This window comes from Xenopus tropicalis, chromosome 1, assembly GCF_000004195.4.
Source record: "Xenopus tropicalis strain Nigerian chromosome 1, UCB_Xtro_10.0, whole genome shotgun sequence".
In the NCBI taxonomy this organism is placed as follows: domain Eukaryota; kingdom Metazoa; phylum Chordata; class Amphibia; order Anura; family Pipidae; genus Xenopus; species Xenopus tropicalis.
The window spans coordinates 215644652-215714692 of NC_030677.2; the positions used below are offsets into that span (position 1 = coordinate 215644652).

The 70041-nt window shown below is 45.9% G+C and overlaps 1 protein-coding gene across 1 annotated transcript; it reads right to left on the reverse strand.

Annotated features, from left to right (window-relative positions):
* Nucleotides 1–28080: 28080 nt before the first annotated feature.
* LOC100494473 (long-chain-fatty-acid--CoA ligase ACSBG2) lies at nucleotides 28081–56702 on the reverse strand. Its single transcript, XM_031895036.1, has 13 exons — nucleotides 56563–56702; nucleotides 35028–35083; nucleotides 33200–34888; nucleotides 32599–32873; nucleotides 31994–32082; nucleotides 31401–31521; nucleotides 31067–31147; nucleotides 30744–30884; nucleotides 30382–30546; nucleotides 30112–30287; nucleotides 29595–29828; nucleotides 28779–28999; nucleotides 28081–28468 (listed from the first exon to the last, which is right to left on the reverse strand). The coding sequence occupies exons 3-13, from the start codon at nucleotides 34464–34466 to the stop codon at nucleotides 28392–28394; spliced, it is 2847 nt and encodes a 948-aa protein (XP_031750896.1). The 5' UTR covers nucleotides 34467–34888; nucleotides 35028–35083; nucleotides 56563–56702; the 3' UTR covers nucleotides 28081–28391.
* Nucleotides 56703–70041: the final 13339 nt, after the last annotated feature.

Consider the following 70041-nt stretch of genomic DNA (forward strand, 5'->3'; position numbering starts at 1 on the left):
CTGCCAAGCACGTATGGCATTCGTGCTGGCAGTAAAAGGCCTTAAACGCCAACGACGTGTCCCATACGTCGTTGGCGTTTAAGGTCTTCTCTCTGCAGCGGCGGCATGTGCCGCCGCTGCAGAGAGTTTCTATCGATGCCAGCCCCCCTGGGCCGATCGCTCACAGGACCCTCCAGGAAGCAGCAGACGCGATCACATCACGTCTGCTGCTTCCTCCTTCCCCCCCCAGCGCCGGCGCCACTGAAGAGGAGGCGATCGGGCCTTCAGGACAGGTAAGGAGTTTTTTTTATTTGTACTTTTACACACTTACACACACACTTACATACATTTACACACACTTAAAGCACACATTTTAGCATTTTTTTGTTTGTTTGTTTGTTTGGTTTTTGTTTTTTTTCCATTTTTCCCACTTTTATACACTTATTTACACTCATATACACACTTACACACTGTCACACAACTTTTACACATGTACACACATGTATACACAAACACCTTTTTTTTTTTTTCATTTTACCACTTTGTTTTTAGTTTCTTTTACCTAAAAACTGTTTATTTTGACAGCGTGACTATTGGATCAGATATTCTGACCACTAATTACACTGTCATGTGACTTATTTTGTTGTTTCACTGATTTGCACAATTTTTGTCGTTTTATTGCATTTTTATCCCAGTATAAGTGTTCCTAATCTGTTTTTAGCGTAGCTTTGCCATGTGTAACTTTGGTGTACAAAAATAACTTTACCTATTTTGAATTCATCAGAATGTGTACTTTCCAAAAATATATGGTTTTCTGGGGGGCTCTGTATAGTTAGGGGGGGTTACGGCACATAATACACTAACAGGGGGCTCTGTATAGTTAGGGGGGGTTATGGCACATAATACACTGACAGGGGGTCTCTGTATAGTTAGGGGGGGTTACTGCACATAATACACTGACAGGGGGCTCTGTATAATTAGGGGGGTTATGGCACATAATACACTGACAGGGGGCTCTGTATAATTAGGGGGGTTACAGCACATAATACACTGACAGGGGGCTCTGTATAGTTAGGGGGGGTTACGGCACATAATACACTGACAGGGGGCTCTGTATAGTTAGGGGGGGTTATGGCACATAATACGCTGACAGGGGGCTCTGTATAGTTGGGGGGGTTAGGGCACATAATACGCTGACAGGGGCTCTGTATAGTTACTGGGGGTTACGGCACATAATACACTGACAGGGGGCTCTGTATATTTAGGGGGGGTTACGGCACATAATACGCTGACAGGGGGCTCTGTATATTTAGGGGGGGTTACGGCACATAATACGCTGACAGGGGGCTCTGTATAGTTAGGGGGGGTTATGGCACATAATACGCTGACAGGGGGCTCTGTATAGTTAGGGGGGGGTTACGGCACATAATACACTGACAGGGGTCTCTGTATAGTTAGGGGGGGTTACGGCACATAATACACTGACAGGGGGCTCTGTATAGTTAGGGGGGTTTCGGCACATAATACACTGACAGGGGGCTCTGTATAGTTAGCGGGGTTACGGCACATAATACACTGACAGGGGTCACTGTATAGTTAGGGGGGTTACGGCACATACTACACTGACAGGGGGCTCTGTATAGTTAGGGGGGGATACGGCACATAATACACTGACAGGGGGCTCTGTATAGTTAGGGGGGGTTACGGCACATAATACGCTGACAGGGGGCTCTGTATAGTTAGGGGGGTTACGGCACATAATACACTGACAGGGGGCTCTGTATAGTTAGGGGGGGTTACGGCACATAATACACTGACAGGGGTCACTGTATAGTTAGGGGGGTTACGGCACATAATACACTGACAGGGGGCTCTGTATAGTTGGGGGGGTTACGGCACATAATACACTGACAGGGGGCTCTGTATAGTTAGGGGGGGTTACGGCACATAATACGCTGACAGGGGGCTCTGTATATTTAGGGGGGGTTACGGCACATGGCTCTGTTTAGTTAGGGGGGGTTACGGCACATAATACACTGACAGGGGGCTCTGTATAGTTAGGGGGGTTTCGGCACATAATACACTGACAGGGGGCTCTGTATAGTTAGGGGGGTTACGGCACATAATACACTGACTGGGGTCACTGTATAGATAGGGGGGGTTACGGCACATAATACACTGACAGGGGGCTCTGTGTGCAAAAGCGGAGTTGGCAGGCGGGAAATCCATACGCGCTATTTTCATTTTGGGGTCAGTACATACCGCAGACTTTGGTATATCTATGCATATTGGGCATCAAACTGTTCATTAGGCCTCTGGTGTTCCTATTTGGGGTGATTTGTCTTTATCTGATCTTTATCAAGAAATTGTGAGAGGTAAATGTGGCAAATTGCAACATTTTTATGCGATTTTCGAAATGTCATATAAATCTGCAAACTTAGGAAAGCTTTACAGCTTGGTACTTTGGAGTAAAAAGAAATGTTTACCCATTATAGATTTGGGGGAATGTGTACTTTCCAAAAATATATGGCTTTCTGGGGTGAGTGTACTTTTTTGTAGCTTTATCCCACATATAATGATGTAAATGTGTTGATTTTGCAGGAGCTGAAATGACAGAAATGACAGTACATATGGGGGTATGTTCCCATTGGGGCCCCTACATGCCACATACTTAGCTAAACCTATACATATTGGGCATCAAACTGTTCAGTGGACCCCTGGCGTTCATATTTAGGGTGTTTTATTTAGTTACTTTATGACCTGTAGGAGATAAGATACTATAGACTGGAAGCGTTGAAGCGATTTTAAAAAAAAATCACAAATTTTGATAAAAACCAATAACTTTAGGAAAGCATTGCGACTTGGTAGTTTGGAGTAGACAGACAGTTGTGCCTATTCTGTATTCCCCAGAATCTGTTCTTTCCAAAAATGTATAATTTTCTGGGATAAACCTTCTGTTAGTGGAATTTTTGGCCTTGAAATCCAAAGTATGCAGCTTTCTGGAGCAGTGCTTTGGGAATTTGGTAGTGTACTGCTGGGAGTTTGTGGCGTATACAAGTGAGAAATCTCCATAAAACTATATATATTTGGTATTGGCACGTTCAGGAGACATGGGACTTTCCAAATCAGTTGTATATTCGTGCATAAAATAATTTTTGTTTCTAGTATACGTGATTATATTATGGAAAATTAGATTTTTTTTGCATTTTTAGACATTTAGAAGCCTATATCTTATTACAGAATTGGAATTACACAAAAGTTCTACCATATTTTGAAAGCTTAGGTTGTTCTGAAAAAAACGATATATTGTTTTCCTGGGTAAACTAAAAGTCCCCCCGAGGAAAGGCCCCTAAAGTGAAAAATGTTCAAAAACTGTCTGGCAGTACAAGTTCCGCTTTGACCAAAACAGCTGGCAGTAAAAGGGTTAATCCAATGTTTTGAACACTAAATGTGTTCTTCTTCAGGGTTAAACCAAAAGACTGTGCACAAACACCCCCCTTAAATAGCCCATTACAAAAAAGGTGCCAAAATCTAGTGTCTATAACCATGGAAACTGCTTGTATACAAATGAAAAGAAAAAGAAAAGCATAATAAAAAACATAATAATAAGAGAGTGTAACAAATCCCCCAGACACTTATTGCTGAAGTGAAACATAAGTGTAACCCACAAATGCAGCAAAAACACAAGTAGCATTTCAGGCACAAATTGTATCAAGTGAGGATATGAGCCAGAGGGGAACAGAATCAGCAGAAAAACAAAAACCAAAAGAAAAATAAAGAGAAAAATCTACCCGATCCGTACTGCCAGAGTTGAATAAGCCAGGAGCCCATGGTAACCACCGGTACCAGTAAGAAAAAGCGTCATCATTTGAAGCCAAAAAGTACCACTGTTGCCATGGCATTGACCCAGGCAACCACCAGTAACAATAAGTAAAAACATCATAATTTGGAGCCAGAGAGTACCGTGCGGCAGAGGCGCATCAGGGGAATAACCAGCAGCGCGTTACTATTAGAAAAGTAGAAACGAGCCACTTAAAGCAGATCAGTTTAAGCCCAATATAGGGCACGGAGCGAATCCGTGCTGGGAGACGGGGCGCATCGGGGGAATAAGTTGTTCCATGCCAATAGTAAAAATGACCTGCTTAAACAGACCAGTGAAGTCTACAGATAAAGCCACAGCCCACTATCACAGGTAGAATAGGGGTTGGGTATATATGGGGGCCCACAGTGTATATAAAGGCCAACTGGCAGGCAGGGGACATAAGTAGCAGGCATGGGAGATTAGTATGGGCTGCACATTAGTGCGAATACCGCATTTCAGAAGGTGCCACAGTGGCAAATGCAGCATATTAGGAGACATAGCAGCCCCAAGTGCAGCCGACTGTAACAGTCGCTAGAGTGGAGAATAGGCCGTATATGTGCCAGCCCAAGCACTCATTATTAGCATTCCCGTACCATAAGGGAATATTGGGTTATCATGCTCAAAGCCATAAGGATGGAATATTGCTGATTGCTACTGCACAGTCAGGCCCAGGGGTACAGCTCCATTAGACAAACAGTTAGGGGCATACAGCAAGTAAACTCTGAACTGGGGGCACCGGATCGGGGCCCAGGTAAGTACAAATAAATGCCCAAAGGCTTAGGCTTAAAAAGCAGCTAGCATTCCACTCAATAGAGGACATATCAGAAATCAACATTGGTACAATGTGCAAAAATAAGTAAAAGAAAAAGAAAAGTAAATGAAAATAAAAATGAGAAAAAAGAAAAAGTGATAATAAGGTAAACCCCGAGGCACCATCACATGAGGATGTGTATAAAACAAATGAAAAGCAAGAATATAAGTACAACCTGTCAGTGCATAGTGAGGAAAAAATGCAAATACGCAAGTAGTCAATAGATGATAAATAAAGTACAGAAACTCAAAAGAAACTTCTCACTTGATAAAGCTGAAGTCATATAAAAATAGAGAGAGGAAGCAGGTCATTGAGTCCACATGGACCAACAGTGTCAGCTTGAAAATCCATCTGGCTTCCAATTTAAGTAAAGTCTCTATTGCCTCCTCTCCTTGGCACAGGAACATGGTCAGTCAGCACAGGCCTGAGTCGAGGAAGAGAGTGCTCTGCCATCAAAAAGTGTTTAACTATTGGTTGGTCTGCTTTGCCAGAGGCCATACTTATTTTATTTAGATCGACGTTTCGGTCCTCACCCGGGACCTTTATCGAGATATAAAATGAGCAAACAAACAGTGTTTATAAAGACTCCCCCACCAGTTACCCACCACCAAACCCCTCTCTGGAGTGGCTGTGTTAACCCTTAAAAAAGATCTCAGTTCCAGCAGATATCAAACCAATCACAATTCCAGCTAATCTGTAAAATAAAGTGCATTATGCATAATATTCTATAAAGTGCAATGTAAGATAAAGTGCAATACATTATAGTGTATGAAAATGTATAAAACTTAAATTCCAAATGAATGGTGCAATGTCAGTTAAAATGCCGCCCATTGAGGTGCATACAAATAAAGGGACTTAAATGCCAAATACAAATACACACTATTAACACATAATAATAAAAGCATTGCAGAAATATTACTTAAAAATACCTAGAGTAAAATGGCACTTGCAATAGTAGAAATGGAGCTTGACGTGTACTGGGTGAAGCCCAAACATTACCTGGTATTTATATAAGAGGCAAAGGAACAATACTCATTAAGACCCCGGGGGAGACAGTATCTAGAGTTCTAATCCAAACACTGTTTGTTTGCTCATTTTATATCTTGATAAAGGTCCCGGGTGAGGATCGAAACATCGATCTAAATAAAATATCTTTTTTTGATTACATTTTCCTGGTGTGCATCAGCATTTTTTATATATTTACATTGTTTATCTGATTTGCACCCGGGTTGTAATCCCTGTAATTGTGTGTCTCTGCCTTTTTCTATATAGATAAATTGTTTTAGCTGAGAGCACCACAAGTGAATAGCATTTTGTTCACTCACCAAGCGACCATGGATGATTTTATGGAGAAAAGTGGACAGAATCTCCTTGTTGCAGAGACTTGGCATATAACAGAGTCCGAAATTGAGAAGGTACTGTGGCAAAATACAAAAGCGGATGAACCTGATAGTGAGAGTCCTAAGGATATTTATAATAAGTTATTACACCTAAAGAAACGTGAGATAGATCTAGATTTACACGGCCTATTTCTATCGGACTAATTCAGATCAAAGAAAATACCCAGAGGGTTTCGTATTAAAAATGTACCCACAATTGGCCGTCAAAAGCCAGAATTTTGTAGAAAATGGGTTGGTGTACTTAACCGCTGTTCATTGGACCTAATGGCCTTGGTTATTGAGGAAGTGGGCACAGAATTAACTAAAGTGAGGAAAGATCTGGTGACTGTTGAAGCAAATCTTCAAACTATGTTAAATGATGCACCTTTCATTGAGCTCCATAATAAACTTAAAGCCAACATATCCAGTTGTAAGCAGGAACTTCTCCAATTCAAAAGAGAAAAGTAGATGATGATTATCTGCAGCACCGTGTGTAGCGCTGGCTTGGAGGTGGCGGTCCCATAACAAGATGGCAAGGTGGAACGCAAAGGAGGCGTAAGCAGCGCGGATGTAACTTCAGCACCGTTGATAGTTCTGGTGACTCGGCTGGGGAAGAGGATGTGATGCCGGCGGATGCAGGTGTGTTTACAAGTCATCGCGATGCTTCAGTAGACCCTACTGTGAGCCGACACGAGCTCCATTTTCACGAGGAGGGACTGCCAACCGATCGGGGACCTACAGGCAGCGTTTCCTCAGTCAGGGTCGGACTGGGCCCCTAGTGGGCCCCAGCGGCCCAGTCTGACCTTTGCCGGCGCTCCCCTACTGACTGCTCCTCCCTGAAGCGTTCAATTTATACGTGCTTGGGGAGGACATCAGGCGGGGGCCCTTCGGGGGGGTTAGGGGGGCCCCTGGGGGGGTTAGGGGACACAGATGGGGCACCTACAGGGCCCCTGGGGCGGCAGCCCCTGCACCCCCCAGTCCGACCCTGTCCTCAGTGATCACCAGGAGTTCAGGCAGAGGTGCCAAAAGCACATCTGGAGGGGTAAGAAGTGTCCACGGACGTCCGCCCAAGTTTCCCAAATGAGTCCGATCTACAACTTGTCGCATCACACTTTATCTCAAGCGGAAACTTCTCTTCTGAGTAAAGGTACTTCTTTTGTTCCAACTGTGCCGTTTGATAAGTTTAACTGGGAAGTTGACTGTTTTAAGATGGGTAGAAAATTGAAGTTGTTATAACAGTTTTGGAGAATGAACAAAGGGAGCCCCAGTCTAGATGGAAACCTAAAAGTACTCTTGATCCGGCTTCAAATAATGCAAATACTAAAGTGTTCTTACAGACTGTATCCCATGAAGTAAATGCACTCCCAGCTAGTGAACTTAAAGTACATCCCAATCTAACAACAGAGGAGAGACAGGCCTTAAAGACTTAAACACTGACAATACCATCATAATCAGACCTGCTGACAAAGGGGGAGGCTTTGTAATTATGGATTACTAGGACTACCGGGGGGAGGTATTGAGACAGTTGGATGATATATCTGTGTACAAAATTAAGTTTTAATCCAGTTCTTAGATTTAAAAATGAAATTGAGATGGTTTTGAGTGAAACCTTGCAAAATAAATGGATAATAGAAACTGAAAAACAATTTCTTACACAAGATTATCCTATATGTCCCTGTCCTGTATTGTCTCCCTAAAATCCATAAGGATTTAAGCAACCCTCCAGGTGGACCCATTGGGGTCTATTTATCATGCTGTGTAAAAAGTGGAGTGAAGCATTACTGGTGATGTTGCCCAAGGCAACCAATCAGCTATTAGATTTCAACAGTTAGAAAATCAAAGCAAAGCATCTGATTGGCAACTATAAACAACATCACCGGTGATGTTTTACTCCACTTTTTACACAGCATGATAAATATACCCCATTGTCTCCTCTAGGGGCAGTTTGCTTCACCCTATTGGATTATACTTGGATTACCATCTACAAAGTACTGTGCAGTCACTCCCTTTTTACCTTAGGGATACACAGGATTGATTAAACATTCTATCGAATTCGGTACTCCCAGATGAGCCCACAAATTTGGCTAGCATTGATGTATGCAGCTTGTATACCATAATACCCCACTATGAAGGTATCGAGGTGGTGAGTTGGGCATTACAAAATTCTGCGGTATATAGGGGCCCACCCATTCACTTTTTGGGCCAATTATTGGAACTAACATTAAAGTGCAATTATTTTCAGTTTGAAAAACAGTTTTATTTACAGAAGGAAGGCACGTCAATGGGGGCTTTGATGGCTCCTTCGTTTGCCAATCGTTATACGGCCCATTAGAACAGAAACACATTATTCCCAAATATAAAGACTCACTGTTTCTATACCTTCGCTATATCGATGATGTACTAATTGTTTGGAGAGGTAATGAAACGGAGTTGCTGATGATTTTAACGGTTTGGATAGCCCGGGTCAAATTTACAATTTCCCACAACGAGCAACGTATCCAGTTTTTGGATGTGGAAATTTTAAAAAAAGTAATACTCTGGGGTTTAAACTGTTTAGAAAATCCACAGATAGAAACACATTGTTATACTCTACTAGTTTCCACCCTCCTAGCTCTAAAAAAGCGGCACCCTTCTCACAATTTTAACGCACAATACACAACAATTCTGACAAAGAGATTTGTGAAGTTCAACTACAGGAGACTTTTGATCGTTTCAGGCAGAGGGGTTATCAGCAGCCAACATTAACGGGTTCTTTAAAGAGAGCCCGCAAGCACAGTAAATACAAATCCAGTGTCAGTTGTAAAGAGGGGACTGATAAACACAACAGGTTTATTATTACATCTAAATACACAACTGGTTCAGCTGCTGTTAAATCTATTGTTGAGAAACATTGGCCTGTAATACAAAGTGACAAGAAGCCCATGTGGGGATACAAACGGGGGCCTAATTTAAAAGATCTTTTAATGAAAACAGACCCCATTAAGTGTTATGACTCTAGTTTTAGTCGGCTAAATACATTGAAAAAGGGTTGCTATAAGTGTGCAGGGGGCACAACATGTAGATACAGGGCACCAGGTAGATCATTTAGACATCCCCACTCTGGCAAAGGAATGAACATAAGGCACCGTATTTCCTGTACATCAACCCACGTGATTTATAATTACTTGTCCCTGTGGTTTAACGTTAGGGATGTAGCGAACCTAAAAAAAAGTTTGCGAACTTACGCCAAAAAGCGCGAATATTCGCGAACTTTACGAACCCCATAGACTTCAATGGGAAGGCGAACTTTAAAACCTAGAAAAGCCATTTCTGGCCAGAAAACTGATTTTAAAGTTGATTAAAGGGTGCCCCGCCCTGGGCAGTGGCATGCAGGAGGGGGATCAAGGGCAAAAATGTCTCTGAAAAATACTTTGTTGAAAAAGCGTTGGGTAAAAATGGGCAGACCTGGCGGAAATACGCGGCGTTTTTTGCTATTTCGCACTATTGGCACCATGGAAATGGGATTTGCTTACACCAGTACTAGGCTGAAAAACGCCATGTGTGGTTGTGCGGTGTTTTTTAGGCTGAGAAAAAACGCAGAGAAAAAAAACGCGGCGAACCCAAATTACGAATATACGCGGAAAGTTTGCAAACTTGCGCGTTCGCGAACACCCAATGTTTGCGGGCGAACAGTTCGCTACATCTCTATTTAACGTATGTGGGCAAACCACAAAATACTTTACGCGAGCGAATGGGAATCACAGGTCAACCACTAAGAAAGCCTTTGAAACCGGCAAATCTGATTTACCCCTACCTGAGCATTTTTTGATGATGGGGCACAGGGTACCAGCTTTTAAGTTCATGGGAATAGATTTGATCCCAGCGGGGGGGAGGGGGGGGGGGATTGGGATCACATGCTGCTTCAGAAGGAGATGTTTGGATTAGAACTCTGGATACTGTCTCCCCCCGGGGGCTTATTGTTCCTTTGCCTCTTATATAAATACCAGGTAATGTTTGGGCTTCACCCAGTACACGTCAAGCTCCATTTCTACCATTGCAAGTGCCATTTTACTCTAGGTATTTTTAAGTCATGTTTCTGCAATGCTTTTATTATTGTGTGTTAATAGTGTGTATTTGTATTTGGCATTTAAGTCCCTTTATTTGTATGCACCTCAATGGGCGGCATTTTAACTGACATTGCACCATTCATTTGGAATTTAAGTTTTATACATTTTCATACACTATGATGTATTGCACTTTATCTTATGTTGCACTTTATAGAATATTATGCATAATGCACTTTATTTTACAGATTAGCTGGAATTGTGATTGGTTTGATATCTGCTGGAACTGAGATCTTTTTTAAGGGTTAACACAGCCACTCCAGAGAGGGGTTTGGTGGTGGGTAACTGGTGGGGGAGTCTTTATAAACACTGTTTGCTCATTTTATATCTCGATAAAGGTCCCGGGTGAGGACTGAAACGTCAATCTAAATAAAATATATTTTTTTGATTACATTTTCCTGGTGTGCATCAGCATTTTTTACATATTTACATTGTTTATCTCATTTGCACCCAGGTTGTAATCCCTTGTTTGGCTGAAATAAGGGGTATATACCAGGCTAGTTGGACTTAGAGCATGTGTTACATGCACCCCCTTTCCCAGGATGGGCCTCCGCTATATGGGAGCTGAGTCCAGGCTATATGGTATAGTAGAACTACAACTCACACTGGTGTTGTGCAATAGATTTAAGGAATAGGACACCAAGAGCTCTTGCAGATTAACTAGATGAAGCTTTATTGTCCAAGACAAGATGTATCAATGCAGGGATCAGCAAATACTCACACAGAGTTGAAGTAGTTCAGCATACAGAAGTACAAACCAATAATGCAGATGAGCAATAGGTGGAATATGATGTTTCCCTAGTAATCCCGTCTCATCAAGAGGTCGGGTAGGTAAAGTACCAACAGAAGGATAGGTACAGGCAGCTCACCGGCATAGTCCCTTCTCTCTGGAGGTTAGGGCAAGGCATATTTGCTAACCTAATTCCCTAGCACCTCTGTGTCCCTACAATAAGGCAATGAAGGCCTAGTAGGAAGACTACTCCTTTCCTATTATCCTGGATTGGGCCAAGACTGCCCTTGCTAAATAAGTCTGACTGAACTCACACCTCCTAGAGGGGCTATTACAAATACTGCTATGCTGTCCTGTCCCGACTTATCAGATGAAATGCTACTGGGGCCTTAGTGCTCCAGGCTCAGTGGACTGATGCCTGAAAGCAGTGGCAGCCAAAGAGGAAGCCACTCCCTAGGCACTTTATCAGTCTGCAGGGGGAGTGGTCAACCTGTATAGACCTATGGGGAATAGTATTAGAACTGTAACTTAAAGGAACAGTAACACCAAAAATGAAAGTGTATTAAAGTATTTAAAATATAATGTACTGTTACCTTGCACAGGTAAAGTTGTGTATTTGCTTAAGTAACCGAACTATAGCTTATATAAATATGCTGCTGTGTAGCCCCGGGGCAGCCATTCCTGCACTGGTACAGCTGGGGTGTTTGCTACAGAAACCCTACTATAGTTTATATAAATACCCCGCTGTTTAGCCCCGGGGCAGCCATTCCTGCACTGGTACAGCTGGGGTGTTTGCTACAGAAACCCTACTATAGTTTATATAAATACCCCGCTGTGTAGCCCCGGGGGCAGCCGTTCCTGCACCGGTACAGCTGGGGTGTTTGCTACAGAAACCCTACTATAGTTTATATAAATACCCCGCTGTGTAGCCCCGGGGCAGCCATTCCTGCACTGGTACAGCTGGGGTGTTTGCTACAGAAACCCTACTATAGTTTATATAAATACCCCGCTGTGTAGCCCCGGGGGCAGCCATTCCTGCACTGGTACAGCTGGGGTGTTTGCTACAGAAACCCTACTATAGTTTATATAAATACCCCGCTGTGTAGCCCCGGGGGCAGCCATTCCTGCACTGGTACAGCTGGGGTGTTTGCTACAGAAACCCTACTATAGTTTATATAAATACCCGCTGTGTAGCCCCGGGGGCAGCCATTCCTGCACCGGTACAGCTGGGGTGTTTGCTACAGAAACCCTACTATAGTTTATATAAATACCCCGCTGTGTAGCCCCGGGGGCAGCCATTCCTGCACTGGTACAGCTGGGGTGTTTGCTACAGAAACCCTACTATAGTTTATATAAATACCCCGCTGTGTAGCCGCGGGGGCAGCCGTTCCTGCACCGGTACAGCTGGGGTGTTTGCTACAGAAACCCTACTATAGTTTATATAAATACCCCGCTGTGTAGCCCCGGGGGCAGCTGTTCAAGCTGGAAAAAAGTAGAAAAGGCACAGGTTACATAACAGATAACAGATAAGCTCTGTAGAATACAATAGTGTTTATCTGTTATCTGTTATGTGCCTGTGCCTTTTCTCCTTTGAATGGCTGTCCCCGGGGCTACACAGCAGCTTTGTTTATATAAAATATAGTAGTCTTTCTGAGGCAAACACACCAGCTGTACCAGTGCAGGGCAAAAGTACATAATATCATAATTCTTTTTATACACTTTCATTTTTTGGTGTTACTGTTCCTTTAAGCACAGGGGCTATTACCCAATAACAATAAAGGTGTGAAGAGGTAGGGGATAAAGCCATAGGGAGCTTAACCCTATGGGTCCATATATATATATATATGGCTTTTTTTCTATTTTTAAACAATTTATGAACAATTTATTGTTATTTCCTTGTTGGTTGGCAGCAGGGGCAGCTGATGGGTAGAGGGAAGGGGTTGGGGTAGGATTAGGGCCCTGGGTTAGAGAATTGGCTGGGTGCTGCAATTGTTGCTATCGGAAGTGCACATTGGGGGTTATGTTGCCAGTAATATTTAGTTGCTCAATGTTATCACTGACAATCTTGGAACAGACCCTTGCCCACCCCTGCTAATCTGGTAGCCCTTGGAAATGTCTCCGGTTTCCCCATATTGGAGTGTATGGGGGGAATATCTCCTCTCCCATTGGATGCTGGGGGTTTGAGCTGCAGTCCAGGCCTTCAAAGTAGTGGAGACTGATACAGTTATAAATTAAAAATAGAATAAAACTTAATAGGGCTGATTCACTAAAGTGCGTTAAAACGTGCTCTATTTATACCGTGCGATAAAAATTTTATTGCGTCTAAATTTTTGCCACTAACACTCGATTCACTATAAGCATACTTACGTTAATTTATGCGCGATGCGGCATTTACCGCATGCGCGCTACTTAACGCCTATTATTATGTGCACTAATAGTCGCTGCGTATAAATAGTGGCCGCATATAAATAGTAGCCACATATAAATAGTAGCATATAAATAGTAGCATATAAATAGTAGCATATAAATAGTAGCCGCATATAAATAGTAGCATATACATAGTAGCATATACTATTTGTATGTGGCTACTATTTGTATGTGGCTACTATTTATATGTGGCTACTATTTATGTGCTACTATTTATATGCTACTTTTTATATGCGGCTACTATTTATATGCGGCTACTATTTATATGCTACTATTTATATGCGGGTACTATTTATATGCGGGTACTATTTATATGCTACTATTTATATGCGGCTACTATTTATATGCGGCTACTATTTATATGTGGCTACTATATATATATGCTACTATTTATATGCGGCTACTATTTATATGTGGCTACTATATATATATGCTACTATTTATATGTGGCTACTATTTATATGCTACTATTTATATGCTACTATTTATATGCGGCTACTATTTATATGCTACTATTTATATGCGGCTACTATTTATATGCGGCTACTATTTATATGCTACTATTTATATGTGGCTACTATTTATATGTGGCTACTATTTATATGCGGCTACTATTTATATGCTACTATTTATATGTGGCTACTATTTATATGCTACCATTTATATGTGGCTACTATTTATATGCTACTATTTATATGCTACCATTTATATGTGGCTACTATTTATATACTACTATTTATATGCGGCTACTATTTATATGCTACTATTTATATGTGGCTACTATTTATATGTGGCTACTATTTATATGCTACTATTTATATGTGGCTACTATTTATATGCTACTATTTATATGTGGCTACTGTTTATATGCTACCATTTATATGTGGCTACTATTTATATGCTACCATTTATATGCGGCTACTATTTATATGCTACTATTTATATGCGGCTACTATTTATATGCTACTATTTATATGCGGCTACAATTTATATGCGGCTACTATTTATATGCTACCATTTATATGTGGCTACTATTTATATGCGGCTACTATTTATATGCGGCTACTATTTATATGCTACCATTTATATGTGGCTACTATTTATATACGGCTACTATTTATATGCGGCTACTATTTATATGTGGCTACTATTTATATGCTACTATTTATGTGTGGCTACTATTTATATACGGCTACTATTTATATGTGGCTACTATTTATATGTGGCTACTATTTATATGCTACTATTTATGTGTGGCTACTATTTATATGCTACTATTTATGTGTGGCTACTATTTATATGCTACTATTTATATGTGGCTACTATTTATATGCTACTATTTATATGTGGCTACTATTTATATGCGGCTACTATTTATATGCTACTATTTATATGTGGCTACTATTTATATGTGGCTACTATTTATGTGTGGCTACTATTTATATACGGCTACTATTTATATGTGGCTACTATTTATATGCTACTATTTATGTGTGGCTACTATTTATATGCTACTATTTATGTGTGGCTACTATTTATATGTGGCTACTATTTATATGCTACTATTTATGTGTGGCTACTATTTATATACGGCTACCATTTATATGTGGCTACTACTTATATGTGGCTACTACTTATATGTGGCTACTATTTATATGCTACCATTTATATGTGGCTACTATTTATATGCTACTATTTATATGCGGCATCTATTTATATGCTAATATTTATATGCGGCTACTATTTATATGCTACTATTTATATGCTACTATTTATATGTGGCTACTATTTATATGTGGCTACTATTTATATGCTACCATTTATATGTGGCTACTATTTATATGCGGCTACTATTTATATGCTACCATTTATATGTGGCTACTATTTATATGTGGCTACTATTTAAATTGTAGCCGCATATAAATAGTAGCCGCATATAAATAGTAGCCGCATATAAATAGTAGCATATAAATAGTAGCCACAAACAAATAGTAGCATATAAATAGTAGCCGCATATAAATAGTAGCATATAAATAGTAGCATATAAATAGTAGCCGCAAATAAATAGTAGCATATAAATAGTAGCATATAAATAGTAGCATATAAATAGTAGCCACATATAAATAGTAGCATATAAATAGTAGCCACATATAAATAGTAGCCGCCTATAAATAGTAGCCGTATATAAATAGTAGCATATAAATAGTAGCCACATATAAATGGTAGCATATAAATAGTAGCATATAAATAGTAGCCACATATAAATAGTAGCCGCATATAAATAGTAGCCGCATATAAATAGTAGCATATAAATAGTAGCATATAAATAGTAGCCACATATAAATAGTAGCCGCATATAAATAGTAGCCGCATATAAATAGTAGCATATAAATAGTAGCCACATATAAATAGTAGCCGCATATAAATGGTAGCATATAAATAGTAGCCACATATATATAGAAGCATATAAATAGTAGCCACATATAAATAGTAGCATATAAATAGTAGCCACATATAAATGGTAGCATATAAATAGTAGCCGCATATAAATAGTAGCCACATATAAATGGTAGCATATAAATAGTAGCCATATATAAATGGTAGCATATAAATAGTAGCCACATATATATAATAGCATATAAATAGTAGCCACATATAAATAGTAGCACATATATATAGTAGCATATAAATAGTAGCCACATATAAATAGTAGCATATAAATAGTAGCCACATATAAATGGTAGCATATAAATAGTAGCCATATATAAATGGTAGCATATAAATAGTAGCCACATATATATAATAGCATATAAATAGTAGCCACATATAAATAGTAGCATATAAATAGTAGCACATATATATAGTAGCATATAAATAGTAGCCACATATAAATCGTAGCATATAAATAGTAGCCACATATAAATGGTAGCATATAAATAGTAGCCGCATATAAATAGTAGCCACATATAAATGGTAGCATATAAATAGCAGCCATATATAAATGGTAGCCGCATATAAATAGTAGCCGTATATAAATAGTAGCATATAAATAGTAGCCACATGTAAATAGTAGCATATAAATAGTAGCCGTTTATAAATAGTAGCATATAAATAGTAGCCACATATAAATAGTAGCATATAAATGATAGCCGCATATAAATAGTAGCCGTATATAAATAGTAGCATATAAATAGTAGCCACATATAAATGGTAGCATATAAATAGTAGCCGCATATAAATAGTAGCCACATATAAATGGTAGCATATAAATAGTAGCCATATATAAATGGTAGCCGCATATAAATAGTAGCCGTATATAAATAGTAGCATATAAATAGTAGCCACATGTAAATAGTAGCATATAAATAGTAGCCGCATATAAATAGTAGCCATATATAAATGGTAGCCGCATATAAATAGTAGCCGTATATAAATAGTAGCATATAAATAGTAGCCACATGTAAATAGTAGCATATAAATAGTAGCCATATATAAATGGTAGCCGCATATAAATAGTAGCTGTATATAAATAGTAGCATATAAATAGTAGCCACATGTAAATAGTAGCATATAAATAGTAGCCGCATATAAATGGTAGCATATAAATAGTAGCATATAAATAGTAGCCACATATAAATAGTAGCATATAAATGATAGCCGCATATAAATAGTAGCTGTATATAAATAGTAGCATATAAATAGTAGCCACATATAAATGGTAGCATATAAATAATAGTATATAAATAGTAGCCACAACGAAATAGTAGCATATAAATAGTAGCACATAAATAGTAGTGTTAAGGTTATATGAATACATATATATTAATAAACTATATAGAGTAATTTTAATACTATGTTATTCTTTCATTGTGTAAGTCAATATTTCTGAACTAGGCTGAATCACAAAATGACATTCTAAATGACATTTTTGTAAAGTTAAGTAAATAGTAATGTTTGAATTAACTTGCAATACATTTTACCCTACAGCTGACAATCCTTTGGCTTCATATTCAACGTTTGACCTTAACAGTTTGGCACCCCAGAATTTGGGTCTGGATGTGATTGAAAAGACCATCATACGAGGCTGTTACTCTAGTAACGGAAACTTCCCCAGGCCGGCGGGGGAGCCCATTGTTTGCTTACCCAGCGACTTTCCCTTACAAGTGTCACTAGTCACACGAGTGGTCTAGAACATCACACGCTCCAGATCACAGACCTCAGCTGTGGGGTTAAGTATATCTGTTTAACAGCTGTCGTATCTTTAACTTCTATCTGTTTAAATCTGTTATATCTAGAATTATCTGTCAAATATCTGTTTCATAGCTGTTGTGGCTATCTTATTTGCAAATAACTGTCGTTTCTATTTGTTTAAGTATCTATCAATATATATATTAAGTATGTTTTAAACGTTTAGGTATTCACACATGTTTCTTTCAGAATATCAAGATAAATGGGTTATATGCATATCTGATTAAGAATATCTAGTCTCTGTGCAACGATTTCCTTCTAGTTCTAGTACCTCTGGTATATAAACTGCAAACTAAAAATATACATAAGTACTAGATAGTTGCAAGTATCTATCTAGCATATTACCTTTTTAAAGTTGTCTGTTTCCTATTTCTTCTAAAGCAACAGATAGAATTTGGTGGATGTTTGGAGAAGTTTCAAAAGGTGAAGTAAGTTATAAACAGGACGATAAAGAATTGCTGTTACCCAGGAAACACCTCCAAGCTGTGTGAGCAAGGCTCCAGTTGGTAGGTGGGGAAGTTTTGGTAAATTGGTTGGCCAACCACGTAAAAGAGATGGGCAATTGGGTGTTCCGTCTGAAACAGGACCCTAAGGAGAGGGTTGCTGATCCTCCTGGTCGAACAGTAATACAATGGATGGAGAAAAATCATGGGAATTGGGTTACGGCACCCCTTGAAGGTACATGTAACGAAATGGGGATGCCAGATACTGATAGGTTAGATAGAGTTCTCTGGGAGACTCTAATTGATACCCATGATAAATGATTAAGAAAGAAAGGATTCGACACGGAATGGTTAGCAGAGAGTAAAAAGAAACCGGAGAAAATTTTAGAATGTTTTTATAGTGGAAATTACAGATATATTCAAAAGGGAAAGCTTCCTGCCTCCTGGCCGGATGGAAGCATATTAGATGATGATGATCCCTATGGGTTTACTGCTTTATTTACTACTCTTTCTAATGAGAAGCAAATGAAGACCCAAGAGCAGGCAGAAAGGGAAGAAATGTGAGCTATTAGGAGAACTCAGGAAACAGAAGCAATAGAGAAAGTAAGAAACAACATTAGGATACAGATGAATTCATACCCTAAATTGAAGGTGTTAAAGAAAAAATGGGAAGATGAGTATGACAATGCAAGCACAGAGACCAGAGCTCTTTTATTAGATGCTGTTGGAGCAAATATAAGGGGAAGAAAAGAAGATTTGAAATGGTTTTATATTTACCAAAGGGGGAAGCAACAAATAAGGGCTTATGAAGCCCAAGAGGCGGAGGGAGAAGGTAAAAAGAAAACCACTTTACGCAACCCAGTGAGTACACATACAATGTCTCTTGTGACAGTTGACCCTCCCCCGTATATGGGGGAGGTTGAAATACCTTCAATTTACCCACACGTAGGGGGTGTGGGTGGTTTACCCTTTACTCCAAAACAAGATGTAGTTGGTACATTTCCCTTAAGGACACAAGCTGTATTTGAGGGTGATAATCCTATGCCAAAATACAGTGTAAGTTGGTACCAACCTTGGTCTCAAACTGAACAAATGTCCCTTTTAGAGGGAATCCCAGACCCTGATGTAAATCCGGGAGGGTTTGTAAAAAACTTGAAGCAATGTCCATTCTCTTAAAGCAGGTTCCTCAAGTAGAGAAGAAAACAGGGGATATACAGATATAAGGGAGGGATGTGTTTCGAACAAAACTGGTTAATGGGCAAATTAAATAAAACTTGGGCAATGGCCAATAACCTTAAGCAAACAAGTGAGGAAGGATCTGTGGAATTCTTTCACAGATTGAAATTGGCATTTACTGAGACAAAGTTCAATTAAGAACTACTTTCAAAGAAGGGTTAAAAAGGAATTTAAAGAATCTTTATTAAGAGGTGTTGCTAGTGACAGAACCCAAAAGGTATAGTAATTCAACTGTCAGGCCCAAAAGTTATAACGCGAGTGCACCGCCTGGATTCTGGGTCAAGGTTGGCAACAAGGTACAGTTTGGCAGTTGCAGGGGAAGCTGCCTAACAGATTGAACGCCACTGATTGCTGGGTTTGTTCACACACATCAGTGGACCATAAAGGAAATCCTTTAATAGGCATTCCTATAACAATAAAAGATTTAAATAATAGAAATTTCAGTTGCAGGGTAAAAGTAGATACTTATAAGAATCCCCTCACAAAACAAGGAACATATTTATTTCTTACCCAACTCTATGCATGACGCTTATGTTTGTATATAGTCAGAGTAAATGGATGTATGTTTCACATAACTAAAATTTGTGTATAGAAATGAACGTGTAAACATATGAACTTGAGAAATCTGACACAAATCTGAGTCACTGCAATATTGGTATTAATTGTTAGTGTATAGCACTGCATTCCACTTGTACCCCTAAGGGTTCATGCAGAGGAAAATAAGGATGCAACCTGTGAATCTAAAATTGAAAGTTATATGCAGTGGTTTACAGGATTAATGGGATAACATGGTGTGGCTTTTCCTAAACTGTTACCGCCAGGGATATGTGTATGTATATGTATATATGTGTGTATTTGGAAAAAGGTATATGCATGACTTAATTAAGATTATTATCTTATTATTATTATTATCTTATTATATTATTATTAGTAGTATTATTACCTTAGATTATCTATTAGCAGGCCAGGGAGTGCAGCAACATGGCTGTAAAATATCTTCAAATCATTAATGGCTCCTATAGGGTGTGTGATAATATTCATTATAGTACTTTTCATTATAATCATGTTAATAATATCTTGTTACAGAACCGCTGTTAGAGCACCACCTGGAAAAAATGCAGGAGGGGGAAGGTCCTTCAACTTAAGTGTTTGAGGTAGAGAAGATAGTAGATTGTGTGATCAAAGATAATGACCTCTATTACTGAGTAAGATGGGCAGGATATCCTCCGAGTGATGATACCTGGGAACCTTCTATACATCTTACTTTATGTGACCAACTTTTTGTTGATTTTTGGGACAAATGGTTGGATAAAATTTCGTTAGAATATGTTATTACGATCTGATAATTTGATCCCTATTATTGAAGAAGGGTCCCCACAACAAACAAGTGGGTCTATGAGATAGATAAAATAGAAGGATGCAAAATAGATAATGATAATGTACCAGATGGGATTCATCCCAGGGTATTAAATGAGCTGAGCGCTGTGATTGCCAAACCTCTTCACTTAATTTCCCAGGATTCATTGAGGTCTGGCATGGTGCCGAGAGACTGGCGGATTGCTAATGTGGTGCCGTTATTTAAAAAGGGATCTCGTTCACAGCCTGAAAACTATAGGCCTGTTAGTCTGACATCAGTAGTAGGAAAGCTTCTGGAAGGGGTAATAAGGGATAGGGTACTTGAATACATTGCAGCTCACAATACTATTAGTTTGTGCCGCAGGGGTTTATGGGTAACAGATCTTGCCAGACTAATTTAGTCGCCTTTTATGAGGAGGTGAGCAGGAACCTCGATGCTGGAATGGCAGTTGATGTCATCTACTTGGACTTTGCTAAAGCGTTTGATACAGTACCTCACAGAAGGTTAATGATCAAATTAAGGAATATTGGCCTAGAACATAATATTTGTAATTGGATAGAGAACTGGCTGAAGGATAGAGTACAAAGAGTGGGGGGAAATGGAACATTTTCTAATTGGACCAGTGTGGTTAGTGGGTACCGCAGGGGTCAGTCCTTGGGCCTTTGCTTTTTAACTTGTTTATTAATGCCCTGGAGGGGGGCATAGACAGTATTGTTTCTATTTTTGCTGATGACACTAAATTGGGCAAAACTATAAGTTCCATGCAGGATGTGCCGCTTTGCAGAGCGATTTGACTGGGAAACTGGGCAGCAAACTGGGAAATGGGGTTCAATGTTGATAAGTGCAAAGTTCTGCCCTTTGGTAGAAATAATATAAACGCGAACTATCTACTGAATGGGAGTGAGTTGGGGGATCCTTAATGGAGAAGGATCTAGGGGTTTTTTTTCCAACCCTATGTAACTATGTAACTATAAGGTAAGATGGAAAAACAATGTCCTACCAAGAGAAACGTGGGAACCACTTAACCATCTTATTGCACCACAAGGAAATGGTGACAGACATATGATAGACTTTTGGTTACAATGTATGAAGTTTGGTGTGAATGTGCAAAGAAGGATTACTCAGTATTAAAACAGTATAGCATACTTTTGTAAACCTTGGGGGGGCTGACATACTGTTAATTAATGACACCTCTTACACAGCCAACAACAAACATTGAACAATACTTTTAAAGGTAAATATGATGTAGAAATATTGTTTGTTCCTCCGGTACAGATTAAAATCAAAGAAGGGGCAGTTTTACCACGACTACCCCAATACCCTCTGAGTACACAACAGATTGAGGGGATTGGAGACCACATACTGTATCTGTGACTTAAGTGGGTGGGCACCAAAACACAAAGATACAGTACTGTTATAATATGTAGATGATTTACCTTTGTGTTTTGAAAATAAGGGAAAGTATAGGGAGGACACAGTGGGATTGCTGAGTTTCCTGGCTCAGACTGGCAACAAAGTCAGTAAAGAGAAATTACAAGGCAATTGAAAATCTAAAAAAAACTTATGAAAAACCATTCCAGCCTATGCACTATTGCTGGATAAAGTGACAGATCTAGTATTGGATCATAAATTGGGAAATTTTAACTGACATTTTAAATAGAGTATACACAAAGCATCTGTCAGCAGCTAGACTAACAAAATATGAAGTGATTTTACTTACTCAAATTTGACAATAAAAAGATGTAACGTTTTAAATCCAGCCACATTGATACCTCATAAAGAGGGGCCACTTGATGCCACGGCCCAGGATTGTTATGAGTTGATGCAAAATGAAATGCAAAGGTTCAACAATGTAAATGTAAGATGAGCCATTGCTCAACCCTGATTTAGAACTGTATGTGGATGGGTCACACTATAGTACAGATGAGGGAAAATATCACACTGGGTATGCTATAGTAACATTGCCTGATGTTCTAATTCAGCAGAGACTACCCTCACACATGTCAGCACAAAAAGCTGAATTGCTGGCCCTAATCACAGCATGTACTCTGGCAGAAGGTAAGAGAGTCAACATTTGGACTGATTCCAGGTATTGTTATGGAATTACACACGACTACTTACCAATTTGGAAGGCCAGAAATTTTATGACGTCATCATGTAAACCAATTAAAAATGCAAATTTAGTGAACAAGCTCTTGTTAGCCTTACAGCTTCCTACCGAGGTAGCCATTCTAAAGGTACAAGCGCACACTAAACTCCAAACTACAAAGGCAAAAAGAAATGCGAAAGCAGATGAAGGAGCCAAAGCAGTTGCTATGCTGCCAATCATGACAGGGAGTTATGACCAAAAAGACCACAAGGGGCCAGATGATCTGCAGGTTCTAGCAACCCTGCTGGACCAAGCGCCTAAAGTGGAAAAAAACAAAATGGTCAAAGTTAGGAGCCACCAGAGATGAGAAAGGACTCTGGAGATATGGCCTAACATACTGTCTGCCTAAGGCATTATATGCTATGATGGCTCACCTAACCCATGGAGTTGCGCATTCAGGTAAGAACGCAATGGCTGCCACGGTTCAAAGAAGCTGGATAACACCAGGATTTCCAGCTTTTGCTGCAAAATGTTCTTTCTTGCGTTACCTGTTTACGTCATAATCCAGGCCAAGTAGTCAAAACTCCAAGACGACACTCACCTAAGCCAGACTACCCTTCCAAAGACTACAAATGTACTACAACCAGCTACCCAGAGTAGGGACATATAAGTATGTTTTGGTATGTATTGATATGTTTTCAGGATGGCCAGAAGCCTGGCCAGTTGCCAAAGCCACTGCAAAAACTACTGCAAAGAGAATATTATCTGAGATTATGTGCAGGTATTCATTACTTTTTTGTTTTTGTTTTTACTTTTGGGGATTATTACTTACGTCTCAAGTAAAAATTGTTTTTATGAAGAGCCTAATTTAAATATGAATTTACAAAGGAGGATAGCTGAAGTTAACCGTACTAACTATTGGATTTGTGGGAATAGGCTTGCCGATTCAAAAAGTCTTCCTATGATAGCATTGCCAATTTCTTTGTATGTATAACAAACTGAAAATATTACAACAATATGACTTTAGGGAAAGAAAGAAAGCCTGGAGACTTCCAATTGCTAAACTAATCACTGATAAGACCCTGCCAATATTCATAAGTATTAATAAGACAGAAAAATGCAATCAGTTACATCTAGGCCAATTGAAACCTACTCAAAATGGCAGAAATTATACTTTTAAAATGACATGGGGAAAATAGTTCAGAAGAAGCAATGAATAGTTTGGGTGATATATGGAAGCTAATGATTGGCCTTAGGCCAGACAACCAGAAATTGAGTGGATGAATTATCCATATGAGGAAGGTATTAACAAAACAGAGTGTAATTTTACACAGCCAGAATCCTTGACAAAAGTTGAATGTTGGAATCTATTTAAGATTGCATTAGCCGTGATTGATGCAGGAATTAATAAATCAATATCTACAGCAATGTTTAGTGATGGTTTGATAACACTCAAACCACCTTATTATTGTGTCTGTGGATCATGTGCATATACTTGGCTACCAGAAAATAGTTACGGTACTTGTACCATTGCTACCTGGTATTGTTGACAAAATGTTACTGCTGCAATTACTGCTAATTCGGTTGAAATAGCTCAGATGAGCAAGTTAGCCCTTCATAAAAAATTTGCGCTTGATTACATCCTGGCTTCAGAAGGAGGGATGTGCCAAGTTACCCATAAGCAAGACTGTTGTACTTGGATAGATGATAATGAAGATATGGTACAAGGTCATTTAAATAAGGTGAAACAATTACAATTTTTAGCTAGAGAAATTGGTCATGAGGGATGGAATCCTATGAAGGGATTCAAAATTGGTGAAATTTTTGGATCCATTGGAAGTTTTTTTTTTTAAACAAGTAGGAGCATTATTAATAATGTTACTGATAATAATACTTCTGCTTTACATATTTTACAAATTAACTCTGTGTTTCCTAAATCGTTACATTAAAGCTAGGCACCAGCACATTTATCGTCTTAATGTTGATAACTTTGATTCCAATACTTTCAATGATACAGAATTATGAATGTGTTTTTAATTTTCTCCTAGTTGGAATTGTTCCTTTTTGATAATGTGGAAAATATTTGCAATCATCATGATATCCGTCTGCTCAACTAATGACATGAAAGGAACAATTTTCTGTTGACAATGAAAATTTTCTACGAGAATCAAATCATTCTTGCTTCAATCTGCAATGTAACCATGGTGGCATATTCCATATCTCCATAAGACGTACATCAAAGTGGTTGCTATCAGGAACTTGCAAGGACATCTATAGCTGGTCTTGTGTTTACACGAAACAACTTTCTATTGGCATTATAACATCAGTAAATAGTACTTAGGATAACACTGAAGCCAATACCAAAGCAGAGATGACATATTTTCCAATGTTTTACAATAACACTGGAGGATGGAATAAACAGCTACCTCTCACCAAAAAGAACATTACTAAACACTTGGAGTGGAACCGTATGGGGATTATTTATTATGTTATGTTTGGTATCTTAGGCTAAAGAGGGGAAATTAGTTATTTTTAGGCAATTAATTGGATTGTGGTGGATCGAGAATTCTCCAGCATGAGTTATGGTCAAATTCTGCTGGTCAAGAATGAATTTTTGGTTTTGAAGACGGTCTTAGTCCCTCTTCACGACAAAGGAGCTGCAATAAAGTTAATTGCATTTAGGTGCAAGCTTAGGGCTGAAGGTTACATAATATAGTGTGGTCAGTAGAATGACCAAAAGAGGGGAAATGTTAAGGTTATATGAATACATATATATTAATAAACTATATAGAGCAATTTTAATACTATGTTATTCTTTTCATTGTATAAGTCAATATTTCTGAACTAGGCTGAATCACAAAATGACATTCTAAATAGTAGCAAATAAATAGTAGCATATAAATAGTAGCCACATATAAATGGTAGCATATAAATAGTAGCATATAAATAGTAGCCACATATAAATGGTAGCATATAAATAGTTGCCGCATATAAATAGTAGCCGCATATAAATAGTAGCATATAAATAGTTGCCGCATATAAATAGTAGCCATATATAAATAGTAGCCGCATATAAATAGTAGCCGCATATAAATGGTAGCATATAAATAGTAGCATATAAATTGTTACCGCATATAAATAGTAGCATTTAAATAGTAGCATATAAATAGTAGCCGCATATAAATAGTAGCATATAAATAGTAGCCACAGATAAATGGTAGCATATAAATAGTAGCCACATATAAATGGTAACGGCATATAAAAATAGTAGCATATAAATAGTAGCATATAAATAGTAGCCACATATAAATAGTAGCCACATATAAATAGTAACCGCATATAAATAGTAGCATATAAATAGTAGCCACATATAAATGATAGCATATAAATAGTAGCATATAAATAGTAGCCGCATATAAATAGTAGCATATAAATAGTAGCATATAAATAGTAACCGCATATAAATAAATAGTAGCATATAAATAGTAGCCACATATAAATAGTAGCCACATATAAATAGTAGCATATAAATAGTAGCATATAAATAGTAGCCGCATATAAATAGTAGCCACATATAAATAGTAGCCGCATAGAAATATTTATATGCTACTATTTATTTGTGGCTACTATCGGCATATAATCCAATCATAGGACTTAATTCATTCACCAATCACAACACATTTCTCGAACAAGAGCTTTTAAGACCATCCCCACATTAATGGTGGTAGCGCAACAAAAACCCAAATGGTTGGTGGCCACTGTAGGAATATCCCCCTTCATTCATATGTTTAAGAATTATGTTATGTCATATTAAGACACACCCTTGAATCCATATGGCTCCTCCTTCCCTGTGGGTAGCACAGCAACACCCCTGCATATAATTACACACCTTAGGGACCATATAATTACTATTTCCAAATGCTAACAAACTCCCAGAACAAACCCCTGCCAGGCTCAACTCCCACAGCAACATAGGGCAGGCAGAGTATGGCACACAGGCAGCATAGGGCAGGCAGAGTATGGCACACACATAGGCAGGGTAGGGCAGACACGGGCAGCATACGGTAGGCAGAGTATGGCACACACAGGCAGCATAGGGCAGGTAGAGTATGGCACACACAGGCAGCATAGGGCAGGCAGGGTATGTCACACACAGGCAGGGTAGGGCAGGCAGAGTACTGCCTGTGAGGCTCTGTATGTTCTAGATTTCATTATTGCCCTGCCTTATATATTTATATTTGGTGATCCTACCTCCTTATATATTTATATATAGTGACCCCCCCCTTAACTGCCCCTTCCCCAGTGTAACCAATCCCAACTGGGCCAGCCTTTCCCCATAACTGAGCCCATTCCCTTTATCAGCTTAGTCGCTCCTCCCTGTACTTTCTCTATTTCATTACTGCCCCCCTTTATATATTTATATATAGTGCCCCCCCCCAGTGTAACCAATCCCAACTGGGCCAGCTTTTCCCCATAACTGAGCCCATTCCCTTTATCAGCTTAGTCGCTCTTCTCTGTACTTTCTCTATTTCATTACTGCCCCCCTTATATATTTATATATAGTGACCCCCCCCCTTAACTGCCCCTTCTCCAGTGTAACCAATCCCAACTGGGCCAGCCTTTCCCCATAACTGAGCCCATTCCCTTTATCAGCTTAGTCACTCTTCCCTGTACTTTCTCTATTTCATTACTGCCCCCCCTTATATATTTATATATAGTAACCCCCCCTTAACTGCCCCCCCCCAGTGTAACCAATCCCAACTGGGCCAGCCTTTACCTATAGTTACATAGTTACATTGGGTTGAAAAAAGACCATTGTCCATCAAGTTCAACCCCTCCGAGTAAACCCAGCACACAACCTATACTTACCAATCTGTACACCGACATACATAAACTATATATACAACCAGTAATACTAACTGTAGGTATTAGTATCACAATAGCCTTGGATATTCTGCTTGTTCAAAAACTCATCCAGGCCCCTCTTATAGGCATTAACAGAGTCTGCCATTACCACATCACTAGGGGCATTCCCCAACCCCCTCACTGCCCTCACCGTGAGGAACCCCCTACCCAACATCCCCCGGCAGGGCATTCCCCAACCCCCTCACTGCCCTCACCGTGAGGAACCCCCTACGCTGCTTCAAATGGAAGCTCCATTCCTCTAATCTAAAGGGGTGACCTCTGGTGCCCAGTTCCCCCTGAATTACTTTAAGGCCGTATCCTCTCAGTTGGCCTCAACATCACCACCTCTGACCATTGTTGGTGAATATTTGTAAATTGTTTCCCATAAAACCATGGAAAATGATTGTGAATGCAGATGTTGCACCATTAGGTAAATCTAGCCCTTTGAGTTTTACACTGTTCACACACACACACACTCACACACACACACACACAGGAACAAGACAAGATGTACAAAAACACATTTATTATCATTAGTTAGTAAGAATAAAAGATATCTAGAATCTTTGGGAAGAGCTCACCCATAAAGTGCTCTCATCTCTCTTCCTCTTGACTGAGCAAGAGAATGTCTATTTAAACACCAGGCTTCAGGACTGAAGGACCCTATACTTGTAGGCCAGGGTTCAAGGCACCAGTAGTATGTGTCCATGGCTACTGTATGTGCAGGGCTGAAATCACCAGCAGAGAACTGTTCACAGCTCTGGGCCCCCACAAATGTTGTCCACGATAGTATTCCAGTAGGGCTGGTAGGCTTGGGGTAGGTTATATTTCCATGTAGAGACCCTCACTGCTCCACCTTTGCTGGGGTTCCTCAAGCAACACTGGTCTCTCATAAGGTCCTGTAGGAGAAGGCACTCATGGTCAGTCCCAGACATTCACAGGAAGGGGCTCCATGTTATTCAATTATTCAATGGGTACCGGGGGACTAAAGCATGTGAGTGCACCTAGTGTTTGTGAGGCAGAGAGTCAGCCCTCCATGATTTAACAGAATGTGCCCCTGTTGTACTGAGATCCAACAATGTGTTAGTGTTCCCCAATGAGACCCCTGTACCTGCTATTCAGCTTTAGAAAGAAGGGACAATGTGAGTAAATTATGTAACTATATAAATACCTGATCATTGTTTTCTTGCCAGTTGCCCCTCTCCTTACCTGCCCCCCACTCTGTGACATACAGGAATCCACTGGGGTCTCTTGTTCCCAGGTCACTAGTGAGCAGCCAACCCTCGCCATCCAGCGCTGCCTGTGTCTCCTTCTCCATGCCCAGGTAGCCCATAAAGACATGGCGCCCCCACAAACAGAGCTCCCCTGTGGCCCCTTGTCTTAGGGGTTCTTTTATATGGGTCCTGCACCCCAGTATTTCTAGGCCAGAACTAAAGAGAGAGGGTTAGGGTGTATCCCCAGCCTGACACACAAAAATCACATCCAGAAGCAATAACAATAGGGCAGAGAGAAAAGAAAGGCTATTCCATCACTGTATTAGGGCCAGAGCCTCCCTAGGCACCGGAACTCAGCCCCTCCCCTTCATCCTGCAATGGCGACACGTGCAGAGAGGCCTGTTGTACTACCAAGATCATGCAGGAAGGTGCCCCCACCCCTCAGCTCTGCCATTGGATTTAGCCAAGTATCCAGCAGTGAGCTGGGGTGGGGTTATTTAAAAATTTTTACCATATAGACACCCAAGTACTGCCCCTCATAGCTGCCACCCTAGGTATGGCCTATATTGTAAATACGGCCCTGGCTTGCTCATGGTCACCCTTGCAGAGTAGACTTGTACTGGGTAATTGAGTTGGATAATGGGGAGTACTTTGTCCTTAGGGAACAGATCCCGTGACCTCAGCAGGGGGCCTGGTGGGGAGTCACAACCAAGTTATTGGTCACCCATGAGTGAAAATGCTCAATGGGTCACCCTGCTTTGGGGGGTCCTAATTTATGTCACTACTATAAGTGGTGCAACAATGTACTTACCTTTTTGTCCTCCATGCATTATTCATTGCCAAGCTGTGCACCCCACTGCTCTCATTCCTGCCATACACATTAAGTAACGTTAGTCCTAGGCTGCCATAATACTCCATTGTCCCTTGTGTGATGGGTACTGTGCCAACATAGCAAAGACTGCACCGATCGAGGCCCAGGGCCACTCTGGCTGGGTGAAAAACCAATCTCTGAGCAAGAGAGAATCCCCAGGGGGCAGCTCCAGCCCTACATGTAAAGGGAAAAAACAGTCATGCAAAGTTGACCTTGAGCTGGAGACCAGTAGGGTGCAGAGCCCTGTTCATAGATACTTCCATCCTCCTGATTTCCCCCATTATTTACTTCTTGAAAAACAGTGGGGAGCATAAGACCCAGCTAGATGTAGGGGAAACTATTTTAGAACACAGAAAGTGGCCAAGGGGCAATTTTATAGCTTTTGAGAGAATAGTGATGGAATTATTCCATATAATCTTATCCCACATTCTCATCCTACCTCAGGCAAGATACATACCCTTCCTTCTGGTAGTTAGTGAGTCCCACACCCCGACCCCAGCCCATAATCTTTCTAGGGAAGAGCTTAGCCTTCTCCTCCAGTGTCATCCATCTTGTTTGAATCTTCTCCCAAAAACAAGGGAACCCAAGAAACCGCGTGGGACGCACCTCCCGCAGTGTTCGGAGGAGAGATTTCTTAGAAGAACAGAAAGATAAAGTCACTTTTGTACATCCTATGACAAGCCCCACCATCACAAGCCCCACCATGTGGACTCATCATGCTCCCTACCCTCAGTGCATCTGCTTCAGCAAAGTAAGTGGTGCCCCCACTGCAGAGGGGTATCCAGAGGTCAAACAGCTGGGCAGCCACTTGGTTGAGGGGCAGATAGCTGATCACAACATCATGTTTGCCCAGGCTGAGATGCTTACAGGTGGTCTGAGACACCCACGTCAGCTACAAGGGAATGAAGATTAAATTACAGTAGATCCCTAGGGAATTCAACTCAGCACAATGTCAGGCCCCTCATTCCACAGTACCCCAAGATTCGGTTTAAGCGCTCATCAGTCGTAGTCCCCTCACCCATTTTGCACAACTAGGAAAGTCCATTTGCTCCAATACCTTCCCAACGAGACAAAGAACCTGGACCTTACATTATCATGACTCAACATGACTCCTCTGGGGTCGTCCTTAGCGTAAAACACAGAACAGCATTGGTTGGGCTTCTGAGAGGCAATGACATCATCAAGCTTGGAATCTGGAACCTCCATACCAAGAAGAATAAGCTCCTCCCACTGTGGGAAAGAGGAACATAAATACATAATTGTCTATGGATCCACAGAGGAGATCAGACTGATGGTTACATGGACGTGATATGAGCAGAGAGGAAAGGATGAAGAGGAAGGGTAGGGACATGGAGGATATTTACTAGACATTGAGGTACTTTGTGGTGAGGGGAATCAGTGGGAAGCCTTACTGTGTAAAGTCTGGGATGTGGTGACTCCTTTCCTCCTTCCCACTGGACAATGGCCTTCACTTGGGGCAATTTCCTCTGAACCTGCAGAGACAATAACCAACTGTGTTTAGTATGACAGGGCGGTGCTACTGCCACTCTGCCCAATCCAGCCCAAGCAAAGGTCCTGCCCAGCATTATAATTCTGGGAGGGTTTAGCAGAAAGTTGTCCGTTACCAAGGAATAAATCATAATAGGGAGCCAACAGAGCAATAACAGATCTAATTGAGCATATGAGCTGACGCTCATCCTCACATGGTTATATGGTGCATCTCTCTGCATAATGTACACATCTCACCTGTAAGACCTTTCTCAGCTGCCTGTGGTCCTGGAGCAGAATTACTTGGGCCTCAGTGTTCTGTGCCACATCCAGAAGGAACGATGCTGTACATAAGGGGTCAATGACAACAGCCAGGCCCCTGGTACAAGACATACAGGTCAATGAAACGGTAACAAATCAATGGTCAGGAATACAGTTCCTAGGGGGCAGGGATCTGAGGAACGTAGATATTATGGGTCCGGCCCTGTGTGACTGCACTAGGTGTTACATGTAAGGGGGGTACTAGACTGACCATTATCTTCATTATACCCTTAGCTATGAGCCGAGGAGTAAGCTTCTGTAGCCACCAACCTGCATTATATTAGGCACCCCAAGGCTACCCCCAATCAGTGCAACAGGATCAGCTAAGAAAGTGCAAATAAAGGGGGGAAAAGGGGGACCCCTGAAAACTCACTGGGTGGACCAGCATTGTTAGGGGGTCCTAACTGTAAGGGTTACCAAGGTAACGGTGAAAGCAAATTGCTGGAAATGTTAAGTGAGAGTGAATCTCAGGTCCCAGTTACAGACCCAGTTCTACAAACCGCAGTATGTGAGTAACTGGGAATCCTCACCCGGCCATAATAGATCCAATTTCCGCTATGAACCATTCAGGAGAATTCTTTCCAAGAATCACAACACCATGGAACCGTCTTAACCCAACCTGTGGGAGGAACAGAAGGGCATAAACCAAACTGGGTCTGTGTGAGAGTGGGGATCCGTGCCTGTTACCCCTAAACTGAACGCTCCCCGACTGCCAAAATATCAGGAGTTTGTTGGGATTAAATGAGTTACCGGCACCTTTGCTTTGTGTTTCTCGTGAGACTTTGCTTTAGAGATTGGGGAATGGCAAGTATTCCCCCCCCCCCCAGGCCCGGTTATGTTAGTGGGGGTTCTGGTACCGGTATGAAATGCGCTGCCTGATAGAGATTTTTGGTTATTGTAAACCTTTTGTGTCAGAACCTAAATGTTTTCTCTTAAATTCATGTAACATAAATACTAAGATTGGAAAACAATAAATAATGCAAAAAGATACCTTGGCCAACAAGAGAATCTCCCAACGGCTTTTGTTTTCATTTGTTTGTTTGTTTCTTCTCTACATTCTACTAACAGCTCTTACAGGTTTGCGACCCTCCCAGGTGTCTGAAGAAACAAAGTGAAAACCAAAACACCAACTTACCCTGATTAACCCCTTGGACACAGCCCGGCACTGCTGCTCATACTGTAGGTAGGTTACCCTGTGCCACTCCTCAGCCTTCCGCACACACAGCGCCACCTGCTGCCCAAACCGTCTCACTGCCTCTGCCATGAGTTGTGCCACTGTGAGGGGAGGTTCTGATCCGGCACCTGTAGGCTCCATTCTCAGCCGGACTGCTCCATCTCTCTGTACAGCCCACAGACTCTGTGCCGGAGCCAGGGGCAGGGCATTCCCTGAGCAGCCATGGTACGAAGGACCTGTAAGGCTCAAACATAATCATCATTGTGATGTCCTACAGGGAAAGCAACTGAAATAGGAGAGACTTTCCCCTTAGAATGGACACATTAATGTAGGAGAATCAGCTTGGCTAATAATGGAATCTGCTGCCCCAGAGGAAGAATAAAATGTCAACAGTTGTTGAACTAAATCCAAATTTAGCCTCATAATCAATGGACTTTTGGTCCCTAGCGACAGTAACAGTTGTTTTGAGAAAGAAAAGTGAACAAACCATAGAAGAAAAGATAATTAAGGGGTGAAGGGACAATAGGGTAGAAGTGCGTTTGGGGCTAATCAAATTAAGTACCTGTACAGTAGGCACGGGCCCTCTCTGCCAGCGCCGCATGTGGGACTTGTGATGCCACCTTGGCACCCTCCCTCATGGTTACATGGACTTTCCTCCCTTTTGGCTCCTTTTGTTCCACCTCCTTAGCCAAGTATTGGAGCTTTCCTTCCACCTCACCCCACACAGTCAGTCTGGCCAGCTCTTCATGCTGCTCTGGCTCTTTATTGGTTCCCTCCACTGAGCCCGGATGAGGTTCCTCAGATGCAGAGAGTGGATCACTGTCATCTTCCTTCTCCTTCTCTGACTTTTCTTGTGGGTTGCCCAAGTCTGGCTGATTTATTCCATTCTTATTTTTATCTTCCCGAGGCCCCTCACGGACATTCAGCTTCACAGCCCCAGGCAGGACTGCAATGGCCTCCCATTCTGAATGCTGGTTTATGTCCCCCTTGTTACCTGTAACATATTGAATGTTCTCTTTCTGGCTCTCGAAAGTGGTACCAGCAGTGCAGTATTGGTTATTAGACATATCTGCACTCTCCTCCACAGTGACCTCTAGGGTTGGCCTATATTCATCTTGGTACCTGACATTTAGGCCTGCCGCCATCTGTTTTGGTGGCTCCTTTGGTTGATTATTCCATTCCGTATTCTTACAAACATCATTACAGTTGCATGTTCTTTCATGGGAGAGATCAGCATCTTCCTCACTTGTGACCTTACTTGGAGACTTCTGATGCCGTTCTACTGTGACCTTTTTTGGTTGAGCTATGTTTTTCCCTTTGGGTTCCTTCATGGTGGAGTCATTTTCTGGGTGCCGTACTGCACTTGTAAAGACCTCTAGTTGCTCTCCTGGCATCTTGCTCTCAGTAGTGATATTAATGAAGCTGTAGGTAGTCTCTTGGGACACCTCTCTCCTTTGTGCTGTGGTAGCCTCATGTTCTAGCTGAGGTGCTTCACTTGATAAGACTTGTAGTTGATCCGTTGTAGCCTCAGGCTCAGTAGAGATACCTGCAAAGTTGCACATAACCATATGGGTTACCCCTGTGCCTTCCTCAGTGGCCTGAAGTTGGGACCTTTGGAATACGGCCCCTTCCATTTGATCTTTCCCTTCCTTAGAATGATTATATAAACTGGATGTCGGCCCTTGGGAAGCCACATTGCAGGCTTCACTGGTATCCTCCTGTAGCGGGTCCTCATATTTGGCCTCCACAATCAGATTTCTGTTGTCGTTAAAGTCACTGAAAATGGCAAAACTCTCTGTGCGCTCTTGTCTCTGGGGCATCAAGTTCATCTTCTCTTGTGGATTCTTGAAGTGGTTCTCTCATTTCCTCGCTCTCAGAAAGCTCAACAAAGCTGATTGTGTTGTCTATAAACACAATTTTGTCCCTTTCAGTTGTTTCGTTTTCTGCTCCACATGTTGTTTCTAGTGGCATAATTTTAGTTTCTCCATTTTCATTTATCACCATAAAACTACTGGTGACCTCATTAAGCTCCCTAGGTACCCGGAAAGGCAACATTCCTGCCCTTGGTGTGTTCTGATGTGGCTCATTGCTTTCTGCAGTCTCAGATACATCAATGAAGCTCCACGTGGTCTCTTGGAAGACATCTGTTTTCTCATATGCAGTAGTCTCTTGTAGTGGCTCTTGTCCCTTATCACATATTGCCCTCTGGGATAACTGATTAACCCCCTCAATCTCTGAGATCTCCACAAAGCTTCAAGGTTAGGAGAAACATAAATAGACAACAATGAGCTGAAGGTAAACAGACTCTATAGTTTTTACCCTGTGTTAGAAACCCCCACCCCAGTCAGGCAGATGCCCTGTGTCTCCCTATGAGATGTGAGACTTGGTACCTGTCAGATGAAGCTTCATGTTGGCCTTCTGTAGTCTCTAGAGATGCCATTGGTTCCTAAAAATAACATTAGTCATTTAGCTGGGAGGTGGGATTGGCATTATGTAGGGTTTCAGGGGTAGAACCCAAAACCTGTACATAGAAGCACCTAATAAACAGAAGAGGTCAGGATCATAACACCCAGTACTACTGAAGGGAGATAAAGTGACTGTTGAGGACTCCATGCAGAGCTGGAATGGGAAGGGCACCCCAGTAAGGGTTCCAGGAAGGGAAGGGGAACCTTGATGAGGGCTCTGGGAAGAACACCCATTAGAAGGAAAAAACAGACGTGGAAGTGGCTGCCAAAGGCTCTGGGCAGTTATATGGTGTTTGGGAGGGAAAGGGATGAACATTTATAATAAAAGAGGAGCTTGGGGAGAATATGGGGGATTCTAATGCACCAGGGGTAACAATACTAACACTGGGCATGTGGATCAGTAGTGGCAGTTCTCTGCCCTGCAGCGCTGGGGTCCTCAGTTTGATTCTGGCCTCACTGGGGCAGGGGCTGATGGGAATGGGATAGGGACCTTAGATTGTAAGCTCACTGGGGCAGGGACTGATGGGAATGGGATAGGGACCTTAGATTGTAAGCTCACTGGGGCAGGGACTGATGGGAATGGGATAGGGACCTTAGATTGTAAGCTCACTGGGGCAGGGGCTGATGGGAATGCGATAGGGACCTTAGATTGTAAGCTCACTAGGGCAGGGGCTGATGGGAATGGGATAGGGACCTTAGATTGTAAGCTCACTGGGGCAGGGGCTGATGGGAATGCGATAGGGACCTTAGATTGTAAGCTCACTAGGGCAGGGGCTGATGGGAATGGGATAGGGACCTTAGATTGTAAGCTCACTGGGGCAGGGGCTGATGGGAATGGGATAGGGACCTTAGATTGTAAGCTCACTGGGGCAGGGACTGATGGGAATGGGATAGGGACCTTAGATTGTAAGCTCACTGGGGCAGGGACTGATGGGACTGGGATAGGAACCTTAGATTGTAAGCTCACTGGGGCAGGGACTGATGGGACTGTGATAGGGACCTTAGATTGTAAGCTCACTGGGGCAGGGGCTGATGGGAATGGGATAGGGACCTTAGATTGTAAGCTCACTGGGGCAGGGGCTGATGGGAATGGGATAGGGAGCTTAGATTGTAAGCTCACTGGGGCAGGGGCTGATGGGAATGGGATAGGGACCTTAGATTGTAAGCTCACTGGGGCAGGGACTGATGGGACTGTGATAGGGACCTTAGATTGTAAGCTCACTGGGGCAGGGGCTGATGGGAATGGGATAGGGACCTTAGATTGTAAGCTCACTGGGGCAGGGGCTGATGGGAATGGGATAGGGACCTTAGATTGTAAGCTCACTGGGGCAGGGGCTGATGGGAATGGGATAGGGACCTTAGATTGTAAGCTCACTGGGGCAGGGGCTGATGGGAATGGGATAGGGACCTTAGATTGTAAGCTCACTGGGGCAGGGACTGATGGGAATGGGATAGGGACCTTAGACTGTAAGCTCACTGGGGCAGGGGCTGATGGGAATAAAGAACATTTTCTGTGACTGTATTGGTGCTATAAAACAGATAAACTAGAAAGGGAAATTTGAGAACAAACTTCATGTTCGTTTGAAAACCATGTGAGGTCACTAAAGGAAATCTGATTGGCTGTTGTTGGCTCCACCCAGTTTTTCTAATCTTGGACCACAGTTATATAGTAAAAAACATGGTGCATTTTTTGGGGACCCTGGTTTTTAAAGCTTCAGATTGGCAGCAGATTAATTCCCCATTGAAAGTTAATGGGCAACATCTGATTTTTCATAGGCTTTCATGGCTTTTCTTAGCTCCACCCACTTTCACTAACATTGAACTTCAGTCCCCCAGTGACTAACTCTGCAAAGTGTGGGGTCCCTGCCATTAATGCTGTGAGAAAGGCAGCGGTGTAAATATTTAAACCAATGAGATTTAAGAAATCTGTTGGTAGCTCCGCCCACTTTCCTCTTTGCATTTTTGAAATGTTGGGGGGTATGCTGACATCACTATTAGTGGAAGTGGGGCACAGTTAGGTCAGGGGCGGGGAGGGCAGCAGGAAGAGCTCCGCCCACAACCCAAATATAGTTACATATTTACATAGGGTTGAAAAAAGACCAGAGTCCATCAAGTTCAACCCATCCAAGTATGTTGCGTGTCAGCCTGAACCCGCCCAACCCATAGGAAAACCCGCGGGTTTCAGCCGCCCCGCACATCACTGATAGAGATATTGCACTAATATATATATAATATATATATATATATATATATATATATATATATATACAAACCAAATTAGATGCCGCACTCACAGGACTTAGTAGAAATAAAGAAAAATTTATTTGATGGAAACACGTCAAACTAACGTTTCGGCCGTATCCACAGCCTTTCTCAAAGTGAACAGAAAAATTACAAACCCACTCTTAAACCGAATTTGGCGCCAAACTGTAGCTCATGACGTCATTTTGTGTTCAACCAATCCCCATTCACCAGTGTCACCGTAAAAGTACAAGTGTCTAACAGTTATTGAATAACCAAAGTCAAAGATATTACATAAAATCAAAATATAATAAAGGGTAAAGCCAGAAATAGAGAAGGAAAATGGAAAGTCAATGAAAAACAGAATAGAACCGAATGCAGAAAGCTGTCACGTGTGGCTGAACTGTAACTCACACATTATGGGCCACCAATATCAGTAAGGATCAGGGGAAACAAATACCGTCAAAGTAATTCGGTCAGACTTACATCCAGTAAATATCCAGGACGAGAAGGATTAGTTTGCGGGAGAAACGAGGAACATAGATCATGGTATAGCCGCGCACACAGTAGGTGCGGGTTGTCATGGTAACCAAACCACGCTGACCGTCAGCGTCATGCGCTATGAGTGGTAGGGCTAGTAAAACCACTGAGTCATAAAGACTCTGCTCGTATATAGTTAGGGGATTAGTAGCTAACCTGCCACAGCCTGCACCATACCTCCAATATAGTTCTATGCGTCGGGTTGTCAAGGTAACCGCCCCGCTCGCTGCCCGCAAGTCCCATTCTCATGGTGCGCAAATGTTACAGGAACACTCAGTCTCTTAAGGAGGGTATAATCAGGCACACGATATTACCACACTTGTATTAGTGGGAAGGCTGTACTTATAATCGTGTTCCCCATTTTAGGAGATCGCCTTGTTCATCCGGGAACGCTCATGGAGAATCTCAGTGGACCACAGTTCAGCACCGTGACACACAGTGAAGTCTCTAGATCATATATGTGTCCCGTATTGAATGCATTAAAGCCCAGGTAGACTGTAATGGTGTCCTATGGCATGCTACTGACTTTGGGCCATGGAGTCACGCAGATGAGGTGGAGCATAAAATGGCTGGACAGGGGGCATCGACTCCCCGAGACGCTATACTGTTGAAATGGGGTCACCGCACTCATTATAATATATTCTTATTCCTTCTCCAAACATTAAAGATATAAATAAAAATATATGTCTATAGAGGTGTGTTTTCCTGACTCTAACCCGGGTTTACAGCTGAAGAAAATAGAAATGAATAAAGTCATTAGCAATAATATGTACTGTACAGTAATTGGTATTGTACTCAATAGTCTCCAGAATAATATATGTAGCGATGTATATAAGTTTACAAAGTCATTTTGTGTTCAACCAATCCCCATTCACCAGTGTCACCGTAAAAGTACAAGTGTCTAACAGTTATTGAATAACCAAAGTCAAAGATATTACATAAAATCAAAATATAATAAAGGGTAAAGCCAGAAATAGAGAAGGAAAATGGAAAGTCAATGAAAAACAGAATAGAACCGAATGCAGAAAGCTGTCACGTGTGGCTGAACTGTAACTCACACATTATGGGCCACCAATATCAGTAAGGATCAGGGGAAACTACAGTTTGGCGCCAAATTCGGTTTAAGAGTGGGTTTGTAATTTTTCTGTTCACTTTGAGAAAGGCTGTGGATACGGCCGAAACGTTAGTTTGACGTGTTTCCATCAAATAAATTTTTCTTTATTTCTACTAAGTCCTGTGAGTGCGGCATCTAATTTGGTTTGTGCTACATTTCTTCATACTGCACCCAGGCACACTTTGACCTTGATAAAACGTGAGTGCCTACTTGCATGCATTCTTTATATATATATATATATTGATGTTTTGGTGTGCTCTGTGTTTCTCTCCCAGGCCCTTGCGGGTCTGGGGGGGGGTTAGTTTTTCCTTTTTTTTTCCCAATTTATTTTCATTTTTCAGTTTATGTCCCCCCCTTCCCCTCGGCCTCCTCTTCTATTATGAGGAAGAAGGGAGTTTTGCCTTCAAGCCATGTGCTGAAGACCCGTTTGGGTTCTAGCAGGAGAGCTTCCAACATGGCGGAGCTTGCGGAGAGTACTGCAGTGAGAAAGTTAAGAAATAAGCCGGCTGCGGATGAGGTGTGATGCAAAGCGATGGCTCCGGGTGCGGTGAGGCACAGGAAAGCCTGGAAATGGAAGTTGCGCTGGAGCCGGAAGCTGGTGTTGGAGTATCTGCGGGGAGCTGCGGAGCTGCAGCAGAGGCAACCTGAAACATCAGTGCTAAGGCTGCTGGGAATGATGGTAGTTTGGAGTCTGGTGAGCAGAAAATGGCCGCTGAAGCTGAGGAGCCGCTTTGCTGTATTGCACTGGAAGTGGCTGAGTGTGCACTCACAGACTGCAGGGAATTAAACACTCACTGATGGAGGCAAAGAAGGAGAGGCTGGTGAGTGAGGGACAGAATGGGAGCAGAGACTGTAATGGCCGGTAATGGTGGGGCTGCTGCACAGGTTGCATCGCAAGGCGCTGGGACTGCTGAGCCTGTAATGGCCGGTAATGGTGGGGCTGCTGCACAGGTTGCATCGCAAGGCGCTGGGACTGCTGAGCCTGTAATGGCCGGTAATGGTGGGGCTGCTGCACAGGTTGCATCGCAAGGCGCTGGGACTGCTGAGCCTGTAATGGCCGGTAATGGTGGGGCTGCTGCACAGGTTGCATCGCAAGGTGCTGGGACTGCTGAGTCTGTAATGGCCGGTAATGGTGGGGCTGCTGCACAGGTTGCATCGCAAGGCGCTGGGACTGCTGAGCCTGTAATGGCCGGTAATGGTGGGGCTGCTGCACAGGTTGCATCGCAAGGCGCTGGGACTGCTGAGCCTGTAATGGCCGGTAATGGTGGGGCTGCTGCACAGGTTGCATCGCAAGGCGCTGGGACTGCTGAGCCTGTAATGGGCACTAAAGGGATGACTGGAACAGAGACTGTCAGAGTATGAGAAGATCATTAAAGCTCTGAGAGACAAAGTGTTGGAGGGAGACAGACTTCTCTAACTAAAAGCAGTGACTGTTTAATCCAGGAAGTGAATGTGTTAATGGGGGGGGGCAGAGCCAGGGGTATTGGGGGGCTTCCTAAACAAGGAGCTGGAGGAGACGGACCTGCAAGTTAGAGACATTTTGGAATTTAAAGAACCCTGGAAAGAACTATACGATAATAGAAAGCGCTTTGATGAGATGAGGGGGGGGGGGGCAATGTTGCATCTCAGAGACTCACAGGGGTCACTTGGGGTTAAGGAGGTGGTGGGTATATGGGTGGGTAGGTGCATGATGCGGGATATTCAGTATGAAGGGAAACTGCTCATTAACCTCTATGGGCCCCAGGCTGTCTCTGATAGGAGGGCTCTATTGGCCAATACCAGGCAGTTTCTCTTTACTTCTGTCCCAGTCATTATTGCTGGGGATTTTAATCAGGTTTCTGATAGAAGGTTCTGGGCTGCAGGGAATGGGGGGGGGGGCAGCACCTATAGGTGTGGGGAGCGGAGCAGCAGGATTGATATGGTTTTTATTAGGAAGAAGGAAAACTTTTCTAATTTTAAGGAAATTGGGGTTGAATTTTCAGACCATTTGGCGTTATTTTTTCATTATGGTCTGTTCGGAGGAATGGGGTTTGGCAAAGGGCTTTGGGGGTTGGGGAGGGTCAGGGCTGCCTTTAGGCATCTTTTAGAAAATGAAGTATCTGAGATACTTCGTAGTCTTTTTATTCTGTTTCAGACTTGTGGGAATCAGCTAAGTGTTTGCCTGTGCTTTCTATTCCCTGCCCTGGGGGCTCTGACCCCTGAAACACTGTAACACAAGGCAGCAGCCTGACAGACCTGACTCGCTGGGGGAGACTGACCCCTGAAACAGTGTAACACAAGGCAGCAGCCTGACAGACCTGACTCACTGGGGGAGACTGACCCCTGAAACACTGTAACACAAGGCAGCAGCCTGACAGACCTGACTCGCTGGGGGAGACTGACCCCTGAAACAGTGTAACACAAGGCAGCAGCCTGACAGACCTGACTCGCTGGGGGAGACTGACCCCTGAAACAGTGTAACACAAGGCAGCAGCCTGACAGACCTGACTCGCTGGGGGAGACCGACCCCTGAAACACTGTAACACAAGGCAGCAGCCTGACAGACCTGACTCGCTGGGGGAGACTGACCCCTGAAACAGTGTAACACAAGGCAGCAGCCTGACAGACCTGACTCGCTGGGGGCTCTGACCCCTGAAACACTGTAACACAAGGCAGCAGCCTGACAGACCTGACTCGCTGGGGGAGACTGACCCCTGAAACAGTGTAACACAAGGCAGCAGCCTGACAGACCTGACTCGCTGGGGGAGACTGACCCCTGAAACAGTGTAACACAAGGCAGCAGCCTGACAGACCTGACTCACTGGGGGAGACTGACCCCTGAAACACTGTAACACAAGGCAGCAGCCTGACAGACCTGACTCGCTGGGGGAGACTGACCCCTGAAACAGTGTAACACAAGGCAGCAGCCTGACAGACCTGACTCGCTGGGGGAGACTGACCCCTGAAACAGTGTAACACAAGGCAGCAGCCTGACAGACCTGACTCGCTGGGGGAGACTGACCCCTGAAACAGTGTAACACAAGGCAGCAGCCTGACAGACCTGACTCACTGGGGGAGACTGACCCCTGAAACACTGTAACACAAGGCAGCAGCCTGACAGACCTGACTCGCTGGGGGAGACTGACCCCTGAAACAGTGTAACACAAGGCAGCAGCCTGACAGACCTGACTCGCTGGGGGCTCTGACCCCTGAAACACTGTAACACAAGGCAGCAGCCTGACAGACCTGACTCGCTGGGGGAGACTGACCCCTGAAACAGTGTAACACAAGGCAGCAGCCTGACAGACCTGACTCGCTGGGGGAGACTGACCCCTGAAACAGTGTAACACAAGGCAGCAGCCTGACAGACCTGACTCACTGGGGGAGACTGACCCCTGAAACACTGTAACACAAGGCAGCAGCCTGACAGACCTGACTCGCTGGGGGAGACTGACCCCTGAAACAGTGTAACACAAGGCAGCAGCCTGACAGACCTGACTCGCTGGGGGAGACTGACCCCTGAAACAGTGTAACACAAGGCAGCAGCCTGACAGACCTGACTCGCTGGGGGAGACCGACCCCTGAAACACTGTAACACAAGGCAGCAGCCTGACAGACCTGACTCGCTGGGGGAGACTGACCCCTGAAACAGTGTAACACAAGGCAGCAGCCTGACAGACCTGACTCACTGGGGGAGACTGACCCCTGAAACAGTGTAACACAAGGCAGCAGCCTGACAGACCTGACTCGCTGGGGGAGACTGACCCCTGAAACACTGTAACACAAGGCAGCAGCCTGACAGACCTGACTCGCTGGGGGAGACTGACCCCTGAAACAGTGTAACACAAGGCAGCAGCCTGACAGACCTGACTCGCTGGGGGAGACTGACCCCTGAAACAGTGTAACACAAGGCAGCAGCCTGACAGACCTGACTCGCTGGGGGAGACTGACCCCTGAAACAGTGTAACACAAGGCAGCAGCCTGACAGACCTGACTCGCTGGGGGAGACTGACCCCTGAAACAGTGTAACACAAGGCAGCAGCCTGACAGACCTGACTCACTGGGGGAGACTGACCCCTGAAACAGTGTAACACAAGGCAGCAGCCTGACAGACCTGACTCGCTGGGGGAGACTGACCCCTGAAACACTGTAACACAAGGCAGCAGCCTGACAGACCTGACTCGCTGGGGGAGACCGACCCCTGAAACAGTGTAACACAAGGCAGCAGCCTGACAGACCTGACTCGCTGGGGGAGACTGACCCCTGAAACACTGTACACAAGGCAGCAGCCTGACAGACCTGACTCGCTGGGGGAGACCGACCCCTGAAACAGTGTAACACAAGGCAGCAGCCTGACAGACCTGACTCGCTGGGGGAGACTGACCCCTGAAACACTGTAACACAAGGCAGCAGCCTGACAGACCTGACTCGCTGGGGGAGACCGACCCCTGAAACAGTGTAACACAAGGCAGCAGCCTGACAGACCTGACTCGCTGGGGAGACTGACCCCTGAAAACAGTGTAACACAAGGCAGCAGCCTGACAGACCTGACTCGCTGGGGGAGACCGACTCCTGAAACAGTGTAACACAAGGCAGCAGCCTGACAGACCTGACTCGCTGGGGGAGACTGACCCCTGAAACAGTGTAACACAAGGCAGCAGCCTGACAGACCTGACTCGCTGGGGGAGACTGACCCCTGAAACACTGTAACACAAGGCAGCAGCCTGACAGACCTGACTCGCTGGGGGAGACTGACCCCTGAAACACTGTAACACAAGGCAGCAGCCTGACAGACCCGACTCGCTGGGGGAGACTGACCCCTGAAACACTGTAACACAAGGCAGCAGCCTGACAGACCTGACTCGCTGGGGGAGACTGACCCCTGAAACAGTGTAACACAGGGCAGCAGCCTGACAGACCTGACTCGCTGGGGGAGACTGACCCCTGAAACACTGTAACACAAGGCAGCAGCCTGACAGACCTGACTCGCTGGGGGAGACTGACCCCTGAAACAGTGTAACACAGGGCAGCAGCCTGACAGACCTGACTCGCTGGGGGAGACTGACCCCTGAAACACTGTAACACAAGGCAGCAGCCTGACAGACCTGACTCGCTGGGGAGACTGACCCCTGAAACACTGTAACACAAGGCAGCAGCCTGACAGGCCTGACTCGCTGGGGGAGACTGACCCCTGAAACACTGTAACACAAGGCAGCAGCCTGACAGACCTGACTCGCTGGGGGAGACTGACCCCTGAAACAGTGTAACACAGGGCAGCAGCCTGACAGACCTGACTCGCTGGGGGAGACTGACCCCTGAAACACTGTAACACAGGGCAGCAGCCTGACAGACCTGACTCGCTGGGGGAGACTGACCCCTGAAACACTGTAACACAAGGCAGCAGCCTGACAGACCTGACTCGCTGGGGGAGACTGACCCCTGAAACAGTGTAACACAGGGCAGCAGCCTGACAGACCTGACTCGCTGGGGGAGACTGACCCCTGAAACACTGTAACACAAGGCAGCAGCCTGACAGGCCTGACTCGCTGGGGGAGACTGACCCCTGAAACACTGTAACACAAGGCAGCAGCCTGACAGACCTGACTCGCTGGGGGAGACTGACCCCTGAAACAGTGTAACACAGGGCAGCAGCCTGACAGACCTGACTCACTGGGGGAGACTGACCCCTGAAACACTGTAACACAGGGCAGCAGCCTGACAGACCTGACTCGCTGGGGGAGACTGACCCCTGAAACACTGTAACACAAGGCAGCAGCCTGACAGACCTGACTCGCTGGGGGAGACTGACCCCTGAAACAGTGTAACACAAGGCAGCAGCCTGACAGGCCTGACTCACTGGGGGAGACTGACCCCTGAAACAGTGTAACACAAGGCAGCAGCCTGACAGACCTGACTCGCTGGGGGAGACTGACCCCTGAAACAGTGTAACACAAGGCAGCAGCCTGACAGACCTGACTCGCTGGGGGAGACTGACCCCTGAAACAGTGTAACACAAGGCAGCAGCCTGACAGACCTGACTCGCTGGGGGAGACTGACCCCTGAAACAGTGTAACACAAGGCAGCAGCCTGACAGACCTGACTCGCTGGGGGAGACTGACCCCTGAAACACTGTAACACAAGGCAGCAGCCTGACAGACCTGACTCGCTGGGGGAGACTGACCCCTGAAACACTGTAACACAAGGCAGCAGCCTGACAGACCTGACTCACTGGGGGAGACTGACCCCTGAAACAGTGTAACACAAGGCAGCAGCCTGACAGACCTGACTCGCTGGGGGAGACTGACCCCTGAAACACTGTAACACAAGGCAGCAGCCTGACAGACCTGCGTTGCTGGAGAAGCAAGACCTTTGCAACATTGTATAAAATGTAACAACCAGGAGTTCAGAAAATGCTGCTTTCAATAGCAATTACATTTACACATAACTTTTAAAGTGCTACAAATTTTTAATTATTTCATATTGGAAAGTTGCTTGGAATTATGTTTTCTTTCATTATGCAAAACATTATTTTTGGGGTTGAGATGCCCCAAAATGAGGCAGTGTCAGTGCAACCGGCCCAAGTCCCTGGTTCTGGAGAGGGATTATGGGACCTTGTGTTCCTCGGACCCTGTACCAGAACTGCAAGGTGACTGGTGGTACAGGAGCACCCAGACCCGCACCAGCAGGTACAGAGACAGTTTCTATCCACAAGCCATCAGGCTCCTGAGCTGCTGACATTCTGCCCAACACTCACTCCCCATAACTACTGGGCTCTTCCCAGTCTCACTTTAAATCCTCACTGCTAAATTTCAAATATTTCATTGCATTTTTCTAGTGTAAATACTTGTACCTTTATTGCTCACTTTTATTATATTTAATATTTGTATTTTTTTTTTTGTCTATGTAAAGTTGGGAGGAACACGGGTCAAAAAAATGTCATTACGGTAATGATGCTTCATTGTTATTTGTATATGGCAATAAAACTTGAAAACTCAGAAGGGGAAGGGGGTTGAGGGCCTTTACAGCCTTCAGGGCGAATTGGAAGTTCCGGGGGGGTTTCCTGGGGGTTGTGAGGTCCCACTACACTGACCTTTACAAAGAAAGCGCTTTGGATGGGGGAAGATACAAGCTTTCCGGGGGCGACCCCAGTTTCAAACACTGATAATTTGGACTTTTCCCCTTTGGTGGCAGAAATAACAGAGGAGGAGGTTCCGCAGGCAACAGAGAAACAGCAGAAAAGGAAGGTCCCGGGCCGGATGGTTTCACTGCGGAGTTTTACAGCACTTCTAAGGAGGAGTTGGTTCCGGTTCTAACTAAAGTCTTTAATGACTGTTTGGTCAAAGGGAGCCTTCCTCCATCCATGCAGCGCTCCTCCCTAGTTCTGATATCAAAGGGGAAGGATTCGAGGCACATTGAGAATTAGAGGCCAATTGCCCTTCTCAACGGTGATAGGAAGATTCTGGCCCGGGTTCTGTCACACAGAGGTTGGGTACGGTGGCTGGGTCTCTTCTCTCTGACTCTCAGTTCTGTTCGGTGGAGGGAAGGGGTATCTTTGGGGCTGTTCTTTCTCTAGAACTAGAGAGGTGTAAACTTGGCAATGGGGCAAATACTTTCTCTCTTTAGACCAAGCGAAAGCCTTTGATAAAGTCAATCACGGGTATCTATGGGCTGCTTTGCATAGATACGGCATTCCGGATGAATTCATTAGCTGGCTTAAGGTTTTGTACAACGGGGCAAAGAGCTTCCCATTGATTAATGGTTGGAAAGGTGAAGACTTTTTGGGGAGAGTTGGTGTGAGACAGGGGTGCCCATTGAGTCCCCTCCTGTATGTTTTATCCTTAGATCCCTTTCTGAGGAGACTGCAGGAGAGTGGGCTTGGGGGTGTTCCGTTCCCATTGGGTCGATCATTTAAGTCCGTAGCCTACGCGGACAATGTCACTCTGGTAATATCAGAACCTGAGGAGGAGGGAAAGGTTTGGGGGTGCATCAAAAGTTACTCTTAGGCCTCAGGGTCTCAGATCAACCTGGGAAAATCGGAAGCTTTTTGGGCTCGAGGGGGAACCAAGCTTCAGGCTTGAGAAATGACCTGTCTAAAGGAACTGACATTAAATGATAAGATTCCAGTGAAACCAGCCGATAACGGGGGGGCCTAGTGGTAATGAATAGACAGGATTATGTGGAGGAAATATTATCTCCGTGGTCACAGAAGGAGTTGTATAAAAAACTTAATAACCCACTTGTATCTATACAGCAATGTATTATGGGTAGCGTGTATAAAGCATTCAAAGGGGGAATTATTGATGAGGATTTAAAAACTTTCTTAATTAAAGATAACCCAATTACCCCGGTGTTTTATACATTGCCGAAGATCCATAAGAATCTGTCTACACCACCCGGGAGACCCAGGAGGTAGCAGGTACTGATTCAGTGTTAAATCCCATAATGCTGTTACTTGATAAGATACCGATACACAAAACTGCATCATATGTAAAAGACACTATGCATTTATTAAATTTATTACAAAAGCTCCCTGAACATGATGTATTTTTTGTCATCCGTCTCACATGAGTCTGGCGTGAGAGCGGTTAAACACTATTTGAGACTCAATACACTTTAATATCTTAACTTTTATCCTAAAACATATTAAAGTTTTAGGATTTTACACATGTCTGTTGTATATTCGTTCAGCAGCAACTGAAAGCGGAGAAAGAGAAGCTGGGAGTTATAGTTACATAGGGTTGAAAAAATCCATGAGTCCATCAAGTTCAACCCATCCCAGTAAACGCAGCACACCTAACCCACACCTACCAATCTATACACTCACATACATACACTATATATACACCCACTAGTACTAACTGTAGGTATTAGTATCACAATAGCCTTGGGTATTCTGATTGTTCTACCAAGAGGGAATTTGTTACAAACTCTAAGACCATAGTGTTGGCCTGTCAGTATCTGCACAATTGGTTAAGGATAAAAAGAAGTCACGGAAGAGAAATACGGAGATTCATCTATTTAAACAGACACAAACTTTAAACACTTTGCAGTGGATTGTGATTTGGAAGTGGTGTTCACAAGATTTGTTTTGGATATAAACATGTTTGGAGGGGCGATTACCATTTGTTCTGCCTTCATACACGTTCTCACAGTGTGCAATTCAGCATTCAGCTTAACCATCCCTGTCTTCCAAATAAGCAGACCGTCTTGTAATCTAACTTGTTTATTGATAACAGGTTGTTGATTGTAAGTGGTCAGTTGCAATTAGAAAACAGGAACACAGATGTACTTCTGTGTGTGCGCGTGTGTGCGCATAAGTGTGTTTGTGTGTTGTGTGTTAAAACAGATATGCTGGCTGTAGGATAATGGAGGTTTAAGAAGCAGGAATGTAAAGAGAGCTATGCAATATATGTTGTAGACAATATGGTGGCTTCCTTCTCCTTCCCAGAATGCACGAGCTACCCACAATGCACTGTAGTTGCATACTGAAGAACAACTTTAATTATACAAATGTGAGAAACATAAATCACAGTGGATTTCTATTGCCAGTAGATGGCGCTGTTATGTAACTACTATACAGATTCTAACTTGTTGAATAGTAATGATTCTTCAACCCTTGAGGTGGGGCAGAACACCATTATTATATTACTGTATTACGCAATATATATATATTTGTTTATTTTATCCCATAAGACCTCATCTGGGAAGTCTGGACAGTAGAGGGCGCTCCTGAGTTAAGTATTATTGTTTAAACCAAGGCACAGGGTAACTGGAGTGGGTTATACATTTCATTCACACTAGAAATCATTTTGTTTCACAATACACTGACCCTCAGGTCCTTTCTGTTAGAGCTGCTATATAATAACACTTCAGCAAAACTATTTTCTTTTTGGAGATGATTATTATTTGCAATTAGAACCGCTATGGGCAGTAATGTAGCGCCGACATATGCAAACATTTATATGGCTTTTTTAGGAGGATCATTATATATAATCAAAACCCTCTCTATTTAAAGCACAGTAAATTGTATTTACGTTACATAGATGACCTTTTGGTCACATGGGACGGCCCAGAAATGAGCCGGAGTTTTATCACTTTATTAATGATTTAGAGGAAACCCTCACATTCACCTATGAGGACAGTACCAGCACCCTCAGTTTTTTGGATGTACACAGGGCCGCCATCAGAAATCACAGGGCCCCTCACAAAAAATTTTTCTGGCCCCCCCCCTCCCACACCCCCAATGGCCCCTCCCCCAGGGACCCCTCCCATCAATACAAAAGACATACAGACATTGGTGGCCAGGGGTTACGTTTTGGTGCCAGGGCAGGTACCCCCTAAATCATTGCTAGCCAGCCCAGGCCCCCCTAAAACATTGGTGGTCCTCCCCCAAATTACTCATACCCCAGGCCCCCCCAGGCATCCTTCAGCTTCCCCCGGGGCCCCCCCAAGCATCCTTCAGCTTCCCCCAGAACCCCCCAAGCATCCTTCAGCTTCCCCCAGAACCCCCCCAAGCATCCTTCAGCTTCCCCCGGGGCCCCCCCAAGCATCCTTCAGCTTCCCCCGGGGCCCCCCCAAGCATCCTTCAGCTTCCCCCAGGGCCCCCCCAAGCATCCTTCAGCTTCCCCCAGGGCCCCCCCAAGCATCCTTCAGCTTCCCCCAGGGCCCCCCCAAGCATCCTTCAGCTTCCCCCAGGGCCTCCCCAAGCATCCTTCAGCTTCCCTCAGGGCCCCCCAAGCATCCTTCAGCTTCCCCCAGGGCCTCCCCAAGCATCCTTCAGCTTCCCTCAGGGCCCCCCCAAGTATCCTTCAGCTTCCCCCAGGGCCCCCCAAGCATCCTTCAGCTTCCCCCAGGGCCTCCCCAAGCATCCTTCAGCTTCCCCCAGGGCCCCCCCAAGCATCCTTTCAGCTTCCCCCAGGGCCTCCCCAAGCATCCTTCAGCTTCCCTCAGGGCCCCCCCAAGCATCATTCAGCTTCCCCCAGGGCCTCCCCAAGCATCCTTCAGCTTCCCCCAGGGCCCCCCCAAGCATCCTTCAGCTTCCCTCAGGGCCTCCCCAAGCATCCTTCAGCTTCCCTCAGGGCCCCCCCAAGCATCATTCAGCTTCCCCCAGGCCCCCCCCAAGCATCCTTCAGCTTCCCCCAGGGCCCCCCCAAGCATCATTCAGCTTCCCCCAGGGCCCCCCCAAGCATCATTCAGCTTCCCCCAGGCCCCCCCAAGCATCATTCAGCTTCCCCCAGGGCCCCCCCAAGCATCATTCAGCTTCCCCCGGGGCCCCCCCAAGCATCCTTCAGCTTCCCCCGGGGCCCCCCCAAGCATCCTTCAGCTTCCCCCAGCCCCCCCCCCCCCAAGTATCCTTCAGCTTCTCCCAGGGCCCCCAAGCACCTTCCATTTCCCCCCAGTGGCCTCCGGCTCCCGTGATGTCTCCCTCTCTGTGCCGCGGCTCCCGGCTGCTTCTGTGCCTTTATAAGGTTGCGCCCCGTGAGTGTGACGTCAGTACGCATGGGCGCAACCTTATAAAAGCGAGAATGCGGCAGGGAGCCGCGGCACAGAGAGGAAGATGCAATTAAGATTGAGCCCGGCCCGGGCTTGATGAAAGGGGGCCCGGAAACTCTAGCGCGGCCATGTCCCCTTTAAAGCTAAAAACGCCCGGCCTGATGGCGGCCCTGGATGTACCCAACCCTTGTAACAGACCTGTATAGGAAGGAAATGGATAAGAACAGTCTCTTACATTTCTCTCGCTCCCACCCCATATCCTTAAAGCCTTTACCCGCCACACAATTTCCAAGCGTCAGACGGATTGTAAATAATGAGGCTGAAAGTGAGAGACTTGTGGGAAATGGCGGAACCCTTTCAGCAAAGAGAATCCCAGAGAATTATTAGAGGAGGGTATGATACAAGCGAGACAGAAAGAGACAGAGTTTATTGTCTCCGAAACAGACAGACTTGTATTATGGTAAGAAAGTGATAGATTTGTCTCTGTACATACACACCGGCAAGTAAACAAGTGTCGGGGATTATTCATAAACATTGGCATTTGTTACAATCTTGCCTTCCATATACACCATCTTGTCCACCACTTATCGCTTATAAGAGGGGTAAAAATCTGGGGGATCCCCTTGTTAAGGCGGATATTGGGGGCTCCCGCAAGAAATCCATACAGCGGTTTTTAAGTAAAGGCCCCCATACACGGGCCGACTGTAGCTGCCGATAATAGTCCCTTGGGCAGATTCAGCAGCTTATCGGCCCGTGTATGGGGCAGGAACAAGGGGCATGAAATTGATCGGCCAGGTTAGAAAATTCAGTCGGATCGGGGACCGAATTGGCTCGTTGATGTGGTCCCCTAACCGACTGCCCCATTGCCCCGATCTCGCCAAGTGAACGAATATGGGGACCTTAACCCCCACCTTGGAACATACCCGTGCCTACACTGCACTCAATGTAATTCAGTTATCAAGGGCAATCAGTTTCATCATCCTCACTCTGGGGAAAAGTATGGGATCAAACAGTATTTTACTTGTGAATCTTCTTATTTGGTGTATTTATTGAAATGCCCCTGTGGTCTGTTATATGTCAGTGAAACTATACAGATATAGGGGAGCACATTTCTAAACACTATACACAGGGGACCTACAGCCGCACCAGTTCCGGCACCAGTTCAAGCACATTCCCATCGGGCCAAACACTCTATTAGCCAACTTAAATTCCAAGTGACAGATACAGTTGAAATTCCCATTAGAGGGGGAGAGATTGTTACAATTGAAACTCAGAGAAAAGTTCTGGATTAACAAATTGGATACAATTTGGCCCCGAGGTCTGAATAGAGAATATGCAATGTTTATCTCTAAGGGAGTAACTTTGATACCTGTGAATGTACATATATTGGGGTGTATCTTTATATTTATTTTTATGTGATGTATCAATGTATATCTTTTTATTTTTTAAGGTTACTAACTGGATACACAGAGCGGGAGATTATCCCAGCATACTGCAATGAGTCTCAGGGAGGTACTGAGTATGATGTGCTGAACTAGCCCTCTATACGTCTCAGAGATGAGAGTTCCAGTTATACACTATATTAATATCTGACACAATGATTTGAATTATGCACATATGTGCACTAAATGTATATTTGTTAACACTTTTCTATGTATAAGAATTTATTGTCATAATGCACATACATGGTTAAATGGACTGATTGCTGTAATTAACCATGCCATCACCGGAGTAGGGGAGGGTTTCTCTATCCCCGCCCATTTCACAACCTTTATAACTTGAACACTAATTAGTGCACCATTGAGAAAGGGTCCCGAGGGGCCCGAAACGTTGCTCTTGTTTTCCGTATGCACTTGGGCAAATAAAACACTTTTTTTTTTTTTTTTTTTTTTTTTTACACAGCTTGCACCCTCAGTGGGCTACTGGATATTTTTGCTGTAGGATATTGACCCCCATGCAAGGGGAGGTTCTTCCAGTATTTGCACCCGATACCCGTTTGGGTAAGTTAACAGAGGGTTGAGCTCCCCTATACTGTTAGAGAAATTCCCAGTGGCACCAGGTTTAGTTAGAATTTTGGGGATTAAATTTGGGAAGGGAGACCTTGCAAAGGAACATTGGGAAGACAAACTGTCTGGCAAAGGTTCAGCGGTGGAAGCAATGGAGGCTGGCCTATAGAGAGAGGGTTGATATTATTATGATTTATCTGGTTCCACTTTTTCTCGTCATTTCCTACGTCTCTCTGTTGCCAGAATCTCTCTATGCCCAGATCCAGAGCCTATTCTTCCAGATGCTGTGGGGGGGGGGGGGGGGTAGGCTCAACCCGGTAAAAGAGGGATCACTTCCTGCAGAGGAAACGGGGAGGGTTGGGCATGCTGTGTCCGGTGGGTTTCTTCTGTACCATCTACCTGAAGTTTAACCTTGGGCGGGGGGTACAGGGGCAAGAGTCTCTGTGGGAAATCAGTGTTGGAGATTGGGCATCGCCTTTTATCAGAGATTGGTTACTCGGTAACAGGGTGAAAGAGGTCCGGGTAAGAGGAGGCTGCTTACCCGCCTATATGAGGAGGCTGCTTACCCGCCTATATGAGGAGGCTGCTTACCCGCCTATATGAGGAGGCTGCTTACCCGCCTATATGAGGAGGCTGCTTACCCGCCTATATGAGGAGGCTGCTTATCCGCCTATATGAGGAGGCTGCTTACCCGCCTATATGAGGAGGCTGCTTACCCGCCTATATGAGGAGGCTGCTAACCCGCCTATATGAGGAGGCTGCTAACCCGCCTATATGAGGAGGCTGCTTACCCGCCTATATGAGGAGGCTGCTTATCCGCCTATATGAGGAGGCTGCTTACCCGCCTATATGAGGAGGCTGCTTACCCGCCTATATGAGGAGGCTGTAACGATCCTGAAGAAGTGGAGCATCAGTGCAGAGGATTTAAGATCAGTGCAGGAAGGTGATTTATTGGAGGGTTTTAGCACTTTATTTTGTTCCCCCAATAAGTGTTGCAGATTGCCCCGGGCCGGTGATGGAGGAGACCATCCGTTTCCTTACTAATAGGAGATTGCCCCGGGCCGGTGATGGAGGAGACCATCCGCTTCCTTACTAATAGGAGATTGCCCCGGGCCGTGATGGAGGAGACCATCCGCTTCCTTACTAATAGGAGATTGCCCAAGAGGTTTTGGGACATCACTTGGCTGTCATTGCAGGGCAGATTATATGTCAGGGGCAACTGTAAGTATCTGAGTGTTGTGGATAGAAATTGCCCCGGGGGGGGGGGGGTAGAGTCACCGCAGCATTTCCTATTGGAATGTTTCCTCCTCTCTAAGAGACCGTGTGACAAGATCTTTACATCTGAATATGATCAGAGATCTGGACTTTTCAGAACTTTCTCACGGCGTCAATAAAAACCCTAAAGCAGGAAACAAACAGACTTGCACTGTATATAACGCATTGTATATAACGCACTGTATATAACGCACTGTATATAACGCACTGTATATAACGCACTGTATATAACGCACTGTATATAACGCACTGTATATAATTGTGGCAGTTCTGAGGTACCGTTTGTCACAATCACGCCACTCCCAGGCGCACGTGACACCGGGACGCACACAAACAGTAAATAAACAGGAATAAAACACAGAGAAACCCTATGTACGTTACTGAGTTATTGTCCTCCAGAGGCAAAGAGTTTCAAAACCTGAGCCCCCCCCCCCAACAGAATTGGGACCCCAAGTATGAGCTGTCAGTAACTGGGTCTGTTGCCTTTTTATTACCCGCTGGGCCCCTCCCTCATTACCGTATGCATGAGGGGGGAGTGGCCAGGAACTTGTCACATGACCCCCCTTATATAGAGCTGTACTTCTCAGGCCAGTTTCTTGTCATATAATATTGGTACTTGCCGGTACCCAATATTATCATAAAAATAGGGGCTTGTTTTAACCCATATGTGGGGGATCAGAATGATACCAAACATGAGGGGGGTCTCCTGTCCCAGCCCCCCAGAAACTGTCCCCCCCAACTGGTGGGTATAGGCAGTCCCTGTTTGGTACCATTGGGAAGCATGGGGGCCCCCCCATAACCAATATGTGATTTATGGGGATGTGACCCCTAAAGCAAAGGAGATATGGATCCCTTTCTATAATCCATATTTTCTCATAGCTGCGCCCCCTGCTGTTCTTAGGGCCACAATTGCCTCTCTTTAGCAACAGATCAAAGGAACCAAAGGCCCCAACTGCCCCGACTCTGCATTGTCTGATAACCCAGATGAATTTGTCACCTTCCCACAGCCCCTTGTTGTGTATTTAATTAATTAAGGGTCTTTTGTGGACACAAAGCCAAATGCTGCCAAGTTTAACTCTGTACATGCCAGGGCAATACTATACTGATATGACACCATGAGGTGCAGAATGACACTGAGTCAGTTCCAACTGTCACCAATGTGATTTGTTGGGACATTGTTTTCATTAAAACTAGGGAGGTTGGGTTTTCTGATGTGTATATAAATATGTGGGAAGGGGTTACGTTTTCTTTTTCAAATATTTGATGCTTGTTTTATAAGTATTTTGTAAGTGTGATTCCCTTTGTTGTGTTTTTGTTATTTTTGTAATTTTTATTATTTTAAATAATATTCCCAGTAGGTATCAGAATAGCACTCAATAGTAAGAAATCCAAGTCCGGCTTGGGACTCCTCCAGTTACATGGGAGTAGGAGAAACAATAGGTTAGCTGAAAGCAGTTCTAATGTGTAGCGCTGGCTGAAAGCTCAGACTCAGGCACACTTTACTGCTGCGCTGCAAGTTGGGGTGATACCCCCCCCCCCTCACCCCCAGCAACCGATCAGCAGAACAATGGGAAGGGAGCAAGATAGCAGCTCCCAGTAGGTATCAGAATAGCACTCAATAGTAAGAAATCCAAGTCCGCCTTGGGACTCCTCCAGTTACATGGGAGTAGGAGAAACAATAGGTTAGCTGAAAGCAGTTCTAATGTGTAGCGCTGGCTGAAAGCTCAGACTCAGGCACACTTTACTGCTGCGCTGCAAGTTGGAGTGATATCCCCCCCCCCTCACCCCCAGCAGCCGATCAGCAGACCAATGGGAAGGGAGCAAGATAGCAGCTCCCAGTAGGTATCAGAATAGCACTCAATAGTAAGAAATCCAAGTCCGGCTTGGGACTCCTCCAGTTACATGGGAGTAGGAGAAACAATAGGTTAGCTGAAAGCAGTTCTAATGTGTAGCGCTGGCTGAAAGCTCAGACTCAGGCACACTTTACTGCTGCGCTGCAAGTTGGAGTGATATCCCCCCCCCTCACCCCCAGCAGCCGATCAGCAGAACAATGGGAAGGGAGCAAGATAGCAGCTCCCAGTAGGTATCAGAATAGCACTCAATAGTAAGAAATCCAAGTCCGGCTTGGGACTCCTCCAGTTACATGGGAGTAGGAGAAACAATAGGTTAGCTGAAAGCAGTTCTAATGTGTAGCGCTGGCTGAAAGCTCAGACTCAGGCACAAGGCACTGAGATGGCGCCTACACACCAATATTACAGCTACAAATACATTTGTTGGTTGAAGAATAAAAGGTTAAATGGCAGAGGGAATTATTTGCTGTGTAACAGTGTCATTTACAGATAAACAGTGTCCCATAAATATCATGGCAGGGTCCCTTTAAGGCAATGGGAGACAGTAGGTAGGTAGGCGCTGGGGGAACAGGGCTCTGCTGACAAGGTTACAAGCCCATGTGTATCTGGGTGACCCAATTTCAGTTGCACATATAATATCCCTTTCCAGTTATTAAGAGATTGTTGCAGACACACTGGTTTCAGAGCAGCCATGCAATGACTATTTCATATACACCCAGCAGGGATAGGTTGATAGCAGTGCAGGCTGCAGCAATTGCAATAATACATGCGCCAGGGGGGATTTTGGCCACCGACACTTATAGGATCCTTCTTGTAAACATTAATAAAAGCCCACCCCAAGCCCTGCACTATGGGCAGCAGCTCTGAGCATTATACACCCGCCATGAAAAGGCACCCAGTGTAACCCCAATAATATCATATGCCGGGCATGGGTGTGGGGGGAGGGGTGCAAATGCACTTACCTGGGGGTATCTTTCCCAGCTGGGGCAACACCAGGGGCCCCCAATGTCTCAGCAAGAAGACTTTCCCCCACAGTGAGCTGCAGCCAATCCTGTGACCCCTACTGATTCCCAAACCAAACTAAACCCAACAACCAATCATCAATGAGTCAGCTGTAGGAACCAAATGAATTAACAGTCTGATTGGTTGCTATGGGTTACTGTGAGTAATTTACTTAGTCCCAGATCCTTCACCTGAGAGCAGTTACCTATGCAGCCTGCAGCAGGGATGGGTGCACTGAGCCAACACTGTCCCACAGAGCTTGCACTCTATACAGTAACAGTGATAGATGCACAGCATGTCTGTATAGAACAGAGACAACCCCTGCCCCACAGAGCATGCACTCTAATTGTACACTAATATATCTGTATATTACAGTGCCAGCCCCTGTCCCTCAGAGCTTACAATCAAATGTCCAGATGCAGTATAACAATGTTTCCTGTGCTGCCTCAGCAAGTACCCAGTATCCCCCATACACGGCCCCCACCTAATGGCCTGTAACAGGATTAAGTTAGATGTCATTATTCCCTATGGGGAATGCCACACAGTAACTTATTTGCGTGTTGCTATGGAGAGGGGAAGGGGGTTACTATCGTTACCCTCAGGTTGTGTTATATACCCCTTACTAGGGGCCAGCGGTGTGACCCCAAAATATGTCTCCAGAGCATCTGACTGGGGTGCTTACAGCCTGGCACAGCCATACAGTGCCCAGCAAGTGGCACAGCGGGTAGAATTACTGCATTGTAGCACCCCGGGTACCCCAGTGTCCCCCCCAGGCAGGTTAATGATCTTCTGATAGAATTGACCCCACTGCAAGTGAATGGGATAGAAATTAGATTGTAAGCTCCTTTCGGACAGGGCCTGATTGTAAATTAAGACCATTATAGATTGTGCCTGATAATTAGCCCTAATGTCAGGTTTCCCCACACAGGGGCCCGCGGGGCTCAGAACCCCAGCTTCATGCAACTTTATATACTGCCCTGTAACCTGCACTGTGATCTGCCCCACCCCCCCCCAGAATGTGCCCCGCCCCAGCGCTACCGTACAGAGGGGCAACTAAACTGATATGGGGAATGGGCTCAGTTATGGGGAAAGGCTGGCCCAGTTGGGATTGGTTACACTGGGGGGGGGGCAGTTAAGGGGGGGCACTATATATAAATATATAAGGGGGGGGCAGTAATGAAATAGAGAAAGTACAGGGAAGAGCGACTAAGCTGATAAAGGGAATGGGCTCAGTTATGGGGAAAGGCTGGCCCAGTTGGGATTGGTTACACTGGGGAAGGGGCAGTTAAGGGGGGGTCACTATATATAAATATATAAGGGGGGGGCAGTAATGGAATAGAGAAAGTACAGGGAAGAGCGACTAAGCTGATAAAGGGAATGGGCTCAGTTATGGGGAAAGGCTGGCCCAGTTGGGATTGGTTACACTGGGGGGGGGGGCAGTTAAGGGGGGGTCACTATATATAAATATATAAGGGGGGGGCAGTAATGAAATAGAGAAAGTACAGGGAAGAGCGACTAAGCTGATAAAGGGAATGGGCTCAGTTATGGGGAAAGGCTGGCCCAGTTGGGATTGGTTACACTGGGGGGGGGGGGGGGCAGTTAAGGGGGGGTCACTATATATAAATATATAAGGGGGGGCAGTAATGAAATAGAGAAAGTACAGGGAAGAGCGACTAAGCTGATAAAGGGAATGGGCTCAGTTATGGGGAAAGGCTGGCCCCAGTTGGGATTGGTTACACTGGGGGGGGGGGGGCAGTTAAGAGGGGGTCACTATATATAAATATATAAGGGGGGGCAGTAATGAAATAGAGAAAGTACAGGGAAGAGCGACTAGCTGATAAAGGGAATGGGCTCAGTTATGGGGAAAGGCTGGCCCAGTTGGGATTGGTTACACTGGGGGGGGGGAGCAGTTAAGGGGGGGTCACTATATATAAATATATAAGGGGGAGTTACAGGGGGCTGGGAAGTTGTGGGATTCCCCCCCCCTGAATCAGTGGTACTGGCAGATACATTAGATAGGTACAAGGAAGGGGAGTTACAGGGGGGCTGGGAAGTTGTGGATCCCCCCCTGAATCAGTGGTACTGGCAGATACATTAGATAGGTACAAGGAAGGGGAGTTACAGGGGGGCTGGGAAGTTGTGGATCCCCCCCCTGAATCAGTGGTACTGGCAGATACATTAGATAGGTACAAGGAAGGGGAGTTACAGGGGGGCTGGGAAGTTGTGGGATCCCCCCCCCTGAATCAGTGGTACTGGCAGATACATTAGATAGGTACAAGGAAGGGGAGTTACAGGGGGGCTGGGAAGTTGTGGGATCCCCCCCTGAATCAGTGGTACTGGCAGATACATTAGATAGGTACAAGGAAGGGGAGTTACAGGGGGGCTGGGAAGTTGTGGGATCCCCCCCCTGAATCAGTGGTACTGGCAGATACATTAGATAGGTACAAGGAAGGGGAGTTACAGGGGGGCTGGGAAGTTGTGGGATCCCCCCCTGAATCAGTGGTACTGGCAGATACATTAGATAGGTACAAGGATGGGGAGTTACAGGGGGGCTGGGAAGTTGTGGGATCCCCCCCCCTGAATCAGTGGTACTGGCAGATACATTAGATAGGTACAAGGAAGGGAGTTACAGGGGGGCTGGGAAGTTGTGGGATCCCCCCCCTGAATCAGTGGTACTGGCAGATACATTAGATAGGTACAAGGAAGGGGAGTTACAGGGGGGCTGGGAAGTTGTGGGATCCCCCCCTGAATCAGTGGTACTGGCAGATACATTAGATAGGTACAAGGAAGGGGGGTTACAGGGGGGCTGGGAAGTTGTGGGATCCCCCCCCTGAATCAGTGGTACTGGCAGATACATTAGATAGGTACAAGGAAGGGGGTTACAGGGGGGCTGGGAAGTTGTGGGATCCCCCCCCCCTGAATCAGTGGTACTGGCAGATACATTAGATAGGTACAAGGAAGGGGAGTTACGGGGGGGCTGGGAAGTTGTGGGATCCCCCCCCCTGAATCAGTGGTACTGGCAGATACATTAGATAGGTACAAGGAAGGGGAGTTACAGGGGGGGCTGGGAAGTTGTGGGATCCCCCCCCTGAATCAGTGGTACTGGCAGATACATTAGATAGGTACAAGGAAGGGGAGTTACAGGGGGGCTGGGAAGTTGTGGGACCCCCCCCCTGAATCAGTGGTACTGGCAGATACATTAGATAGGTACAAGGAAGGGGAGTTACAGGGGGGCTGGGAAGTTGTGGGATCCCCCCCCTGAATCAGTGGTACTGGCAGATACATTAGATAGGTACAAGGAAGGGGGTTACAGGGGGGCTGGGAAGTTGTGGGATCCCCCCCCTGAATCAGTGGTACTGGCAGATACATTAGATAGGTACAAGGAAGGGGAGTTACAGGGGGGGCTGGGAAGTTGTGGGATCCCCCCCCCTGAATCAGTGGTACTGGCAGATACATTAGATAGGTACAAGGAAGGGGGTTACAGGGGGGGCTGGGAAGTTGTGGGATCCCCCCCCCTGAATCAGTGGTACTGGCAGATACATTAGATAGGTACAAGGAAGGGGAGTTACAGGGGGGCTGGGAAGTTGTGGGATCCCCCCCTGAATCAGTGGTACTGGCAGATACATTAGATAGGTACAAGGAAGGGGAGTTACAGGGGGGCTGGGATGTTGTGGGATCCCCCCCCTGAATCAGTGGTACTGGCAGATACATTAGATAGGTACAAGGAAGGGGAGTTACAGGGGGAGCTGGGAAGTTGTGGGACCCCCCCCTGAATCAGTGGTACTGGCAGATACATTAGATAGGTACAAGGAAGGGGAGTTACAGGGGGGGCTGGGAAGTTGTGGGACCCCCCCCTGAATCAGTGGTACTGGCAGATACATTAGATAGGTACAAGGAAGGGGAGTTACAGGGGGGGGCTGGGAAGTTGTGGGACCCCCCCCTGAATCAGTGGTACTGGCAGATACATTAGATAGGTACAAGGAAGGGGAGTTACAGGGGGGGCTGGGAAGTTGTGGGATCCCCCCCCTGAATCAGTGGTACTGGCAGATACATTAGATAGGTACAAGGAAGGGGAGTTACAGGGGGGGCTGGGAAGTTGTGGGACCCCCCCCCTGAATCAGTGGTACTGGCAGATACATTAGATAGGTACAAGGAAGGGGAGTTACAGGGGGGCTGGGAAGTTGTGGGACCCCCCCCCCTGAATCAGTGGTACTGGCAGATACATTAGATAGGTACAAGGAAGGGGAGTTAACAGGGGGGCTGGGAAGTTGTGGGATCCCCCCCCCCCCCCTGAATCAGTGGTACTGGCAGATACATTAGATAGGGTACAAGGAAGGGGGGTTAACAGGGGGCTGGGAAAGTTGTGGGATCCCCCCCCTGAATCAGTGGTACTGGCAGATACATTAGATAGTACAAGGAAGGGGGTTACAGGGGGGGCAGGGAAGTTGTGGGATCCCCCCCCCTGAATCAGTGGTACTGGCAGATACATTAGATAGGTACAAGGAAGGGGAGTTACAGGGGGGCTGGGAAGTTGTGGGATCCCCCCCCTGAATCAGTGGTACTGGCAGATACATTAGATAGGTACAAGGAAGGGGAGTTACGGGGGGGCTGGGAAGTTGTGGGATCCCCCCCCCTGAATCAGTGGTACTGGCAGATACATTAGATAGGTACAAGGAAGGGGAGTTACAGGGGGGCTGGGAAGTTGTGGGATCCCCCCCCTGAATCAGTGGTACTGGCAGATACATTAGATAGGTACAAGGAAGGGGAGTTACAGGGGGGCTGGGAAGTTGTGGGATCCCCCCCTGAATCAGTGGTACTGGCAGATACATTAGATAGGTACAAGGAAGGGGGGTTACAGGGGGGCTGGGAAGTTGTGGGATCCCCCCCCTGAATCAGTGGTACTGGCAGATACATTAGATAGGTACAAGGAAGGGGAGTTACAGGGGGGGCTGGGAAGTTGTGGGATCCCCCCTGAATCAGTGGTACTGGCAGATACATTAGATAGGTACAAGGAAGGGGAGTTACAGGGGGGCTGGGAAGTTGTGGGATCCCCCCCCCTGAATCAGTGGTACTGGCAGATACATTAGATAGGTACAAGGAAGGGGAGTTACAGGGGGGCTGGGAAGTTGTGGGATCCCCCCTGAATCAGTGGTACTGGCAGATACATTAGATAGGTACAAGGAAGGGGAGTTACAGGGGGGCTGGGAAGTTGTGGGATCCCCCCCCCGAATCAGTGGTACTGGCAGATACATTAGATAGGTACAAGGAAGGGGAGTTACAGGGGGGCTGGGAAGTTGTGGGACCCCCCCCCTGAATCAGTGGTACTGGCAGATACATTAGATAGGTACAAGGAAGGGGAGTTACAGGGGGGCTGGGAAGTTGTGGGACCCCCCCCTGAATCAGTGGTACTGGCAGATACATTAGATAGGTACAAGGAAGGGGAGTTACAGGGGGGCTGGGAAGTTGTGGGATCCCCCCCCTGAATCAGTGGTACTGGCAGATACATTAGATAGGTACAAGGAAGGGGAGTTACAGGGGGGGCTGGGAAGTTGTGGGACCCCCCCCTGAATCAGTGGTACTGGCAGATACATTAGATAGGTACAAGGAAGGGGAGTTACAGGGGGGCTGGGAAGTTGTGGGCCCCCCCCCCTGAATCAGTGGTACTGGCAGATACATTAGATAGGTACAAGGAAGGGGGTTACAGGGGGGGCTGGGAAGTTGTGGGATCCCCCCCCTGAATCAGTGGTACTGGCAGATACATTAGATAGGTACAAGGAAGGGGTTACAGGGGGGCTGGGAAGTTGTGGGATCCCCCCCCTGAATCAGTGGTACTGGCAGATACATTAGATAGGTACAAGGAAGGGGAGTTACAGGGGGGGCTGGGAAGTTGTGGGATCCCCCCCCCTGAATCAGTGGTACTGGCAGATACATTAGATAGGTACAAGGAAGGGGGGTTACAGGGGGGCTGGGAAGTTGTGGGATCCCCCCCCTGAATCAGTGGTACTGGCAGATACATTAGATAGGTACAAGGAAGGGGAGTTACAGGGGGGCTGGGAAGTTGTGGGATCCCCCCCCTGAATCAGTGGTACTGGCAGATACATTAGATAGGTACAAGGAAGGGGAGTTACAGGGGGGCTGGGAAGTTGTGGGATCCCCCCCCCTGAATCAGTGGTACTGGCAGATACATTAGATAGGTACAAGGAAGGGGAGTTACAGGGGGGCTGGGAAGTTGTGGGATCCCCCCCCTGAATCAGTGGTACTGGCAGATACATTAGATAGGTACAAGGAAGGGGAGTTACAGGGGGGGCTGGGAAGTTGTGGGATCCCCCCCCTGAATCAGTGGTACTGGCAGATACATTAGATAGGTACAAGGAAGGGGAGTTACAGGGGGGCTGGGAAGTTGTGGGATCCCCCCCCTGAATCAGTGGTACTGGCAGATACATTAGATAGGTACAAGGAAGGGGAGTTACAGGGGGGCTGGGAAGTTGTGGGATCCCCCCCCTGAATCAGTGGTACTGGCAGATACATTAGATAGGTACAAGGAAGGGGAGTTACAGGGGGCTGGGAAGTTGTGGGATCCCCCCCCTGAATCAGTGGTACTGGCAGATACATTAGATAGGTACAAGGAAGGGGAGTTACAGGGGGGCTGGGAAGTTGTGGGATCCCCCCCCTGAATCAGTGGTACTGGCAGATACATTAGATAGGTACAAGGAAGGGGAGTTACAGGGGGGCTGGGAAGTTGTGGGATCCCCCCCCCTGAATCAGTGGTACTGGCAGATACATTAGATAGGTACAAGGAAGGGGAGTTAGGGGGGGCTGGGAAGTTGTGGGATCCCCCCCCCCTGAATCAGTGGTACTGGCAGATACATTAGATAGGTACAAGGAAGGGGAGTTACAGGGGGGCTGGGAAGTTGTGGGATCCCCCCCCCTGAATCAGTGGTACTGGCAGATACATTAGATAGGTACAAGGAAGGGGAGTTACAGGGGGGCTGGGAAGTTGTGGGATCCCCCCCCTGAATCAGTGGTACTGGCAGATACATTAGATAGGTACAAGGAAGGGGAGTTACAGGGGGGCTGGGAAGTTGTGGGATCCCCCCCCTGAATCAGTGGTACTGGCAGATACATTAGATAGGTACAAGGAAGGGGAGTTACAGGGGGGCTGGGAAGTTGTGGGATCCCCCCCCCTGAATCAGTGGTACTGGCAGATACATTAGATAGGTACAAGGAAGGGGAGTTACAGGGGGGCTGGGAAGTTGTGGGATCCCCCCCCCTGAATCAGTGGTACTGGCAGATACATTAGATAGGTACAAGGAAGGGGAGTTACAGGGGGGCTGGGAAGTTGTGGGATCCCCCCCCCCTGAATCAGTGGTACTGGCAGATACATTAGATAGGTACAAGGAAGGGGAGTTACAGGGGGGCTGGGAAGTTGTGGGATCCCCCCCCTGAATCAGTGGTACTGGCAGATACATTAGATAGGTACAAGGAAGGGGAGTTACAGGGGGGGCTGGGAAGTTGTGGGATCCCCCCCTGAATCAGTGGTACTGGCAGATACATTAGATAGGTACAAGGAAGGGGAGTTACAGGGGGGGCTGGGAAGTTGTGGGATCCCCCCCCCTGAATCAGTGGTACTGGCAGATACATTAGATAGGTACAAGGAAGGGGAGTTACAGGGGGGCTGGGAAGTTGTGGGACCCCCCCCCTGAATCAGTGGTACTGGCAGATACATTAGATAGGTACAAGGAAGGGGAGTTACAGGGGGGGCTGGGAAGTTGTGGGATCCCCCCCTGAATCAGTGGTACTGGCAGATACATTAGATAGGTACAAGGAAGGGGAGTTACAGGGGGGGCTGGGAAGTTGTGGGATCCCCCCCCTGAATCAGTGGTACTGGCAGATACATTAGATAGGTACAAGGAAGGGGAGTTACAGGGGGGCTGGGAAGTTGTGGGACCCCCCCCTGAATCAGTGGTACTGGCAGATACATTAGATAGGTACAAGGAAGGGGAGTTACAGGGGGGCTGGGAAGTTGTGGGATCCCCCCCCCCTGAATCAGTGGTACTGGCAGATACATTAGATAGGTACAAGGAAGGGGAGTTACAGGGGGGGCTGGGAAGTTGTGGGATCCCCCCCCCTGAATCAGTGGTACTGGCAGATACATTAGATAGGTACAAGGAAGGGGAGTTACAGGGGGGCTGGGAAGTTGTGGGATCCCCCCCCCTGAATCAGTGGTACTGGCAGATACATTAGATAGGTACAAGGAAGGGGAGTTACAGGGGGGGCTGGGAAGTTGTGGGATCCCCCCCCTGAATCAGTGGTACTGGCAGATACATTAGATAGGTACAAGGAAGGGGAGTTACGGGGGGGCTGGGAAGTTGTGGGATCCCCCCCCTGAATCAGTGGTACTGGCAGATACATTAGATAGGTACAAGGAAGGGGAGTTACAGGGGGGCTGGGAAGTTGTGGGATCCCCCCCTGAATCAGTGGTACTGGCAGATACATTAGATAGGTACAAGGAAGGGGAGTTACAGGGGGGCTGGGAAGTTGTGGGATCCCCCCCCTGAATCAGTGGTACTGGCAGATACATTAGATAGGTACAAGGAAGGGGAGTTACAGGGGGGCTGGGAAGTTGTGGGATCCCCCCCCTGAATCAGTGGTACTGGCAGATACATTAGATAGGTACAAGGAAGGGGAGTTACAGGGGGGGCTGGGAAGTTGTGGGATCCCCCCCTGAATCAGTGGTACTGGCAGATACATTAGATAGGTACAAGGAAGGGGAGTTACAGGGGGGGCTGGGAAGTTGTGGGATCCCCCCCCCCTGAATCAGTGGTACTGGCAGATACATTAGATAGGTACAAGGAAGGGGAGTTACAGGGGGGCTGGGAAGTTGTGGGATCCCCCCCCTGAATCAGTGGTACTGGCAGATACATTAGATAGGTACAAGGAAGGGGAGTTACAGGGGGGCTGGGAAGTTGTGGGATCCCCCCCCTGAATCAGTGGTACTGGCAGATACATTAGATAGGTACAAGGAAGGGGAGTTACAGGGGGGCTGGGAAGTTGTGGGATCCCCCCCCCTGAATCAGTGGTACTGGCAGATACATTAGATAGGTACAAGGAAGGGGAGTTACAGGGGGGGCTGGGAAGTTGTGGGATCCCCCCCCTGAATCAGTGGTACTGGCAGATACATTAGATAGGTACAAGGAAGGGGAGTTACAGGGGGGCTGGGAAGTTGTGGGACCCCCCCTGAATCAGTGGTACTGGCAGATACATTAGATAGGTACAAGGAAGGGGAGTTACAGGGGGGGCTGGGAAGTTGTGGGACCCCCCCTGAATCAGTGGTACTGGCAGATACATTAGATAGGTACAAGGAAGGGGAGTTACAGGGGGGCTGGGAAGTTGTGGGACCCCCCCTGAATCAGTGGTACTGGCAGATACATTAGATAGGTACAAGGAAGGGGAGTTACAGGGGGGCTGGGAAGTTGTGGGATCCCCCCCCTGAATCAGTGGTACTGGCAGATACATTAGATAGGTACAAGGAAGGGGAGTTACAGGGGGGCTGGGAAGTTGTGGGATCCCCCCCCTGAATCAGTGGTACTGGCAGATACATTAGATAGGTACAAGGAAGGGGAGTTACAGGGGGGCTGGGAAGTTGTGGGATCCCCCCCCTGAATCAGTGGTACTGGCAGATACATTAGATAGGTACAAGGAAGGGGAGTTACAGGGGGGCTGGGAAGTTGTGGGATCCCCCCCCCGAATCAGTGGTACTGGCAGATACATTAGATAGGTACAAGGAAGGGGAGTTACAGGGGGGCTGGGAAGTTGTGGGATCCCCCCCCTGAATCAGTGGTACTGGCAGATACATTAGATAGGTACAAGGAAGGGGAGTTACAGGGGGGCTGGGAAGTTGTGGGACCCCCCCCCTGAATCAGTGGTACTGGCAGATACATTAGATAGGTACAAGGAAGGGGAGTTACAGGGGGGCTGGGAAGTTGTGGGATCCCCCCCCCTGAATCAGTGGTACTGGCAGATACATTAGATAGGTACAAGGAAGGGGAGTTACAGGGGGGCTGGGAAGTTGTGGGACCCCCCCCTGAATCAGTGGTACTGGCAGATACATTAGATAGGTACAAGGAAGGGGAGTTACAGGGGGGCTGGGAAGTTGTGGGATCCCCCCCCTGAATCAGTGGTACTGGCAGATACATTAGATAGGTACAAGGAAGGGGAGTTACAGGGGGGGCTGGGAAGTTGTGGGATCCCCCCCCCCTGAATCAGTGGTACTGGCAGATACATTAGATAGGTACAAGGAAGGGGAGTTACAGGGGGGGCTGGGAAGTTGTGGGATCCCCCCCCCCTGAATCAGTGGTACTGGCAGATACATTAGATAGGTACAAGGAAGGGGAGTTAAAGGGGGGCTGGGAAGTTGTGGGATCCCCCCCCTGAATCAGTGGTACTGGCAGATACATTAGATAGGTACAAGGAAGGGGAGTTACAGGGGGGGCTGGGAAGTTGTGGGATCCCCCCCTGAATCAGTGGTACTGGCAGATACATTAGATAGGTACACAGGAAGGGGAGTTACAGGGGGGGCTGGGAAGTTGTGGGATCCCCCCCCCCTGAATCAGTGGTACTGGCAGATACATTAGATAGGTACAAGGAAGGGGTTACAGGGGGGGCTGGGAAGTTGTGGGATCCCCCCCCCTGAATCAGTGGTACTGGCAGATACATTAGATAGGTACAAGGAAGGGGAGTTACAGGGGGGGCTGGGAAGTTGTGGGATCCCCCCCCCTGAATCAGTGGTACTGGCAGATACATTAGATAGGTACAAGGAAGGGGAGTTACAGGGGGGGCTGGGAAGTTGTGGGATCCCCCCCCTGAATCAGTGGTACTGGCAGATACATTAGATAGGTACAAGGAAGGGGAGTTACAGGGGGGGCTGGGAAGTTGTGGGATCCCCCCCCTGAATCAGTGGTACTGGCAGATACATTAGATAGGTACAAGGAAGGGAGTTACAGGGGGGCTGGGAAGTTGTGGGACCCCCCCCTGAATCAGTGGTACTGGCAGATACATTAGATAGGTACAAGGAAGGGGAGTTACAGGGGGGCTGGGAAGTTGTGGGATCCCCCCCTGAATCAGTGGTACTGGCAGATACATTAGATAGGTACAAGGAAGGGGAGTTACAGGGGGGCTGGGAAGTTGTGGGATCCCCCCCTGAATCAGTGGTACTGGCAGATACATTAGATAGGTACAAGGAAGGGAGTTACAGGGGGGGCTGGGAAGTTGTGGGATCCCCCCTGAATCAGTGGTACTGGCAGATACATTAGATAGGTACAAGGAAGGGGGAAGTTTACGGGGGAGGGGGGGGCTGGGAAGTTGTGGGATCCCCCCCCTGAATCAGTGGTACTGGCAGATACATTAGATAGGTACAAGGAAGGGGAGTTACAGGGGGGCTGGGAAGTTGTGGGATCCCCCCCCTGAATCAGTGGTACTGGCAGATACATTAGATAGGTACAAGGAAGGGGAGTTACAGGGGGGCTGGGAAGTTGTGGGATCCCCCCCCCTGAATCAGTGGTACTGGCAGATACATTAGATAGGTACAAGGAAGGGGAGTTACAGGGGGGCTGGGAAGTTGTGGGATCCCCCCCCTGAATCAGTGGTACTGGCAGATACATTAGATAGGTACAAGGAAGGGGAGTTACAGGGGGGCTGGGAAGTTGTGGGATCCCCCCCCTGAATCAGTGGTACTGGCAGATACATTAGATAGGTACAAGGAAGGGGAGTTACAGGGGGGCTGGGAAGTTGTGGGATCCCCCCCCTGAATCAGTGGTACTGGCAGATACATTAGATAGGTACAAGGAAGGGGAGTTACAGGGGGGGCTGGGAAGTTGTGGGATCCCCCCCCTGAATCAGTGGTACTGGCAGATACATTAGATAGGTACAAGGAAGGGGAGTTACAGGGGGGCTGGGAAGTTGTGGGATCCCCCCCCCCTGAATCAGTGGTACTGGCAGATACATTAGATAGGTACAAGGAAGGGGAGTTACAGGGGGGCTGGGAAGTTGTGGGACCCCCCCTGAATCAGTGGTACTGGCAGATACATTAGATAGGTACAAGGAAGGGGAGTTACAGGGGGGCTGGGAAGTTGTGGGATCCCCCCCCTGAATCAGTGGTACTGGCAGATACATTAGATAGGTACAAGGAAGGGGAGTTACAGGGGGGGCTGGGAAGTTGTGGGATCCCCCCCCTGAATCAGTGGTACTGGCAGATACATTAGATAGGTACAAGGAAGGGGAGTTACAGGGGGGCTGGGAAGTTGTGGGATCCCCCCCCTGAATCAGTGGTACTGGCAGATACATTAGATAGGTACAAGGAAGGGGAGTTACAGGGGGGGCTGGGAAGTTGTGGGATCCCCCCCCTGAATCAGTGGTACTGGCAGATACATTAGATAGGTACAAGGAAGGGGAGTTACAGGGGGGCTGGGAAGTTGTGGGATCCCCCCCCTGAATCAGTGGTACTGGCAGATACATTAGATAGGTACAAGGAAGGGAGTTACAGGGGGGCTGGGAAGTTGTGGGATCCCCCCCTGAATCAGTGGTACTGGCAGATACATTAGATAGGTACAAGGAAGGGGAGTTACAGGGGGTGGGAAGTTGTGGGATCCCCCCCCCTGAATCAGTGGTACTGGCAGATACATTAGATAGGTACAAGGAAGGGGAGTTACAGGGGGGGCTGGGAAGTTGTGGGACCCCCCCCTGAATCAGTGGTACTGGCAGATACATTAGATAGGTACAAGGAAAGGGGAGTTACAGGGGGGCTGGGAAGTTGTGGGATCCCCCCCCCCTGAATCAGTGGTACTGGCAGATACATTAGATAGGTACAAGGAAGGGGAGTTTACAGGGGGTTGGGAAGTTGTGGGATCCCCCCCTGAATCAGTGGTACTGGCAGATACATTAGATAGGTACAAGGAAGGGGGTTACAGGGGGGCTGGGAAGTTGTGGGATCCCCCCCCTGAATCAGTGGTACTGGCAGATACATTAGATAGGTACAAGGAAGGGGAGTTACAGGGGGGCTGGGAAGTTGTGGGATCCCCCCCTGAATCAGTGGTACTGGCAGATACATTAGATAGGTACAAGGAAGGGGAGTTACAGGGGGGGCTGGGAAGTTGTGGGATCCCCCCCCCTGAATCAGTGGTACTGGCAGATACATTAGATAGGTACAAGGAAGGGGAGTTACAGGGGAGCTGGGAAGTTGTGGGACCCCCCCTGAATCAGTGGTACTGGCAGATACATTAGATAGGTACAAGGAAGGGGAGTTACAGGGGGGCTGGGAAGTTGTGGGACCCCCCCCCTGAATCAGTGGTACTGGCAGATACATTAGATAGGTACAAGGAAGGGAGTTACAGGGGGGCTGGGAAGTTGTGGGATCCCCCCCCTGAATCAGTACAAGGAAGGGG

Excerpts from the sequence above, each read along its gene's own strand:
- LOC100494473 (XM_031895036.1), bottom strand. The coding sequence starts at position 34,466 with ATGAACTTGATGCCCCAGAGACAAGAGCGCACAGAGAGTTTTGCCATT. Across the intron at positions 30,885-31,066 it reads CACATCCCAGACTTTACACA|TGGGAGGAGCTTATTCTTCT; the intron begins GTAAGGCTTCCC and ends TCTTTCCCACAG. Across the intron at positions 30,288-30,381 it reads CTGAAGCAGATGCACTGAGG|AAATCTCTCCTCCGAACACT; the intron begins GTAGGGAGCATG and ends TGTTCTTCTAAG.